The sequence below is a fragment of the Dasypus novemcinctus genome, assembly GCF_030445035.2.
Source record: "Dasypus novemcinctus isolate mDasNov1 chromosome 8 unlocalized genomic scaffold, mDasNov1.1.hap2 SUPER_8_unloc_1, whole genome shotgun sequence".
NCBI classification, from domain to species: Eukaryota; Metazoa; Chordata; class Mammalia; order Cingulata; family Dasypodidae; genus Dasypus; species Dasypus novemcinctus.
The window spans coordinates 2381378-2453466 of NW_026688123.1; positions in this window are offsets into that span (position 1 = coordinate 2381378).

Genomic DNA, 72089 nt, shown 5'->3' on the forward strand with positions numbered 1-72089 from the left:
GGCCACTTCCCGATTCCTCTTCTCCCGAAAACCAAAGGCATGGGGGTCAGAGCTGAGGCACACAGCAGCTGACTGGCTTGCCCCAAGTTCTTCGGTTCTCCTTGAGAGAATACCAACCCTACTCCTGATGTGGGCTATGCGGGGAAGGCTCTTTGTCTCTTCAGAGATAACCCAAGCTGTTTGACTTGTGGGTGTGGAATGGTAAGAGGCTGCAGTCCTGCCCTTAGGGACAATGGCAACTGCTCCAGTCCCAAGAAACATTTTAACAATGCAAGGGCTATAAACTTTAAGTATTTAGGGGAAATGCAAAAACCAAATATGCTAAAGGCTTATCTAGAATGTCTGGAGTCCATTGTAAAAGCTTACCTAAGATGTGGAAGTTATATATGCTAATTAAAGCCTATTGAACTAAAACAAAGCGACCATTTGGCCTTTCCTTTGGCCTTTCCTCGTGGTACAAAAGACATTTGAAAATCTTGTTCGGGGCTCGGGATTCAAACAGAAAGCTCCGAGTCCAGCTGGCAGTCAATAAACCATTTTTCCTTCTCAAAATCATTCCTGAGTCCTGGCCTCTCTATACTCAAATAATTGAACTTCTCTCAAATTCTACAACATTTTTGGTGACTCTGGTGGGATAACAAACGAAGGCTAGAGATGGTAGCATTTTGCTGCCCCTTCCAAATCCCCGAGGAAGCCGGGAGGACTCGGGTGAACCCCAAATCTGGGCGCCCCTGGATTAAATTTAATCCAGAAAGATGTGGGCTCCACCAGAATCTTCCCGACAAAAATCGAGGGCAATGGAAGGTCTGAAGAGAAAGATTCTGGGAACGAAAAAGAACTCCAAACATAGAAGAAGGTAAGACTCCCCGGGTGAGCAGAGTCTGGAAGGCCGTAGCTTTAATTGCTAGGAAGGGGAGGCTGATCCCCTCCCGAGAGAACCCTAGTAGCCCAGAAGGCTGGGGGGAAACCGTTCTCTCTAGGCTTGGGAAAAGGAGGAAAACCGGGGAAAAGCCCTGGTGTTTTGGGTTTGTCTAACTGCATGTTAGAATCTGGTACTGGTCTTATATCCACTAAAGGAGTGGAGTCTCGATTTTAATAGGAAGGGCTATTTATAGGTTCAAGTCCTAATGTCCTGGAAATTGGTCTAGATTAAGGAAAACAAAACTTGGTTACAGGAAAATGGATTGGCTTTTCTGGTGGAGCTTGGTCTGGGTGTAAAGTTTAAACAGTGGGAAAAGTTTAGCTGAAATCTTTTTTTATGGTGCTAAATTGTGAATGAATTCACTTTATACCAAATGTTAAGTGTTCTGAGGTTTGTGATGGCTGTGGGGGCAGCCGTGGTGAAAAAATATATATAAACTTGTGGGTCAGATTAGTGACCTTTGTGCTTCTGTCTGTGTCAGCTCAATGCTAGTGTTGGAGTTGTGTCCTTATGTAAAGTAGAATTACAGCTGAGCTGGAGCCCTCCCTTGCCATTGGCAAGGGGGTGAAATGATTATAGGGCAAAAGCTGAAGAGTCTGGATTTTTGCGGAGTCTAGATGTTTGTGCATGCTCTGCTGTCTTGTCTCTGGTCTGGCTCTTTGCCGAGGCTTGGAGGCCATCTGTGTCCATGCCACGCACCCAAGTTTGTTGGAGATGTCCCAGTCACGGTGACTGGGTCCCCGGGAGAGTTGCCAAATTTGAGTAGGTTCTGTCTGCCCATTTTGGCTGAAAGCTGGAAAGGGGGGAGCGACTTGCCCCTTTCCAGTGAGTCCACCCTTCTATTCATAAGCCGCATTCCTGTTTGTTGTGCACCCGACTGCCTGGAAGGGGGGGAAGTGAAGGGGGTGAAAAGCAGAATCAGAAGAAATGCAGTAAAGTTCCCTTCTTAAGGTGTCAAAGCCAAAATACCTTTGCTTTCTGCCCAGGTTCTTAGAAGGTATTGTAGTAACTTTAAGTAAGAGAATGTGTTCTGTGAAGGTAAAATTTGTCTTAAGAGTATAAATATAAAAGTTTTACAAAGCATTGTTTAAATTAAGGTATTTAATTGGCTAATTGCAGAAGGTCATTATTTAACAAAAACTGAATTGATAATAATAATAATAAAAGGCAATTTTATAACAAACTTATTCGGCAGCCAGTCTCCCCTGCCAACTTGCTTCCAAAGAAACTCTTTCTGGTATTACATGCTACTAAGTATTTAAAGTGAAGAAAAGTTCATTATTTTAACAAACTTGTTTACTATTAATGGCAATTATATGTTGTAAAAAGTTTGCCTGGTAACTTAGTATGTGGGATATATGAAGTGTGTTTTTATTGTTAAGGAAACAGAAGATGATTTTGTCCTAAGATAAAATGATTGATTATTAGAAAAAGTAGAGTGTGGGACAAAACCTGAATGAATACTGAAAGTGTAGAAGGTTTGTGGAAGGAAAATTTTTATGATTAAAATTGAGTAAGATCACTATACAAAAAAAAAATCTTTACAAAATAGCTTCTTGTGCTTTAACCTCATCATTTCGTCAGTGTCTGAAGAAGAGTCTTACCTCTTTTAAAAGAACATTTATGTTCTAGAAGTCAAATCCTGAAAAATAGCTTTTTATTTCAAACTAACTGCAAGAGATTTATTCTTTTACTTAAAGGAAAAATTAAAGTAATGGTTAAGTTAATTTAATATGTTATAAGTCAAATGAAAGGTATTTAAAGGTGTTATAAAATTAATAGGTTTTTTTAAAAATTAATAAAAACTGTAACTAAGTTAAAATCATTTATAAATGCATTTATGTTATAAAACAGTGGAAAAGTAACTGAAATTATAGCTGGGTGAATTTAGCTTGAAATTATTAAGTGTAAACTCTAAACTTTACCTTTCCTTTAGTTTATGGTTACTTCAAGTCTAACCTCACCCCTTGCCTTTGCCTATGGTTATTTCATAATAGCTTCTGCCCCTATAAGCCAGAGAAAAGCTGGGACATCACTGTATCCTCTCCTGGTATTAGTAACCCTTTCTCTCATGAATTCAAGTGTAAACTAAATAAATTGCTGCCTGATAGAATAAGGTTAAATGACCACTGGAGTTTTATGATCTCCAAAATCAAAAAGGGGGGTGGAGGGGGAGAAGTCTCCTGCCTTGACGGTCAGTGTTCCTAAGAGTGGCAATTCATGAGAGAAAGCAGTCTGTCTCCCTGAGGCTTCAAATAGCCTCAGTAAATATATATAAAATTAATCTTGTTGCTTATCCAAAATTCTGCTAAATTCAAAGTAAAATATAAAGTTCTGAAACAAAAAATAGTGCTAAAGCATTGAGAACATTTTAGTTATTACAATCCATTAAGTAAGAAAGAAAATTCTTGTGGTAAACTGCATAGTCATAGTTCAAATTAAGGAAAGTTTCAGGAGTCTGAAATGTTTGCAGTCACACTTGTTTTGTAAAGATTAAAAGTTTAAAGTAATTAAAGTTATGTTTATGTCTCAAACTATATCTGCCTATTTGCTCAAATTGTTGAGGTTAAATATGCAGTTATATAAGTAATATGTATTTCTGGACCCCTAATTAATTAAGATAAACAGTATATAAAATAATGCAAATTATAAGTAATATCAATGAGTTGTGTTTGTGTCTAACTCTTTGTGTCTGTCCATTTTAAAAAAAATGCTCAGAGTATGTCTTCATACATCAGGATAATATCAAATTAACAAATAAAAATTCTTAAAAGAAGTCTATTCAAATTGTTAAAAATTAAATATGCAGTTATATTTGTAAATATTCTTAAAGCCCAAGTTAAACTAAGCAGGATGAAAAAGTCATAGAAATTTGATTATAGAAACAATTGAGAAAGGGCCTCCTCTTTGCAAGAGCTTTAAAGGCAAAACTAAGTGTGGCAGATTAAACCTATCTACTAGGCTAGGGAATTAAAAATCAGTTTGCCCTGTAATTTCCCAGTTTAAACCTTTTGTCAGCCATAAAATACAAAAAAACAAAGATTAGGTTAATTTTCACGTAAAAAAAAATTGTTGATTGGTGTAACCTGGTGGCCTGCTGCCTCAGTCTCCCACTCCCGGGTTGGACAGCAGTGGAAGAGACCAGTTTAAGCCAGTCCTATGGGCAGTGGAAGGATGCCCAAGAAGGACTAAGTCAATGCCATTTCAGCAGTAAATTCTATTCCTTATTTGACAAAGGGGAGCAGGTAAAAACTAAAATAGTTAGAATGTGATAGAGGAAGCAGTTAAATCAAACTTTTGCTTGAGAAAGTTAAATCTCAGATAAGCTGTAACTTCTAAAGTATGCAATCTATGGAAAAACAGAGGAAGAGCTTGCATGCTAGGCTTAGAGGTATAAATTGTGTCATTTTTCTTTGTTCGGAGCACCAGCCATATCTGGCTCTGCACCCCTTCTTGCAAGATTGAAAATAATTTTCTTCTCCACAATCTGGTGAGCCTTATTTTCTTCCAGAAAATTTCTTTCCAACAAAATAAAAGTAATTAGTGGCTCTATTAACAAATTTCAGTAAGTAAAAAAAAGTCCATAAAAACTATGGAGAGATCTTTCCTGAGTTATAATTTTTTAAAAAATTAAATAATTGTGTAATGTGTTTTAAAACCTAGTAGTCAGTATGCTTTTAAATTATTAATTTTCATAACTTAAACAAAGAAAAGAAGTTTTTAGCTTCCTGTAAGGGAAAAAGAGAACATTCCTTGCATAAACTATTATAGTTTCAATTTTATTTAACTTGAGTGTAATCTCCCATAGTTAATTTATAAACTAAATTAACATTATATGTACAAAATCTTTACAGTAATGAAAATTGTAAGTTCACATTGGTAAAATTAGGCTAAAAGAAAAAAATTGTAGATATGCTCTCTTAAATAAAGAGTAAATTTCTTTCATTGGTAATTGTAATTTAGTAAGTTTATTTAAACATGAGGTAGCTAGTCAATGTGGTTATAGTCAATTATAAAGAGTTTGTAAAACATCTTCCAAACTGAAAATGTTTAAATAGTTCTAGTTGTAGAAGTCATTGTTAACTAAAAAAAAACACTTAGATTAGTATTAGTAGCAAAAATAACTTCATGATAATAAACCTGTCTGAAGGCCACTGCAAAGTACACATTTAAGTAAATGGTAATAAAAAGTTGTCTTGATTCTATTAGAAATATTGTTTTCATTCTAACTATGAAAAATAATATTTTTCCTCTATTACTAAAGTAAAGTACCTACTGTTATCTTCATAGTAAAATTGTGTAAGTAAACAGTCATTTAATATATGTGTTACATTAAGTTGTTTAAAATATATATAAAAACAAGGAATAAACTTTAACATTGTCAAACTCTTGTGCATTCAAACCAGGCCTTGAATACATTACAGGTAGCCTCTCCATGTGAGTTATTGGCTAGGCTAGTCACTGACCCCTCAATTAAAAATATGTGCTATATCAGTCTCTGGTTCTGCTCCTGAAGTCGATGGAAACTATATTGCAGTTTCAAGCTCCTGCAGCAGCCAATAATGACTCGGTACAGCCAAGTGTACAATGGATATCGCCTCCAGACTGGCACTGTTCCATGGTTCCAGAGAGCACTATGCACCAGGCTAGTAGAATACTGGAAAATCTCTCTAAGATGAAGGATGCTGCAACTTGCTCACTGCGTTGAAGAACATGCTAAGTGGAGCCATGATACCAGGATACAGTAAGTAAAACTTAAACACAATTGGCATTATGGCCTGCTCTCATGGAGAAATAACATGTAAAGTATTACAAACCTGAAACTCAAAACTAATAATTGCAACTCTGAATCCTTATGCATTAAGTAATACATTAGTTAATATTAAGTGCTGTACTTTTATCCTATACTAAATATATGCCTAATAATTGTAATGTTATCTTTTCTATTTTGAATCAAGTGCAAAAGTATATTAGACATGTTAAATTCCTGGTAAAATCATTTTCTAAACAGTTAATATCATGTCTATAGAATAAGGTGGCAGTCTCAGCCAGTCTCAGTCAACTTCTATATTCTACTGTACTCTGCTGTGTAGCAAAAGTGAGGCTTGCTTGCTGATGTTGAGTCACCTATTGAACAAGTCAAAATTGCTAGAAATTGTACAATTAAAACCAAGGTGTAAAAAAAAAAACACCTTTATTCTGTAGTTCTAATCTCTCCACAGGTGAAAACCAAGAGAATTTCCAACTTAGTGTTCTAATCCTGAGTAAAGCCAGTTGCCCAAGAAGTGCCAGTTGACCAGGAGCATCTGACAGAGTGAATGAGTGCCAATCATTGAACAGCTTAGAATGTGTCTTCAGACAAAGCTAAGTGTCTGTTGCAATTTTCTCTAAAGATAAATAACTTAAAGAAAAAAAAAGAATATATATGCTGTTACCACCAGCTTTTAAAGAGTACCATCTTTATAGGCACCTAACCTTGTCTACCTCTATAATCCAATGTCCTCTTTCAAAATGGGTATTCCAAATTTTTAATTGTTTGTTTCTTTCAGAGTGAACATCTTATTAACCATATGAAAACTTCATCCAACTTCGTACAGAATGCCAGATCCATCTTCCTGCAGTTAAAATAAATTAATAAGAGTTTTACACCTTATTAAGCAATGACTACAGCCCATGGCCAGCAAGAAGCAGTTACAGAAAAGAGATCATCTCCCTTCAGCACCCCTTTTAAATTAAAGGTGTAAACTCTTTAAGAGTAAAATAAAAGTAATAGATGGATCTGGAACCTGACTGGAAATCCACGTGAGTGCCAGTGGCAGCAGAATAACTGCAGGAAGCCCCTGCCCAAGATTCTGCTGTCCAGAATGAAAAGTTCTAAACTTCTAAAAACAGTCCTAGATGCTGTACTAAAGAGCGATAAATAATCAATCAAAACAACAAACAGACATCCACCTCATAGCTCCAACAATAATTATGCCAAAGCTTAGCAAGTTAAACTTTGGCAAAAGGGGGAATGATGTGGGCTATGGGTGGAAGGCTCTTTGTCTCCTCAGAGATAACCCAAGCTATTTGACTTGTGGGTGTGGAATGGTAAGAGGCTGCAGTCCTGCCCTTAGGGACAATGGCAACTGCTCCAGTCCCAAGAAACAGTTTAACAATGCAAGGGCTATAAACTTTAAGTATTTAAGGGAAATGCACAAACCAAATATGCTAAAAGCTTATCTAGAATGTCTGGAGTCCATGCTAAAAGCTTACCTAAGATGTAGAAGATATATATGCTAATTAAAGCCTATTGAACTAAAACAAAGCGACCATTTAGCCTTTCCTTTGGCCTTTCCTCGTGGTATAAAAGACATTTGAAAATCTTGTTCAGGACTCGGGATTCAAACAGAAAGCTCCCAAGTCCGGCCAGCCATCAATAAACCATTTTTCCTTCTCAAAATCATTCCTGAGTCCTGGCCTCTCTATACTCAAATAATTGAACTTCTCTCAAATTCTACAACACTCCCACCTCTCCTTTCTCAACTAAGACCCAAAAGCCCAGCTCAGCACTTCTCGTACCCCTTAAGCTCCCAGCTGCTCAGATCCTCAGTCGTTCTTGCTACCGAGTATGTGCTTTCCACTGGGAAGACCCTAGCGTCCAAGACGGGCCTGATCGCTTCCAAGCCCGGGGCAGGTGGGCAGGGAGGGGGGAAGCGGTGCTCAGAGCTCCTCTCCTGTGCTTGCTTTCCAGAGTTCATTTACATAGTCACTTCAGCGTGCCTGCCCAGGACCCCTTTCCGCTTACCCTTACACTGTCTAACTCTCAGCCTGCTTCCTGCGACCCACTTAGCTCAACCCTCCCTGGAGTAAGAAAGGGCTGGGCAAGAACTGCCTAGAGCACACCACCCACAGGGGAGGGTTCAACCCTTCCAGAGTCGCCCGCCGCGCAAGACACATGCACACCATCACCACCTGTGGCCAAAAGCTTGATCGTTTACACTTGGCTCAGGGCTCATTAGAGGGCTACAAGGGGGCAGTTAGAAAGAGGCCTGCTGGCTGGAGGGGCTCAGGCAAGAGCCTGGATGCTGGGGGAAGAGTGCCCTCCTCCCCCACAGCCCCTGGGCTCCAGAGGCTCCTGGTGGTGCTGGACGGTGAGCCTTCCGAGGAGATACTCGCCCCGCCCCACCTGCCCTGTGGGCCAGCATGCCTGCCGAGGTCGGTCAGGCCAGGTGGTGGCCTCTCTTGTGCATCAGTTCCACCTCCTCATCTAGGAAATGGTTCTCCAGGAAGGCACAGAGCTGAGGAAGAGCAGAGAAGTGAAAAATTCTACTGAGAGATGGTAGGAGGCAAGAGGTCCCGATGGGGCAGGTGTGGGAAGTGAGGCACGGCAAGGAATTTCCCTGGACAATCCAAAGGGAGTCAAGGCTTAGGGTGGAGGCTTCATCCCAAGGAAGATCTGCGTGTGGGTAGCCATGGAGGAGGGGGATACCTACACGGGGGTCTGTGTGGGCAGATCCCAGGGCATGCAGATCCCAAAGGGCCTGGCTCAGGGACTTCTCCAGGGCCAGGGCAGCTTCCATGGCGTCCAGGGTATTGCCCCACTCATCTTTGGAAGACTTGCGTCCATTAGACAGAAACAGGTTCAGTGCTTTCCACACACATTTCCCAGAAGTCCCGGGCGGGCGGGAAAGAGTGGAGAAGGGATGGAGCCCCAAGCGGATCTGTGAGCATCTTTGCATGACCCCCAGTCTCCTGCAACTCCACCGCCCCGGAGAGCACAGAGCTGTCTGGACGCCGGGTCTTGCAAGAGGGCCTCCACTTCAGGCACCATAAACAACCCACCTAACGCTGAACTCGATCCCCCAGGGGCGGGGGAAGTGGGTAAGACCCAGGCCTGGAGAAAGAGGTGGTTGTGACTTGGGGAATTGGGCTGCCGGTGGGTGGGGGAGGGTGGGTCTTGGCTTGCTTGGCGGGATGCAGGGGTCTCCAGGCTGATCCTGGGAAGTCAAAAGTTTCTGGGAGGTGGGACATTGATTGGGGACTTTGGGAGTCCTGGGAGGTGAGGATTCTGGGGTGCGGGCGGTGGTGCAGAGAGTAGGTGGGCTTCTGGGGTTGTCTCTGAGAACATGGGCTTGCCTGGATCCAGGGGGCATTCCTCAGAAGTGCGGAGGGAACCTCCGGATAACCTGGGGTTGGCTCTGCGAGATAAAGTGAGGATGGTTGGGAAGTTGCAAGGTGCGGGAGGCACGGGTGGGCTGTGGGTGGGCTGCGAGAGAGGGCCTTCCTGCAGGGACCTGGGTTACTGGAGACCCTGGGGCCTGTGAAAGAGAAGTCAAGGAGAGAAGTGAGCCCCAAAGTGAACCTCCTGGGGAGCAGTGCAGACAGCTGCAAGTGAGCACCACCTGCAGCCTCTATGCACACCTTGCCGCGCTCCAGCTGGCGCCAGCAGCAGCGAAAGGGCGAGATTTTCCCAGCCTGGCTTGGGCAGCCGCTGGGGGACTAAGGGGACCCACCTTGCCAGGAAAGCCACAAAGAAATCTGATGAACCCAGATGAGAAGATGAAGATAATCCAGCTGTCACAGAGCAACTCTGAAATATGGAGTGGATCCTGCCCCTGTTGTAGGAACAACCCAGAACTTGGTCACTTCTCTAAGAAATCTCTAAATTTCTTTCCGTGAACTCTGCAAAATCAACTGAATGCTATATCTTTGGCACACTGAACTTGGTCTCCTAATTTTAACTGTATAAAAACATTTGTGTACACTTGTTGGCTCAAGAACTAAAATAATGTGATTATTTTATAGTATTCCTTTGAAAAGAAAACAAAACTTAAATGGACTTCATTTAAATGTTTTGGACTTTAAACTAGAGGTCACTTTGTGGCCATATGAATAAACTTTTTTAGCTGTGGAACTTTTTGTAGGTTTATTTGTTTTCACGTGGACATCTTATTTCATTTTTTGAGAAAAACTATACAGTTTCTGTGTATTTGGGAAACAAGAAGGGCAAAACATGGTAGTATAATGTGAACCTAAACATTTCAAAATCTTGAATTCTTACAGAACAGATCTTAGGACTCCTTCTCTGTGAAGCATAATGAAATTCAGCAAGAGGAAACATGAATAAGTTGGGGTTGCACAATTTAAACAAAGTTTGGTAGTGGTTATGGGGAAAAGTACAGCAGTAATCTCTCCTGTAATTTTTATTCAAGTCAATGTTATTATAGCCCTATTGAATTAGTATCATGAACATCTTACTTCTGCATAAGATCTATTTAAATACAGTTGATTTCTAGCAGGGATATTTTACTGCAAAATATAGTGTTTTAGAAAACTGACAGCTGTCTTTCCAACAATATTGGAAATGTATCTTTATGTACAGTAAAACATGAATTCCATACAATTTGGCACCAAAATATTTTTCAGATAGGTAAGTATGTGTTTAGAAGTTAGAAACTTTAAACACTGTTCTTAGGTTCCATTTGGATTTTTCTTGGATACACAATAGTAAAAGTTATAAACTCAGAAACATGAGTAGGGCATTATGATTTTGCATGTGCTTGAACCAGTTAGTTTTATCTTTGTGGTGGAATTTTTTTTAGCTGAAACTTACCTCATGTATAAGTTGGTTAATTAAAGTAGTAGGTAATTGAAATTTCAATAGAATCAAGTGAAATATAAAATTTTAAACTTATTCATTTGAGTTTCAAACAGCATAATACACTAAAAAAGGTAAGTCATTTTTAAGTACCATCTGCAATAAAAAAGGAAAAAGGTGAAGATATATATTTAGACTGGCATAGAACTTTGATTTTAATTAGCCCTGTTCTAATTTTTTGCTTATACATGTTTTCCAGACATTTTCACTTACTTTGCAGTTGAGACCAGAAACAGTTGAAGATCTGATCATGCAGAGGAAGTGGGAAACTTACTCCCAGATCACAAATGCTTGCCTCTGAGTAAATGTGTTTCCTTGAGATGAACCATAGAGGGGCCATGTTTTACTTAACCTTTCCACTACATGATAGCAGCAGATTTACTTTGTTTTTAAACCATTTCCCTTTTGTTTATAACTTAGAAATTGTGAGAAGCTGTATTTAATTTTTAAAATGTGGGAAGATAAATCAGATTTAACAAGAATGTATTAGTTCTCTAGGAAGAAAAGTGTAGTCCAAAATAGCAAAAGTGGGACCAGGTAAAACATGTAGTCTTTATTTTTAAAAACACATACTTGGTCTTTTGTCTGTGTCTCTTTCATGCCACTACAGTAAATGTGTCCTTGATGTAAATGCAAAACTTCATTAAATTGTAGACATACTACTGAAACCTTTACAATATAATTCAATAATAAAAAAGTAACTAACCGCTCTACAAACCTCATGCTAGTTTCCTGAGGGATACAAGTTTCAATATGTCAGATTGAGCCAAGTTGCCTGCCCAAGGACTGCCTCATGAGTTCTAGAGAATGTGATGGGAGGTTTTGCTCATGTGAACTTGCTGTAATGCTGGTGCCCCATTTGCAGTCTTTCTTCCTCATAGAATCACCCAGATTCTTCATGTAATGAAAATGGGTGGAAAGAGCATGCTGACAGTGAGTGATTCTCTCTGTAAGCACGTAGTATTCATTTTATCTTCTTTCCCACTCTCTCTCTCCCTTCCACCTTCCCTCACTACCGCAGCTGCCCTTCATGGCAAAGACAGTTAATCCAGGGAGCCTCCCAGATGACTTTTCCATCCAGATGCTAGTCTTCTTCTGACACCCACAGTGGGCACATTAAGGGTTTCATACTTTGGCAAGAGTAGAGAGTTCATATTCCTCTTCTGGAGCTTCAGAAAGCCTGCAAGATTAGTAGCCAAGTTCTTACAAGTGCCAGAGCTGCTTGCTGGATTCCTAACAGCTCAACTTTCAGGAAGTGCACAAACTTTGGAGGAAGTAGAGTTTCCCCAAATCACAGCTACACCACCCTTGGGCAAGTGCAGTTTCTGTTTTCAGCTTCTTAAATCTGAATTTCCAAAGGTTTCTTGCCTCTATAAATGTATACACATTCCAGGTAAACACTATCACAGATAGCTCTCAAGAGGGTAAAAAGACTGTGAATGTTGACATGACCTGCTAAATCTTAAGCTCTGTTAACTTGTCAAGTTAATTGCCAGGTGGCTTTCACTGTGTTTAAAAATATACTGCACTCCAAACAAAACAAAACAAAACAAAACTATAAAGCTATTGTGATTACAACAGTGTGGTCATGGCGAAACAACAGACAGATAATTGGATTAGAATAGAGAGCAGAGAGGTATATCCTCCACATATATATAGTGAACAGTCACCTAATCTATGACAAAAGAACAAAGGCAATTCAAAGAGGTAAGGACAGAGTTTCCAAGAAATGGTGCTGGAAAAACTGGACAACCAAATGCAAAAAGAATATGGACATATACTACATAAATTTCTCTGAAACAAACTCAAGATGCATCATTAATCAAAGAATGCAAAAATATGCAATTTTTAAAAGAGTAATTATAGGTGGCATTGGGTTTAGCAATGACTTTTTATGCAGAATCCTAAAAGCACTATATATTGAAAGAAAAAATGTTAGGTTGGACTTCATTAAAAAATTTAAAACCTGTATTTTGCAAAAGACACTATTAAGAAAATGAAAAGATAAACTACAGAGTGGGAGGAAACATATGCAATCCACATGTCTGAAAAAAAGTATTTATATCCAAAATATACAAGGAACACTTAAAACTCAACAATAAAGAAACAACCCAATTAAAATGGACAAAAGATCTGCACAAACAACTCACCAAAAAAGATATACAGATGGCATAGAAGCATATGAAAGGATTTGCATCATCTTTAGGATGTGGGTATTTAGGGAAATACAAAATTTTAAAAGTTAGATGCCACTCACAACTATTTGAATGGTTAGAAACCCAAAAGCTGACAAGTGCAAATGCTGGTGAGGATGTGGAGCAGCAGTAATTCTCATTCATTGCTTGTGATAAAGCAAAACAGAGCAGTCATTTTCAAAGAGAGTCTGCCAGTTTTGTAAAAAGCTAACATAGGCTTGCCACACAATCCAGCACTAATATGGCTAACTATTGATACAAATTACTTGAAAATGTACATTCACACAAAACCTGCACAAATTGTTTATAGCAGCATATTCATAATTGCCAAAAATTGGACATAATCAATGTGCCATTCAATAGGTACATGGATAAATAATGTGTGATACATCCATAGAATGAGTATTTTCCAGTGTTCAAAACAAATTAGCAACATTATTCAACAAGAAATGAATACTGTGGGGAAGTGGGTGTGGCTCAAGTGATTGGGCTTCTACCTACCATATGGGAGGGCCTGGGTTCCATCCCTGGGGCCTCCAGGTCAAAGAAAAAAAGCATGCCTGTGTGGCGAGCCAGTGTCCATGCGGTGAGCCAAGTAACTATGCACTGAGCTGAGTGCCCGTGTGGAGAATCAAGTCCCCAGGCAGCAAGCCAATTCCTATGCAAGGAAGACATGAAGCAAGATGATGATACAACAAAAGAGAAAGAAGGGGAAAGACAAGGCAAGACACAACAAAAACCAGGAACTGAGGTCATGCAAGTGACAGGGAACCTCTCTCCACAGCAGAGGTCCCCAGGATGGGAATCCGAGAGGAGAAAAAAGAGAAGAGAAGACAAAAAGAAATAGATACAGAAGATCACACAGCAAAGAGACAAAACAAAAAGGCAGGGTTGGGGGAGGGGGAAGGAAAATTTTAAAAAAGAATACTGTGGCCATGCCATTTGCTGCAGATAAATCATTTGACACAATCCAATACCTTTTCATAATGAAATACAAAGAAACAAGGCAGCAAAACGAGGACTACATAACTGGTGTCATTCTCGATGGTGAAAGACTGAGTTTTGCCAATAACATCAAGGCCCAATCCATGATGCTGCTTTTGCCACTGCTATTCCTCACTGTCCAGGATGTCCTAGCCAGAGCATTAGGCAAGAAAAAGGAGGTAAAGGCATCCAAATTGGAAAGGAAGAACAAAACTATCTGTTTAGAAAGGACAGATTTATATATAAAAATCCTTCTAGGAATCACAAAATACTGTTAAGGCTAATAATGCCAGAAAGTTGCACAAAAGTCTGTTGTATTTCTATAACATAGAAGCAAACAATCTGAAAAGAAAGTTATAACACAATTTCTTTTACAACAGTATCAGAAAGAATAAAATACTTACAAAGAAATTTAACCAAGGAGGTGCAAGATTTGTTACCTGAAAACTACAAACCATTGATGAGACACATTCAATGAGGGGGACCTGGGAAGCCATTTTAGGAATTAACATGAATGAAAACTTATGAATGAAGCTTTTGACTCACTATGGACAGGGCAAGAGTTGTCCCATGGCCAGCGGAGCTTCCCAGGACAGTCCTGCAGAATGAAGCACTTGTCCACATGGAACAGGGCAACCAGGTCTCAGGGCCCACAGGGAGGTCTTCTCCACTGGGTCTGAGGTTCAGTCGGGTCAAAATGATGGCTCAGTTGTCCTAAATGGTATTGCAGGGACAGATGCTGGACATTGTATATCCTGCCATAACCCACTGAATGGACTGGCGGAGAGTGTAAACTACAATGTAAACCATGATCCATGTGGTGCAGCAGTGCTCCAAACTGTATTCACCAATTGCAATGAGTGACAATGATGAAAGAGGTTTTCGAGGTGGGAGGAGTGGGGTGAGGGGGGATGGGGGTATAGGGGAACCTCATATTTTTTGAACATAACTTTTTTATGATCTAAGTATCTTCAAAAAAACAATTTAAAAAATTGATGGGGTTGGGGAGTGGGGAGTGGGGTATATGGGAAACTCTTATGTTTTTTAATGTAATGTTTTGTGTGGTCTCTTAACTTTAAAATAAGATAATTTTTAAAAAATGATCCTCAGGCACCTCTCCTGGCAGCCAGGGTGCAGGAGAGAAACTGCTTGAGCTCACTGTTCAGCTGTGCACATGCGCCCCCTTCAGGCTACCAACAGAATCACAGAAATTAAATTTTTATATTATTCACTGCTTTAAATTTGGAAGAAGGAAATGGAGCTAACCATCCAGTGCCTTGATGAGACTGCACGGAGATAAGAAGAAACAAAGTACAAGGTAAGTATACAAAAATCAATTGATTTCTCCTTCCCTGCAGTGAACAATGAAATAAAAAACATATGCATTTGTAGTTGTAAAAACACATAATAAATTCCTTTGCTCAAACCTAAGAAAACAAGTACGTCATTTTTCTCTCATAACCTATGAAAAGCTTGCAAGTAGTAAAAAGTTAAATAAATGGAGAAATATTCCTGTTTCATGGTGGGAAGAGTCAATATTTTTAAGATCTTATACAAAATCATAGAAAGATATTTTGTATATATTTATGAACGTTTTCTACTCCTAGAAGAGCATGAAAAATGCTTAAGAAGGACAAAACTGAGCAGCCTATACTGCCTGGTTCCAATTCTTACTATAAATCTATAATAATTGATAGAGTTTGACTTTGGTACACAGAAAAATGGGGAAAAAATAGAGTTCATATGTAGACCCATTAAAATATGTTCAAGTGAACATAATCCTTTCAAAATATGGAAATGGAACAACTGGATGGCCATATTGAAAATAAATAAAGACATAAACTTTACAGCTTATAAACAAATTCACCTAAAATAGTTTATATGTGAATGTCTAAGAAGCGGAAGGGTAAAAAAAAAAGTGAGGTTCCAACAGATGAATTACCTTGTGCTTGCTGATGTGTTTTTAATGTTTGTTTTTTTGTTTTTTTTCCAAATTCTACTCAATTTATTCATTTTTTAAAAGATATTACATTAAAAAAATATGAGGTCCCCATTCACCCCCACCACCCCCACCCCACCACTCCCCCCACAGTAACACTCTCCCCCAACATTATGTCACACCCATTGCGTCTGGTGAGTACATCTCTGGGCATCGCTGCACCCCATGTCCCGTGTTGCACACGACAGCCCACACTTTCCCACGTTCCATCCAGTGGGCCATGGGAGGACATACAACATCCGGCAATTGTCCCTGGAGCACCACTCAGGACAACTCCAAGTCCCGAGAATGCCTCCACATCTCTTCTCTTCCTCCCATTCCCCGCACCCAGCAGCCACCAAGGCCACTTTTTCCACATCAATGCCACATTTTCTCGATTATTAACCACAATATTCATGAATAGGATATCATTAAGTCCACTCTGATCCTTACTGTATTCCTCCTTCCTGTGGATCTTGGCTTGGTTGTGTCCATTCCACATCTATGTCAAGAGGGGGTTTAGATTCCACATGGATATTGGATGCAATCCTCCTGCTTTCAGTTGTAGGCACTCTAGGCTCCATAGTGTGGTGGTTGACATTCTTCTACTCCAGGTTAGCTGAGTGGAGTAAGTCCAATAAATCAGAGTGTAGGAGCTGAAGTCTGTTGAGGCTCAGGGCCTGGCTATCATATTGTCAGTCCAGAGATTCAAATCCCCTAGATATTGCTGATGAGTTTTTAAATGCAACATCTAAAGAAAGAGACATGAAAAGAAAAAATGGTAATGAGACTTCATTTGAAAAATTAAAAGTTCTACTATGTAGAAGACATGGTTAATTGAATGAAAGATCTCAGTCCTGCACTGGGAGAAAGTTTTGTAAGACATATATTTTGTACCAAAATATACAAAAGACCTATAGAGCTCAATAAAAAGAAAACAAACCACACAACTAAGAAATTGGAAAATGACTGAACAGACCCCTCACTAAATTAGGTATACAATTGACAAATAAGCACGCATAAAGAAACTTATCATTTGTCATTATTGAAAAGTAACTTAAAACAAAGAGATACCACCCACCCACTGGAACAGCTAACATCCAAAGAACAGACAATCCAACTGCTAGAAATGATGTGGGACAACAGGAACTCTCCTTCCTTGCTGGAGGGAATGCAAATGGAAGACATTTTAGCATGATTATTAAGGTAAACATATCTCAGCATATGACTCATTAATCACACTCCTAGGCATGTACCCAGCTTTGTTTGACAACTAATGTCCACACACACAAAAATCCAGCACTGATATATGTATAGCAACTTTTAGTTATAATAATCACAAGCTAGGAGAAACCAAGATGTCCTTCACTAGGTGAATGGATAACCAAACTGTGGTACAACTATGCCAATATAGTTACTCAGCAATAAAAAGGAAAGTGTTATCCTGCCACAGAAAGACATGGATGCATCACAAATTCATATTGTTAAGAGAAAGAGGCTGCTCAGTTAGGGCTACATAATGCATGATAAGGTCACATCTGCTTGTTGACGGGGTACGATGTTAAGGACCTCTTTGCACACAACAAAACTATGTGCTCCAAAACCTGTCAAATTAAAAATTCAGATATCTGTTGAACTGTCATTTTGTCTTCAAGATCTGAATTGCAGTGGGGAAAAGAGATGATATTAAGTAGTTACTCTCAATTACTAATCACAATAGGTCATGAATAGAATATCACTAAGTCCACTCTAATCCATACTCTATTCCTCCATCCTGTGGGCCTTGGAATGGTTGTGTCCACTCCACATCTGTAACAAGAGGGGGCTTAGATTCCACATGGATGTTGGATGCAATCCTCCTGCTTTCAGTTGTAGGCACTCTTGGCTCCGTGGTGTGGTGGTTGACCTTCTTCACTTCCATGTTAGATGAGTGGGGTAAGTCCCATAAACCAGAGTGTAGGAGTTGCAAGTCTGTTGAGGCTCAGGGCCTGGTTATCACAGGGTCTGTCCACAGATTCAGGTCCCCTGGGTATACATTAAACCCCAGCACCAACTACAGTTCCGGTAAAAGTTACAGGAGAGGTTTGTAAACAAAAATCACATCTGAGTCCAGCTCCATCACACAGAAACACAAACTCCAAAGTAGGGCCAACTGACATGGCACTGAACTCCATCTGCCATGACCATAGTACCTGTGGGTCTCTGTAGCCCTCAGACAAACCAATACCGGGGTTGTATCTACTTTATCTTTCTAGAAAATGTGGTATTGGTGTGGAGAAAGTGGCCATGGTGGCTGCTGGGGGTAGGGAATGGAAGGAAGAGATGAGATGTGTTTTTGACACTTGGAGTTGTCCTGGGTGATGCTGCAGGGACAGTTACCAGCCATTGTATGTTCCCCCAATGCCCACTGAGTGGAATATGGTAGAGTGTGGACTATGATGTGGACTATTGACCATGAGGTGCAGCGGTGCTCTGAGATGTATTCACCAAATGCAATGAATGTCTCATGATGATGGAGGAGATTGTTGTTATGGGGGGAGGAGTGGGGTGAGGGGGGTCGGGGGTATATGGGGACCTCATATTTTTTAATGTAATATTAAAAAAATAAATAAAGACAAAAAAAGTAGTTACTCTCAAATCTCAGCATCACAAAATGAGTTAGGCAGTGGCCCAGCTGCTAGAGAGGTAAATAGACAGTTGAAAAAACAGAAATATTCTTGCCATATTGTCTCTTACATTATGGTAAGATAAAGAAATACAAAAACACCGTGGCAACTAGTTTGAGTTTCTTCAAGTTTCCAGACTTAGAACAATTTCAGAACTCTGGCTGGGGCTTTCTTAGTTGAGAAATGTGGGTCCATAGTTCAACATCCTGTACTTTATCTATAGTACCAGAAGTTAAATGAACTTGGTGGGGGTCTTTTTATTAATGAGGGTCTGTCACCTTGATGGAGCACCATAACTTGCCAAAATGTTTCCATCATTCCACATAGGAATGCTGTAGATTTTAAGCCTTTGCTTCTCATTCTGTATACACACTGCAGGAATGAATACTCTACATTCTGATGCTATGAGATTATTTATTCTATATATTTCAAAAAAGTGATACTATAATACTTGCCCTTTGTGTCTGGTTTATCTCACTCAATAGGATGTCTTCCAAGTTCATCCATATTGTCATGCATATCATGAATTCATTCCTTTGTACAGCTGAATAATATTCCATTGTATGTCTACACTGTTAAACATTTTATTTCTCCATTCATCTATTGAGGGAAACTTGTGTTGCTTCCATCATTTGGCAATTGTGAATAGTGCTGCTATGAACTTTGGTGTCCAAATATCTTTTTGAGATGCTGCTTTCAATTCTTTGGGCTACATACCTAGTAGTCCAGTCACTGGATCATATGATAATTCTATACTTTGCTTTCAGAGGAGCCATCAATCTGTCATCCATGGTGGCTACACCATTTTGCATTGCTACCAGCAGAGAATGAGGGTTCCTTTTCTTCCATGTCCCTCCAACACTTGTACTTTCCATGTGGTTTAATAAAATAAGAGGTGGCCAATTCAGCTGTAAGAAGGATGCTCCCTGGAGGCTCCCTTCTGACAGCAGCCTGGGGAAGCAAGTACTGAGAGGGCAGGGCCACATTGGGAAGGAGACCCCATCATCAGTCACCTCAGGAGAGACCCCCATCCAGGAAGACTTGGATTAGAGGGGGACCAATATCTCCACAGAAAATCTATGAAATTTTCAGACACTGCCAGTCCCAACAGATTTCTCCCAAGATCCTCTGGCTGTCATGCCAGTCAATTTGGTGAGATACTGCAGAAGTCCAGTGCCCCTGCTTGCCTTGAGGAAAGGGGAACCCATGGGGGGGAGGTTTCCTGTGATGCCTGTGGCAGGATCCTTCTTCCCAAGGGTAGAAAGAAACAATTAGGAGAATAAGCCCACCAGGCTGTGGGTACAGGAGCCGTCTATTGGCATGATGCCCACCATTGTGCACTGACATGCTCCTGTGGAGGGGAGGGGTAAGGTCAGGGCACCGCTTGATCTTCTGGGCTTGCCATAGGCCCAGGTGGGGCTCAGAGAGGCCAGAGCACAGGGGCTGGTCTCCTTTGCCTGACATCAGCCACATCCCTTTCATTAATGCACAGGACAATTAGCACTTTCTATTTATACAAAGAGCAAAGCTAGAGAGCCCTGTTGTATAGAGCCTTGCTGGTCTCCCCCATGACATTCCAAAGACAGTCTTCCCTGGTGACATCAGGACAGCTTTCCTGAAGACCCCAATACAGCCTCCTCTGGCTTTCCTTTCAGAGTTTAGCTTCTTAGAAACAGTCACATGCAGTCCCTCTCCAGACCTATTCATTTCTATTTCAGCCCTCTGTGTTTTTGAACTTGCTGAACCCAGCCAACCACTCCAGTGGAACAACTCTCCTATGGGTATTCCAATTACATTCAAATTCTCACATGCAAATGCCACTTTCTTTATCATTCTTGACCTTTCCTTCCTGAGTTTTCAGCAGTTTTACAGATTTGATTATATTCTTCCCCTTCTGCTATCTCGGCTTCACCATATTTCCCTCTTGGGGCTCCCTGCTAATTGTCTTTCATACACCTCAGTGTCCTCTTCCTTTCCTAAGTGTTTACATATTGATGCCCCACAAAGTTCAATCTTCTTCTCACTTTCCTTCTCATTCACCATAGTCTATTTTAGTGACCACATCCAAACCTATTGTTTCAAGCAGGATGCCAAGGACTCTTAACTTTACATATCTAGTCCAGATCTCTCTCCTGAGTCCCACATGTGAATTTCTCACTTGTCTTTCATAAATCCCTCAAACTAAGGCTGTTACCCCACAGGTCTACACCATTTGCTTTTTCAGTATGAATGTCACCACCTCCTGCCCAATTCTTTAAGCCAGAAACCAGATGATTTCCTTTATATTTCCCACTCTATCATTCTGAAATACAATACAAGTAGATGTATCAATACTACTTCCTAAATATATCTTCTCAATTCCACCCCACATCCCCATTTCTCACTGTAGACTTAGTCCATTATTTCATCACTGATAGCCTGGATTATTGTCACAAGCTTCCAAATATTTTCTCCACTTCTGGTCCAGCCTCCTTCAAATTTATCTTCTACACTGCAGCTAGGACATGTATAAAATTCAAAATATTTCTTATCTAAAACCATTCAATTATTTATATAGTTTGCATAATAAAATTCAAATCCTTCCAGCATTTTATAACAGAAATCTCCAAACTGGCCATGATCCACCTCTATGACGCATCTGTGAACCACCCAACAGAATTATCTTACACTAAAGGTCAGCATATTCTAAAGTGTTCCAAGGGGCACTTCTTCCAGATATTAATAAAATTCTGGTCTAATAAGTTTTTGAACATGGGGAAATGGACTTAAACACAGTGATGGGCAGAGAGTGTAAACTATAATGTAAACTGTAATATACTTTAGTGGCAATACTCCAAAATGTGTTCATCAATTGTAATAAATATACCACACTAATGGAGGATGTTGTTAATGTGGGGAAAAGTGGAAATGGTTGGGAGTGGGACATATCAGAATCCCCTCTATATATTTTTTAACATTTATGTAGTCTAAGTATCTTTTTTTTTTATTTAAAAGTATATTTAAAAAAATAAACACAGTAATGGGCATTGGGGATATCCAAATATGGAATGGAGATGATAAAGTTTGAGTACTGAACTTCTGTTTTTCACTGAATAGCTACTAACTTCTGAAGGCATTCAGTTTGGGAAATGTTACTGAAAGCATTTGGGAAAACCTAAAGTTCTGACAATATGCTCTACTCTCCTATTTCTTCACCTCTGCCTGGTGAGCCATCCATTCATTCAGTCATTCATTTGTTCACACACTCAAAATAATCATTGGAAATCAACTAGTATATGCTTTACATTCAGGGGGAGAACATGCTCTTGGTGAGCCAAACTTTGTAAACATATGATTAAAACAGTCAGGATAAGTGCTCTGAATTTTGGAGCATAGTGTAAGGACCTGAGTTTGGCAGATCAATCGACAGCAAGCTTTCCCCCTCCTCCTTGACAGGGATATCCCTTAGATAGGTGTCAATTTTTTTTTCACTTTAGGTATTAAATTGAATCTTAGGTGTTAAATGAGCATATATTTACAGGTGTCATATCTTTCCCTTAGGTAGATCCTTTTATTGTTATGAAATCTCCCTCTCTGTAGAGGTATAAATAAAGTATATGTACATGTCATGAAAGTTAAGTTGGTATCAAATGAAATATGATTTTATATATTCAGGATGGTACATTTTAACCCCATAGAAAATATAGGAAAAGGAAATGACAATATATCCATATAGGAAAAGGAAGGCAATCAATGTGGTACAATTCAAAACATCCAATATATATAATAGTAGGAAAAAAGGGTTGTGCTTAAAATGAATTCTTACCTTAGGACAAACTTTCTGGATAGAGTTAAGAAATTCATAATAATAATAATTTGAAAGAGTGGCAGAGTAAACTAGGCTGATGGTTCGAAGTGACCATGAGATTATTCTAGATAGATATTTTTCATTATGTTCATGTACCTAATCAAGAAAATTAATATATTTTAAATAAAATGCAGATTTCTGATTCTCCACACCAAATCAGATAAAAATATCTGGGTATAAGGTATAGAAAATAGTATTTTAAATATGTTTCCTACAAGATTTTCATGTACAATAAAGATCGAACCTTTCTGTTGGGAGACTGTAATGATTCAATAATTGAAAGGTTCAGAATCCCTGACATAAGTCATATATATTGGCTTCTTCATTTTCCACTGACCACTAAAATATTACATACCTGGACCACAGTTTAACCTCCTAACACAATGTCTTTATCAAGTGATACTTTATAATTATAGTTTTGTTTTTTATTTACCAAGAAAGGGTTCTTATTTGCTAAAAAAAAATTATCTTTTTTATTATTGTTCTTTTTTAATTCATTGTCTCTAATAACAGTTATATGTTATTTAATTACCCCTGTAAAAGCTACCACTTTCAGCATTCTTGTATCAGGAAATCTTTTCTTAAGAATGGTGTGTTTTCTTTTCTGTGAAAAACAAATATGTAATTGCTTTTTAGCCTGAGAAACTATTTAACAAAAATGATAAAAGCATGGCTGCCCTGATGGAAGGGGCTGAGGTCTGCAACACATTACTCTGCTCAGGGCCCAGATCTGAACAACCAACAGGGAAAATCCTAAAGACCCAGAACTATTTGAACCAAGAATCAAGGGCACCAGTAAAACACAGCCTCCTGCCACTAAATCCCTATGAAAGGAAAGTGAGCATCTGAGTAAACTCACCATCCAAATCAAATGCCTAGACATCAGGAAAAAGTTACAAGTCCTTCCGAGGAAACAGAAGAATTGACTCAATAAAAGGAATCTATCAAAGTCTCCAGAAGATACACAGGATTTCAGACAACTAACCAAGGAGATGCACACAAATTTCTAAAATAAAATTAATGAACTGAAAGATGATATGGATAAAAAGATAAAAGATATCAAGAAGACACCAAGCGAGCACAAAGAAGAATTTGGAAGCCTGAATAGAAAAGTAACAGAACTCATGGGAATGAAAGACACCATAGTGGGATAAAAAACAAATTAGAGGGTAGCAGTTGTAGCTCACGTGGTTGAAGATCTACTTCCCATGTACAAGGTCCCAGGTTTGATCCCTGGCACCTTCCAAAAACAAGAAATGAAAAAGTGAACTCTCACTGCAGAACAGATGTAGCTCAGTGGTTGGGCATCTGCTTACAATGCACAAGGTCCTGGGTTCAATTGCCAGTACCTCCTAAAGAGGAAACAAACAAAACAACAACAGCAAAACATTAGAGGCATACAACAGCAACTTTGAAATGACAGAAGAAACAATAAGTGATGCAGAAGACAGAACAGCAGAAATGGAAGAGAGAAAAGAACAGAAAGAGAAAAGAATGTGAAAAATTGAGCAAGCACTCAGGGAGTTGAGTGATAACAGAAAACACAACCACATGCATGTCATGTCAGTTCCAGAAGGGGAAGAGAAGGAAAAAGGGGTAGAAAGAGTATCTGAGGTAATAAGAGCTGAAAATTTCCCAACCCTCATGAAAGTAATGACCTTGCATGTCCAGGAAGCACAGTGTACCCCAATAGAATAAATGTGAATAGACCTACTCCAATAGGTCTATTCAGATTCATAGTAGGCCTAATAGGACTACTCCAATTGCCAAACATCAAAGATAAAGAGAAAATTCTGACAGCAGCAATGGAGAAGCAAACTATCACATACAATGGATGCCCAGAAAGATTTATTGTGGATTTCTCATCAGAACTTGGAGAAGAGAAGACATGGCGTGATATAATTAGGATACTAAAAGAGAAAAACTGCCAGCTGTGAAGTCTTTATCCAGCAAAATTGGCCTTCAAATATGAAGGTGCGTTTAAAATGCAAAGAAAACAGAAATTAAGAGAATTCATAAAAATGATTCCATTTTGTAGGAAATATTAAAGGAAGCTTTACCACCTGACAGAAAAAGACAGGAGACAGAGGTTTGGAAGAGATTATAGAAGAATAGCAGAAAGGATAATCAAAAGAGCAAAAATACAGACAGAAATAAGACATGACATATGAAAACCAAAGAATAAAATGATAGAAGTAAATAATGCATTTGCCATAATATCATTGGATGTGAATGGATTAAACTCCCCAATCAAAAGATATAGGCTGGGAAGCAGACATGGCTCAACTGCTAGAACATCTGTCTACCACATGGAGGGTCCAAGGTTCAATCCCCAGGGCCTCCTGACCTGTGTGGTAAGCTGGCCTATGTGCAGTGTTGCTGCACTCAAGGAGTGCCCTGCCATGCAGGGGTGCCCCTGCATAGTGGTGCCTCATGTGTAAGGAGTGCGCCCCACAAGGAAAGCCACCCCATGTGAAAAAAAATGCAGCTCACCCAGGAGTGGCACTGCACATGGAGAGCTGACACAGCAAGATGATGCAACAACAACAACAAAAAAGACACAGTTTCCCAGTGCTGTCAGATAATGCAAGAAGACACAGAAGAATACACAGCAATGGCCACAGAGAGCAGACAATGGAGGGGAGGAAGGGGATAGAAATAACTAAAATAATCTTTTAAAAAAAAGATACAGGCTGACAGAATGTATGGAAAAACCTGAGCCATCCATGTGCTGTCTACAGGAGACTCACCTTAGATCCAGGGATAAAAACTGCCTGAAAGTGAAATCTTTGAAAAAGATACTCCATGCAAACAGTAATCAAAAAAGATCACGTCCTCTACACAAGTAAAAGAAAAAACTTGCAAACTTTGATGAATGATTCTGCAGTTCTTTGGGATTTGAGGGTTCTATGACAATGGAAATGAGGCCACTGCCTCTTGTGGCTTAGAAAAGCCTGAGAGAAGAGAGAGAAGAGGCAGGAGGAGGGGGAGGAGAAACTGGAGGGGGGAGGGAAGAGATGGGACATAAAGAATAGCAGGGAAGGTTCATGTGGTCAGAGAGGACCCTGCAAAGGCACTAATAGAACAGGGGAAGCTTAAGTGAGCTAGGAGAAAAACCCTCTGAGCAGGTTCTGTACTAGAGCAGGAAAGAAAAATGCTTTAATTGGTTCTAGTAATGAAGACTAGCAAGAGACTTGCTCAATTCCAAATTCCTTTTTCCTCCTAATTCACTCTTGAGTATGTCTGTGTTGATAATACTTGTTTAACTTAATACCCTAGCTTTTAGCCATTTTTAGAACTAGAGAAACCTATTCCTTGAAGAGGAACCAGTCAGGATTTTTGTGGTTCCTTTGCAATGTAGGCACACCTGGTCCTTTTGGATGGCATGGAACTCTACCATCAGCAGGTGACAACTCAGAACTGTGCAGGTGAGAGATATAGTAGAAAGAAAGTGTTCCTTTCAAGCACCAAAGAGCATTGTAATTATGAGAGTTTCTTTTGCCTCCACTTCACATTATCTGTATATTTTTTGTTAGGTGAAAGTGACATAACATAAAATTAACAATTTTAACAGTACATTCTGTGGCATTTAGTACATTCACTATGTTGTGCATCAAATTTATCTAATTTCAGAACATTTTTATCCACTCTGAAGGAAATCACATAGACCCAAAAGGAGTTACTCCACCTTCCCCACTCCCCTCAACCCCTGCCAGCCATTAATCATCGTTCTGTCTCTCTTTATTTGCATAGTATTGTGGGGCGTGGGGAGTGGGAAGCTCATATTTTTTTAATGTAACATTTTTTGTGATCAAGGTAGCTTAAAAAAAGGCAATTAAATAAAATTTTTTTTTAAAGTTTCCATTTATATGATAGTTTTTTGACATTACAGGAATAATCTGTTTGGAGTGATTACACAAGTCCTAAAAGATGAATTACTGATAGTTTGTCCCAAGTATTGCTCTAAAATATTCCAAGTGTTGATTCACTTATAACCATAGCATTTCATAGGTCTTAATTTCCCTTGAAGATTTTCCACTTTAAAATCCTGTGTATATTGGGAAACTACATTAATTCTGTTCATTTTAACTACTTTTATAATCTTGGGTCCTAGAATCATAACCTGTTAATTGAAAAGGGGCCAGTAACCATCTGTTTACAATGAGACTCCCTGCTCCCCCGCCCCACCCAGCGCACCTCCTGCTGCTCTTTATTGCGCTGCACCCTGAGCTTCAGTCTTCTGTGATGTAGAAGAATATTTATCTCACAACGGGGGGGCGGGGGCCCTGGCAGCTCCTCCCAGGAGGCGTCCCCATTCCTGGCCAGGGGGATCCACGTGGATGCCGAGCGATGGCCGGATCTCGGGGGTGGGGAGACCCTCCTTCTGGAGGACGCTGGTAGGGGCCCTGAAGTCTAGTGGGACGGGAGCGCGCAGGAGCCCTAAGTGCGGGGCCCCCCTTGGGCGGCGGCGGGGGTGGGGCTCCTGGCAAGGGCGTGGCGGGCGCTCAGCCCCGCTGCTGGCCGCGCAGCCGCTTTCCCCACCGCTCAGCCCCGCCCCCTGAGGCCCCGCCCAGCACGCGGCGCGGCCGCTGCACCTTTCGGACCTCGGCTGTACGGTCCCGGCGGAGTCCTGGTGCTCGGGCCGGGCAGAGGCGCCGCGCGGGGCTTCCCGTGTGCGGGGGCTCCCCGTGTGCGGGGGCTCCCCGTGTGCGGGGGCTCCCCGTGTGCGGGGCTCCCCCGTGCGCGGGGCGGGGCGTGTCTGGCCCGCGGACGGGCGGGCAGCTAGCGCCGGCCCCGCACCCTCAGGCGGAGCGCGCGGCCCCACCTCAGACGCCCGCCTGAGTCCGGCTGGGAGCCCGGTCCGTGTGCGGCCCCCACCTGGCGGCGGCAGGGCCGGCCGGCGGGGAGCGCCCGCGGGCCTGTGGGCGGGGCGGGGCGCGGGGCTGCGGGGGCCGCCCGCAGCGCGGAAAAGCAGGCGAGCGGTCGTCCCCGCGCTGCGCTGAGGGTGCGCCCGGCAGGGCGGCCGCCGAAGCTCCCGCTCGCAGGACGGTTGCGCGCGGCGCCCCCGCCGGTCCTGCCCTCTCTGTGCGGTTGGGGGCTGGGAGGTTGGGGGCTGCCTTCGCGGGACCCCGTGGGCAGCAGGGTGCTTGGGGCCTGCTTCAGTCTTTGGCTTTTTCCAGACGCGGATAACTTGTTTATCTGTGAAAGTTAGGTGAATGAAACTATCTAGTTAGAGCTGCAGAGCTATTTACCTTGTACCACCTTCTCTTATCCAAGCCCCGGGTGATAGGCATTTGTATTTTTTCCCAGTTTTGGCGGCCATGAACTTGCTGTGGGAATCATGGTACAGCAATTTGTCTTGGATAGATATCTCGAAGTGGAACTAGCAACAATGATGTAAGTTTATATTTTTAAGAAACTGACAAAATGTTTCCCAAAGTGGTAGCACCTTTTGGCATTCTCACTAGGAATGTATGAGGGCTCCAGGTTTTCCACATCTTCTTTAACAGTTGGTATTATCTTTCTTGATTTTAGCCATTTTACTATGTCTATATGATAAGTCATAGCAGATTTTAATTTATATTTCCCTAGTGATGAAAAGAATTGAATGTTTCCTCTCTGGTGAAAGTGTTATTTACATAGTTTCCCATTTTTAAGTGCTGTTTGTCATTTGTTTAACAAATCATTTTTATCGATACGTATCAACAAAGCATACAGTTCACTGCACAATCAGTGGTATTTGGCAGCATCACATAGTTGTGCATTCATCACCTCATCATTATTAGAGCATTTTCTTAATTTGAATAATAATTTAAAAAAGTAAATCCATCACTTCTCCATCTGTGCTTCCCCTACTGTTCACAGCTCCCTTTTTTGGCTATTCTTGCACAGATACTTTTTTCCCCCTCTATAAATTGATTTATATTTACATTTTATATAAATGGAATCATATAATATGTTATATAATAAATTTAATTCGTAATGATCCTGTATTTATTGTATTTGTCCTTTTGTGTCTGGTTTGCTTCACTCAACATAATGTCCTCTAGGTTCATTGATGTTGTCAAATGTTTTAGGACTTCTTTTTTTTTAAGATTTATTTTTTATTTATTACTCTCCCCTTCCCCAGCCCACCCCCAGTTGTCTACTCTCTGTGTCCATTTGCTTTGTGTTCTTCTTGTGTCCACTGGTATTCTTGTCAGCGACACCTGAAATCTGTGCCTCATTTTGTTGAGTCATCTTGTTCTTTCAGCTCTCTGTGTGTGTGGCACCACTCCTGGGCAAGCTGCACTTTCTTTCATGCTGGGCGGCTCTCCATACGGGGTGCACTTCTTGAACGTGGGGCTCCCCTATGTGGGGGACACCCCTGTGTGCCACAGAAGTCCTTGGGAAAATAAGCATGGGCCAGCTCGTCACATGGATAAGGAGGCCCTGGGTTTTAACCTTGGACCTCCCATGTGGTAGGCAGATACCCTATCTGTCTGGCCAAATCTGCTTGCCCATTTCTTCTTAAGTACTGCATAATATTCCATTGTGGGAATATACCACTGTTTGTTTATCCATTTGTCAGTTGATGGACACCTGGGTTCTTTCCAGCTTTTGACATTGTGACTAGCATTGCTATGAACATGGGTGTGAAGATGTGTATTTGTATCACTGCTTTCAATTCTGGGTGTAGACCCAATAGTGATAGTGCTGGGTCACTGGCAAATCTATATTCAACTTTTTAAAAAAATATTTATTTATTTATTCTCTCCCCTTGCCCCCACCCTGCCCCAGTTGTCTGCTCTCTCTGTCTATTTGCTCCATCTTCTTCGTCTGCTTTTGTTGTTGTCAGCAGCATGGGAATCTGTGTTTCTTTTTGTTGCATCATCTTGTTGTGTCAGCTCTCCATGTGTGCAGTACCATTCTTGGGCAGGCTGCACTTTCTTTGGCACCGGGCAGCTTTCCTCATGGGGTGCACTCCTTGAGCGTGGGGCTCCCCTATGCGGGCAACACCCCTGCATGTCAGGGCACTCCTTGTGAGCATCAGCACTGTGCATGGGCCAGCTCCACATGGGTTGAGGAGGCCCGGAGTTTGAACCACGGACCTCCCCTGTGGTAGATGAGTGCCCTAACCACTGGGCCAAGTCCACTTCCCTATATTCAACTTCTTTAGGAACTACCCCATAGTCCTCCACAGTGGCTGTACCATTCTGCATTCCCACCAATTGTAAGAGTTCCTATCTCTCCACATCCTCTCCAACATTTGTAGTTCTCTGACTTTTTAATAGTGGCCATTCTGATAGGTGTGAAAAAATATCTCTTAGTTATGATTTGCATTTCCCTAATCATTACTCATATTGAACATTTTTTCACGTGTTTTCTTGACATTTGTATTTCTTCTTTGGACAAATGTCTATTCATGTCTTTTGACCATTTTTTAATTGAGTCTTTTTTTATTTTTGAGTTGTAACATCTCTTTACATAATGGATATTAATCCCTTATTGGACATGTGATTTCCAAGTATTTCCTTCTGCTGAGGCAGCTGCCTTTGCACCCATTTGACAAAGTCCTGTGAGGTGTACACGTGTTTAATTTTGAGGAGGTCCCATTTATCTATTTTTCTTTTGTTTCATGTGCTTTGGATGTAAGGTCCAAGAAACTACCATGTAGCACAAGGTCTTTAAGATGTTTCCCTACATTTTCTTCAAGCAGTTTTATGGTCCTTTTATATCTAGTTCTTTGATCCATTTTGAGTTGATTCTTGTATGGGATGTAAGATAGGGGACTTTTTCCCCATTAACATGGACTTGGTAGGTGTCTGAAAAACTGGTTGGTGAGGGTTTATTTCTGGACTCTAAATTCTATTATACTGATTGATTAGTGTCTCTTTATGCCAATGCCATGCTGTTTTGACCACTGTAGCTTTGTAATATGTTTCAAGGTCTGGCAGTGAAATTCCTCCCACATTGCTCTTTTTTAGAATGCTTTTGGTTACTTGGGTGCATTTTCCCTTCCAAATGAATTTGGTAATTGCCTTTTCTATTTCTGTCAAGTAGGCTGTTGGAATTTTGATTGGTATTACATTGAGTCTATAAATCAGTTTAGGTTGGATTGACATCTTCACGATGTTTAGTCTTAGAGTATGTGAACACAGAGTGTCATTCCATTTGTTTAGGTCATTTTAAATTTCTTTTACCACTGTTTTGTACTTTTCCTCATCTAGGTCCTGTACTTCTTTGACTAAGTTGATCCCTACATATTGCGTCTTTTTGTTGCTATTGTAAATGGAATCTTCCTCCTGATTTCTCCACAGATTGTGCAGTACTACTGTACAAGAACACTGATTTCTGCATGTGGATCTTGTATTCTGCTGCTTTGCTGAACTCATTTCTTATCTCAAGTAGCTTTGTTGTAGACATTTCAGAATTTTCTAAATATAGGATCATGTCATCTGCTGATAGTGCAAGTTTTATGTCCCCTTTTCCTACTCGGATGCCTTTAATTTTTTTTCTTCTCTAATTGCTCTAGCTAGAACTTGTAGTACAATGTTGAATAGCAGTGGTGACAGTGGGCATCCTTGTCTTGTTCCTGATCTTAGATGGAAAGCTTTCAACCTTTCCCCACTGAGTACAATGTTGGCTGTGGGTTTTTCATATATGCCTTTTATCATATTGTGGCATTTTCCTTCTATTCATACCTTTTGAGGTGTTTTTTACCAAGAAAGAATGCTGGATTCTGTCAAATGCCTTTTCTGTGTCTATTGTGATCATCATGTGTTTTTTCCCTTCAGTTTTTTTTAACGTGGTATATTATGTTGATGGGTTTTTTTATGTTGAGCTAGCCTTGAATACCAGGAACAAATCCCCCTTGGTCATGATGTGTAAGTCTTTCATAATGCTGCTGGATTCAATTTGTCAATATTTTGTTGAGAATTTTTGCATCTCTGTGTTCATTGAAGAGATTGGTCTGTACTGTTCTTTCTGTGTAGTGTCTTTGTCTGGCTTTGGTGTTAGGGTGATGTTGGTGTCATAAAAAGAGTGTGGTAATTTTCCCTCCTCTTCATCATGTTGGAAGAGTTTAAACAGGATTGTTGTTAATTCTTTTCAAAATGCTTGGTAGAATTCATCTCTGAAGTCATCTGGTCCTGAGCTTTTCCTTGTTGGGAGGTGTTTGATGATGGATTCAGTCTCTTTAAATGTGGTTGGTTTGTTAATTCTTCTATTTCTTGTAGTGTCAGTGTAGGTTGGTTGTTCCTTTCTAGGAATTTGCCCATTTCTCGGTTGTCATTGTTGGCATACAGTTTCTCATAGTATCATCTTTTGATTCTTTTTATTTCTGTGGGGGCAGTCATTACTTCCCTCCTTTCATTTCTGATTTTGTTTGCCTATTTTTCTCCTTTGTTAATCTTGCTAGCAATTTGTCAATTTTACTGATCTTCTCAAAGGACCAGCTTTTGGTTTTGATTTTATCTATTTTTGTTGTTGTTGTTGTTCTCAATTTCATTTATTTCTGCTCTCATCTTTATTATTTCTTTCCTTCTGCTTGTTTTGAGGATTGGTTTGCTGTTCTTTTTCCAATTTCTCTAGGTGTTCAGTTAAGTCTTTGAGTTTAGCTCTTTCTTTTTAAACACCAATATAGGTGTTTAGAGCTATAAATTTCCCTCTCAAGACTGGCTTTGCTGTATCCCTTAAGTTTTGGTAATTTGTGTTCTCATTTTCATTTGTCTATACATTTACTGATTTCACTTGCAATTTCTTCTTTGGTTGACTGATCATTCAAGAGTGTGTTGTTTAGACTCCACACAGTTGCAAAGTTACCTTTTTCCTGTCTATTCTTGATTTCCAATTTCATTCCATTATGATCTAAGAAGGTGCTTTGTATAATTTCACTCTTTTCATATATATTGAGACCTGCAGTGTGCCCTACATGTGGTGTATCCTGCTGAAGGGTCCATGGGCACGTGAGAAGAATGTATAACCTGCTGCATTTGGATGCAGCAATCTGTGTGTCTGTTAGGTCTAGTTCATTTATTGTTCTTTAAGTTCTCTGTTTCCTTGTTGATCTTCTGTCCAGTTGTTCTGTCTCATGATATGAATGGTGTATTAGAGTCTCCAGTGATTATTGTACAGGTGCTTGTTTCTCCCTTCAGTTTTGACATAGTTTGTCTTATGTATTTTGGGGCACCCTGGTTAGGTGCATTAATATATATTCCTGGTGGGTTGTCCTTTTAATTAATATATAATGGCCTTCTCTGACTCATAACTTTTTTTCACTTCAAGTCTGTTTTGTCCAATAATAGTATAGCTGTCCCTGCTCTTTTTTGGTTACTATTTGCACGGAGTATCTTTTTCCAACTTTTTACTTATAGCTGGTTTGTATCCGTGAGTCAAAGGTGGGTCTCTTGTAAGCAGCATATGGATGGCTCATGTGCTTATTATCCATCCTGTCAATCTATATCTTTTGTTTGGTGTGTTTAATCCATTAACAATCAATGATAGGACTGTAAATGTGGTGTTTACTTCCTAAATTTTATTCTTTGGTTTTCATGTGTCATGTCCTATTTTGGTCTTTTTCCTCTTGGTTATCCTTTCTGCTCTTCTTTTTTCTCTACTCTCCTCCAGGTCTTTCTCTTCTTTTTCTTTCAGGCTCTATGGATTCCTTATTATTTCCTGCAATTTGGATTCTTTTTTACAAACTCTCTTAGTTTCTGTTTGTGGATATTTTATACTCGCCTTCATATCTGGAGGACAGTTTTGCTGGGTGCAGAATTCTTGGCTGGCAGTTTTTCTCTTTCAGTCTCCTAATTGCATCATACCACTGTCTTCTCACCTCCATGGTTTCTGTTGAGAAATCCACACTATTACTGGCATCCCTTGTATGTGATGATTTGCTTCCCTTGCTGCTCTCAGAATTTTCTCTTTATCTTTGACATTTGACATTCTGAATAATATATGCCTTGGAGTATGTCTATTTGGATTTATTCCAATATAGGATAAGGTGGGCTTCTTAGACATGCAGGGTCATTCCTTTTGTGAGCATTGGGAAATTTTAACTATTCCCTTAAATACTCTTTCTAACCCTTTTCCCTTCTCTTCTCCTTCTGGAACTCCCATGACATGTATGTTGTTTTGTTTTCTGTTGTCATTCACCTCCCTGAACCTCTGCTCAATTTTTTTCCATTTTTTTCCTCCCTCTGTTCTTTTCTCTCTTCAATTTCAGCTGTTCTGTCTTCAGTATCACTTATACTTTCTTCTGTCCTTTGAAGTCTGCCTGAAATTGTTGTAGACCTTTAATGTGTTTTTGATGTCACCTATTGTGTCTTTCATTCCCATGAGCTCTAATGCTTTTCTTTTCCACATTTCAAATTCTGTTTTTGCTTGCTCAATGTCTTCTTGATGGCATTCATCCCTTTAGCCATATTGTCTTTCAACTCATGAATTTAATTTTGGAAATTGGTATGCATCTCATTAATTAGTTCTCTCAAATCCTGCATCTCTTCTGGGACTTTGATATATTCCTTTTCCTGGGCTATGTCTTCCATTTTCTTCTTCTGGCTCATAAGTTTTTACTGATTCTAGGCACCTGATTAGTATGTAGTTTACTCAGATGCTCAATTTCTTTGTCTTTTGTTGGGATTTAGTGGCAGGAGGCTGTGTGTTACTGTTGCTCTTTGATTCTTGATTCAACCTGGATCATTAGGGTTGTCTCTGTTCGTTGCTCAAAGGTGTGCTCTGCACCCAGTAATGGGTTGCAGACCTACTTCCTATGGCCTTGGGAGGAAAGCTATAAAGGTCAGAAAAGCTCTCATTTATTTTTTATGTTCTCATATGTACTACCTAGTTCTGACAGCAGGTGGCACTCTTTGGCAGTCCTCTCAGTTCAATGCCTGTGTAGAGTGGTTTTGCAGTAACACAGCCTGGATCAATCTGAAAGGGTCCTGCCTGGAGCCTAAGAGCCTTGTAATTTGAACTTTCTTATAAAAAAAGTCTCTAGCTTTCTCTGGCAGCCTCCTCCCATTTTCTGGGTAAGAAATAATCCACTCCCTTCTGCATCTTCAACAATCAGTCCCCATTCATAGAGAAGATTGAGAGGGTCAGATTTCTTTACTCCCTTGCAGCCTCCTAAGGCAAACAATGGCAAGGCCTCCCTGGCCTGGAAGGGCCCATGGGACACAACAGACCAAATTTGTGGGTCAAAACCTGAGTCAGCCTTAGATCTTGTCCCTCTCTTCCCTGTTTCCTGGGAAGGTACATCCTCAACAGCCAGTGCCAGCTATAAGAGAGGGAGATTGAGAATGTTGGATTTCTCCCGTCCTGTTTAGTGTCCCAAGGTAGACAACAGTATGGTCCCACTCAGCCTGGAAGGCCTGGTGGGGCACAGCAGACCAGAACTGTGGATCAGAAGCTGTCAGCCTTAGGCATTGCCCCTCTCTCTCCCATTTCCAGGGATGGTAGATCCCTGGATACCCCTTTGTAGTCAGCTCAGAGGCCTTTGTGTCCTTTTTAAATTTATTTTTAAAAGATCGGTAGATTACATAAAATGTTACATTAAAAAATATGAGAGATTCCCATATGCGCTACTCCCTACACCTCCCACTGTTCCAACATCACCAACTTCTTGCACTAGTGTGCTACATTCATTACAATTGGTGATCAGATTTTGAAGCATTGCAGCTAAGCATGGATTGTAGTTTACATTGTAGTTTACACTCTCACATTCAATTCTGTAGGCTATGGCAGAATATATAATGGCCTGTGTATTAATCAGGCAAAGGGGTACTGATGTAAAATACCAGAAATTGGTTGCTTTTCAACAAAGGGTATTTATTTGGGGTAGGAGCTTACAGATAGCAGACCATAAAGCATAAGTTACTTCCCTCACCAAAGTCTATTTTCACATGTCAGAGCAAGATGGCTGCTGACATCTGCAAGGATTCAGGCTTCCTGTGTTTCTTCCCTCCCACGGTATTGCTTCTCTCTGGGTTCAGGGTTCCTTGCTTCCCAGGGCTCCAGCTTCAGCATCAAACTCCAACATCAAAACTACAACATTAAGAACCCTTAACTCTGTCCTTTGCCTTGCCTTTTATCTGTGTGTCCCTGCTCACCAAAGGGTGGGGACTCAATGCCCTTCTGGCACAAGTGTCTAACATAATTACCTAACCAAGTAAACCTATGAATCCAACATAATTTAATATGCCCAAAAAAAAGATCAGTTTCCATACATAATCCAATATTTCTTTTTGGAATTCATCCATAATATCAAACTGCTACAGCCTGTATCTGTCATTGCAATGTCATTCAGGTCTATTCCAAGTCCTGAAAATGCCCCCATATTATACCTCTTTTCCCTCTCCCTGACTTCAGCACCACCAGTGGCCATTGTCTCCACATCGATGAATAGTTTTTCCATTGATAGAACCACAGTAAGTCTATAGTAGAACACCAGTAAGTCCACACTAATCTATATTTTATTCCCCAATCCTGAGGATTCTGGAATGGTGATGCCTAATCTACCTGAGATGTGACTTTGATCTCATTTGGCTAATAGATGAGATTTTCTTGCCTGCAGTTGACTTTTTCAGTTCCTTGGTATAGTGGTTGTCCATCCTCACCTCCTTGTTTGTTGTCCTGGGTGAGGCCAATGAACTGGAGAGTAGGTGGTACACCTCCACTGAGTCTCAGGGCCCAGCTGACACATGAACCATCCAGAGATTCAAGTCTTTTGGATATACACCTACCAATTCCAGCATCAACTATAGGTTCAAATAAAAGAGATAGAAGAGGCATGTGTAGAGAAGTCACATTTGAGTCCAACTCTATCACACTCAAGAGCACAAACTCCAAAGGAGGACCCAGTGGCCAGGCAACAATCTTTGGAGCTATCTGCCCTGAACATATGAGCTGGGTATCTCTGGATCTCTCAGGTGTCCCACTGTTTGTGGTAGCATCTGCTTTGGTAGTCTATGACATCCTGCAGAGACATTTTAAGTGTAAATCTCTGATGGCCTCCTGGCTTACTTTGAAGTCTCTTAGCCATATAAACTCATGTATCTTTACCTTTCCCCCCCCTTTAGTTCAGTGTTCTTTTCTAGTTGCATCATCAGCTGGTGCTTGATAATAATCCCTCAGTGTCAGGGAGGCTCATTCCTGGGAGCCATGTCCCACATTGGGGGAGAAGGTAATGCATTTATATGCTGAGTTTGACTTAGGGTGAGGCCACATTTGAGTATCATGGAGGCTCACAGGAAATAACTCTTATGTATCCTACATGACTAGGCTGATTTGCAAATTTAAGAGCAAAAAGTGCATAAGCATAGTCATCAATCTCAAGGATATATCAATAGGCCATCCTTTTTCACTAGTCCTTGCTCCTTGGGAGGATTGTTGCTGTAGGATTAGAGAATGTGGCAGAACTCCCAAGGTAGGACTTCAATATTCTTTCAGTTATTGTGTGAATCTCTACCCACTGTGGCAATGCTCCATGAACATTTGAACGTATTTATATACCTTGTATATATCCCCAGGTGAACTTCCTCCCATGTATCCTCCGTCACAGACACCCCACTCCAGTGGTCCTCCCCTACCATAGTTGTAACCCTTTTGTGATCTAAAACTTCTTCAAAAATGAAGCCAAGAATATTTTCAAATTTGCTTAATAGAAAAATAAAATAATAATGAAAGGTTTAAACATCAGAAATAAAATAAATAATAATTTAAGAAAACTAAAACTAAAATAAGGTTAAAAAAGTGGTATTTAAAAAATGAAAAATAGTTAAAAAATTAAGTTTTGCCTTTCATCACTGTAATATATGTTGTCCTATATGTACAGTTACATTTTCTTCCATTACTTCCCCAGAGAAGTTTTAGGTCACAGTAAAGTCACATACAGAATATAGGGGACTCCCATATACCCAACATCTTCCCATTTTTCCCCCTTCCTTGTTAAGAACCTTTTTCACATGTGGATGGTACATTTGTTGCAACTGATGTACAAATATTAAAACATAGCTGCAAACTATTTTCAGTGGTTTCTATTATGGTTTACATTTTAGACCATATACCTTTATGTATTTTTGATGAAATTTAACATGGCCTGTATCCATCATTGCAAGATCATACAGAAGACTTCCTTTGACCCTAAATACCTACTCTTCCATTGATCCCTTTCCCCCCTCTCCCTCCCCTCAGGACCCACTGTGCCCACAAGGCTTTACTCCTTGAAGGACAAGATTTGTAATTCTTGCAACAATGCTGATGGCTTGACATAGTCGTCTGTCCTCCCCTATTAGGAACTACCCATACTCTCCAGAGACACCCCCCCCCCGTGTTTGAGAACATATCAAGACTCCCCTGTATGGGAGTTTAACTCCTTTCCACTCATTATGTGGGTCTCTCTCCACTGATCCAACACATTATGATAAAATCATCACTTGCACCTTCTCTAGAAGACTGCCCCAGGTGTGCCGTGTCCCAAATGTACCTCCATCAAACACCCTAAACCAGTAGCCTGTCCTTGTCATATTGCCAAAACAATTTTCTCAGCATTGTAGTTTCAACCACATACCTGCCAATCTCCAGTGTTCACCTCCCTTCCCCAACCTTTCCCCCATTTCCATGGACCATCCAACCCATCCTCCCTAACCTAGCTCCCTGTCAAGCTTGCACCACCCAACCCAATAGTATCCCTACACCCCTGTCATATCCCTTTACTGCACAACTACTCACACCTTATCATAGATTTCACCCCTATGGGCATTGGGTCACAATCTTCTTCTCCCTATTTCCTGTAAACCTATCTTCCAGACTCTAGCTCCCTGAGTTGGCTCACTTAACTTAATTCTTATCAGGGAGGTCATGTAATATTTGTCCTTCAATGCCTGGCTTGCTTCATTCAACATAAGGCCCTTCAGATTCATTCATGTTATCCCATGTGTTGTACTGTATTCCTTCTTACAGTTGAATAATATTCCATTGTATGTATAGACTACATTTTGATTATCCATTCATCTCTTTGTGGGCATTTGGGTTGATTCCAGTTTTGGCAATAGTGAATAATGCTGCTATGAACATTCTTGTGCATAATCAGTTCTTGTCTTTGTTTTCAGTTCTTCTGGATATATACCTAGCTGTGGAAATGATGGGTCTTATGACAGAACTACAGTTAGTTTTTTGAGGAAATCCCAAACTGTCATCCACAATGGCTGGGCCATTCTCCATTCCCACCAACAGTAGATGAGGGTGTCCATTACTCCGCATCCTCTCCAACACCTTACTTCTGATTTTTTTAATGTCCACCAGTCTGATGGAAGTAAGATGGTATCTCATTGTATTTTTGATTTGCATTTCCCTGATAGCTAGTAATGTTGAGCATCTTTTCATATGCTTTTTAGCCTTTTGTGTTGCTTCTTTGGAGAAGTGTCTGTTCAAATTGCTTGTCCATTTTTTTAATGGGTTGTTTGTCTTTTTATTTTTGAGATATAGGATTTCTTTACATATGCTGGATATTAGGCTCCTATCTGATATTTGGTTACCAAATACTTTCTGCCATTATTGAGGCTGTCTTTTCACTTTCATCACAAACTCCTTTCCAGTGCAAATGGTTTTAATTTTGAGGAGGTCCCATTTATCTATTTTTTTCTTTTGCTTCTCATGCTTTGTGTTTGAAGTTCATGAAGACATTTCCTATTACAAGGTCTTATAGACGCTTCCCTACTTACCTTCCAAGGTCTTTATGGTCTTGGCTCTTATACTTAGATCTTTGATCCATCTTTAGTTAGTTTTTATATAAGGTGTGAGATGGATATTCTTTTGGATATTCATATCCAGTGTCCAAGCACCATTTGTTGAAGAGGCCATTCTCTTCCAGTTGAGTGGGCTTGGTAGCTTTCCTGAGGATCAAATGACTGTATATGCCATGATCTATATCAGAACTCTCAGTTCAGTTCCATTAATTATTAAGTCTGTTCTTGTGCCAGTACCATGCAGTTTTGACCACTGTAGCTTTGTAGTATGCTTTAAAGTCAAGTAGTGTGATTCTTCCTATTTCATTTTACTTTGTCAATATGTCCTTGAATATTCAGGGACTCTTGCCCTTCCAAATAAATTTCATAGTAAGTCTTTCCAATTCATCAAAAAATGCTGTGTTGATTTTTATTGGGATTGCATTAAATCTGTAGATTAGTTTGGGTAGGACAGCCATCTCAATGATATTTAGTCTTCTTATCCATGAGCAGGGAATATTCTTCCCTTTATTTAAGTCTTCTTTGATTTTCTTTAACAGTTATTTGTAGTTGTCTGCATATAAGTCATTTACTTCTTTAGTTAAATTATTCCCAGATATTTGATTTTTTTAGTTTCTATTGTAAATGGTATTTTTTTCTTGATTTCCTCAGCAGATTGCTCATTATTGGTGTAGAGGAATGCTACTTATTTTTTTTCATTCTTCTTATAACCTTCGACTTTCCTGAACTCATTTATAAATTCTAGAAGCTTTGTTTCTGAGGGCTTTCTATGTATAGGATCATGTCATCTGCAAATAGTGAAACTTTTACTTCTTCCTTTCCAATTTTGATGCCTTTTAAGTCTTTTTCTGGCTTCAGTGCTCATGCAAGTACTTGTAACACAATGTTAAATAAGAGCAGTGACAGGGGACATCCTTCTCTTGTATCCAATCTTAGATGGAAACCTTTTAGGAGTTCATGATTGTCTATGATTTAGCTGTGGGTTTTTCATAAATACCTTATATTATGTTGAGGAAGTTTCCATCTATTCCTATCTTTTGGAGTGTTTTAATCAGGAAAGAGTGTGTTTCTTCAAATGCTTTTCCTGCATCTGTAGAGATGATCAAGTGTTTTTTCCCTTTGATCTCTTTAGGTGGTGTATTTTATTGATTGATTTTCTTATGTTTAATGCTCCTTGCATACCCAGGAAGAAAGCCATTTAGTCATGGTGTGTAATTTGCTTGATGTATTGTTCAATATGATTAGCAAGTATTTTGTTGAGGATTTTAGCATCTGGTTCATTAGAGATTGGTCTGTAATTTTCCTTTCTTGTAACATCTTTGGGTTTGGTATTAGGGTAATGTTGGCATCCTAGACTGAGATAGGCGATGTTCCTTTTACTTCTATTCTTTGAAAGAGTTTAAGCAGGATTGGTGTTAGTTCTTTCTGGAATGTTTGGTAGAATTCACATGTGAAACTGTCTGCTCCTGGGCTCTACTTAGTTGGGAGTTTTTTGATGACTGATTCTATCTCTTTACCTGTGATTGGTCTATTGAGTTCATTTTTCTTCTTTCACCAGTGTAGACTACTTGTGTGTTTCTAGGAATTTGCTCATTTCCTCTAAATTATTCTTTTTGGCATATAATTTTTCAAGGTATCCTCTTATGATACACTTTATTTCTGTGGGGTCAGTGGTGATTTCCCTTTCCTCATTTCTTATTTTATGTATTTACATCTTCCTTTTTTTTTTTCTTTGTTAGTGTAGCTGTTTGTCAATTTTACTGATCTCTAAGAACCAGCTTTTGGTTTTATTTTTTCTAGTCCTTTCTAATTTTCAATTTCATTTAGATCTGCACTAATCTTTGTTATTTCCTCCATTGTACTTCCTTTGGGGTTAGCTTGTTCTTTTTCTAGTTCCTCCAGCTGTGCAGTTAGGTCTTTGATTTTAGCACTTTCTTCTTTTTAATATCGGCATTTATGGCTGTGAATTTTCCTCTCAGTACAACTTTGCTGCATCCCATAGGTTATGCTATGTTGTGTTATTTTTTAATTCATTTCAAGGTAGTTACTGATTTCTTTGCAAATTTCACTTTGACCCACTGATTGTCTAAGAGTATATTGTTTAACTTCTATGTCTTTGTGCCTAATCTGCTTCTCTGACCCTCGCTGATTTCCAGCTTCAGTCCTTTGTGGTCAGATAAGTTACTTTGTGTAATTTCAATCTTTTCAAATTCATTGAGAGCTGTTCTGTGGCCTAGCTTATGGTCTATCCTGGAGAATGATCCATGTGCTCTCAGAAAGACTGTATATTGCACAGTATTTGAGTGTAATGTTATGTGTATGTCAATTAGGTCCAGATCCTCTAATGTATTATTTAGGGTCTTTGCTTCTTTATTGATTCTCATTGAGATATGCTGCCTAATGGTGATAATGGTGTATTAAAGTTCCCCAGAGTAATTACAGAGGCATGTATATCCCCACCTAGTTATTTCCCTTGTTTGTCTCATGTATTTTGAGATTCCCTGGTTTGGTGCATAAATATTTATGATTTTTCTTTCTTCTCGATAGATTTCTTCTTTTTGCAATGTATAGTGTCATTTTTTTTTGGTCTCATAATATTTTTGCATTTAAAGTGTATTTTTTGTGGTTTTAGTATAGCTACTCTCACCCTCTTCTGATTATTGTTTGCATGTGAAATTGTTCTCCATCCATTCACTTTCTGTCTCCTTGCATCTCTGGGTCCTTGATGAGTTTATTGTAGGCAGCATATGGATGGTTCATATTTCCTTATCCATTCTGCCAATCTGTGTCTTGACTGAAGAGTTTAAGCCTTTAACATTCAATGTTATTACTGTCAGGGAATTACTTATATTAGCCATATATTTTTTAGATGTATATATGCTATATGTTGTTTTTATTTCTCTTATCTTTTTATTCTTACACTCTCCTCCACCTCTCTCCTTTTTTTCCCTTTCATCCTAAAGAACTCCCTTTAGTATTTCTTTTTTTTTAAGATTTATGTTTTATTTTCTTTCTCTTCCCTTTCCCCCCAACCGCCCCCATTGTCTGTTCGCTGTGTCTATTTGCTGTGTTGTCTTCTTTGTCCACTTCTGTTGTTGTCAGTGGCACAGGGATCTGTGTTTCTTTTTGTTGCATCATCTTGTTGTGTCAGCTCTCCGTGTGTGTGGAACCATTCCGGGGCAGGCTGCACTTTCTTTCATGCTGCAGGTGGCTCTCCTTATGGGCACACTCCTTGCGCGTGGGGCTCCCCTATGCGGGGGGCACCCGTGTGGCACGACACTCCTTGTGTGCATCAGCACTGCACGTAGGCCATCTCCACACAGGTCAAGGAGGCCCAGGGTTTGAACCATGGACCTCCCATGTGGTAGACGGATGCCCTATCCACTGGGCCAAGTCCACTTCCCTTCATTTAGTATTTCTTGAATGGCAGGTTTCTTATTGACAAATGCTGTTAATTTCTCATTATCTGTTAATATATTGAAGTCTCCTTCATTTTTTGAATGCCAGATTTGCTGGATAGAGAATTTTTGGCAGGAAGTTTTTTCTTTTAGCACCTTAACTCTGTCATACCACTGCCTTCTTGCCTGTATAGTTTCAGATGGGAAATCAGCACTTAATCTTTTTTAGCTTCCCTTGTATGTGATGGATCTCTTTTCTCTTGTTACTTTCAATATTCTCTCTTTGTCATGAGCATTGGACAATTTGAGAAGTATATGTCTTGGGTAGAGCTGTTGGGATTTATACTTTTTGGGTTGTGCTGTACTTTCTGGACATATACATCCCTTTCCCTCAGTAGGGTTGGGAAGTTTTCAGCCATCATTTCCTCCAGCATTCCTTCTATCCCCTTTTCCTTCTCTGTTCCCTCTGTGATGCCTACAGTGCATATGTTTCTGTGATTCAAATCCTTAAGTCTCTGCTGGATTTTTTCTGTCTTTTCATCCTTCTGTTTTGCTATCTGATTTCTGATGTACTGCCTTCCTCATTATTGTTTCTTTCTTCTCTCTGTTCACATCTGCTGTTTTGTGCTTTCAGTATATTTTTGATTTCCTGCATTGTGCCATTAATCACCATCATATCCATTATAATTTTATGTATGTATGTTTTCAATTTCTTCAGTATGTTCTCCCAGTGTCTTTTTTTAAGATTTATTTTTTATTTATTTTTCTCCCCTTCCTCCCCTCCCCCCAGTTGTCTCCTCTCTGTGTCCATTTGCTGTGTGTTTTTCTTTGTCCACTTGTATTCTTGTCAGTGGCACTGGCAATCTGTGTCCTTTTGTTGCATTGTCTTGCTGCATCACCTCTCTGTGTGTGCAGCACCACCCTGGGTATGCTGCACTTTTTCACGCTGGGCAACTCTCCTTAAGGGGTGCATTCCTTGTGCATGGGGCTCCCCTATGTAGGGGACACCCCTGCATGGCACAGCACTCATTGCACACATCAGCACTGCACATGGGCCAGCTCATCTCATGAGTCAGGAGGCCCTGAGTTTGAATTTGTACCTCCCATGTGGTAGGTAGATGCTGTATATGTTGAGCCAAATCCTCTTCCCCCTGTTTCTTTTTAATATCCTCAATCTCTTCCTTCACTTCATTAAGTTGACTTATGATTAAGTGACTTATGATTAGTTCCATGTTCTGTATTTCCTCCTTTTTTTCAATTTGTCCATTAGACTGGGCCATGTCTTCCTGTTTCTTAGTATGGGTCATAATTTTTTGTTGGTGTCTAGGCATCTGTTTATCTCGATGCATTTATTCAGTTGGTTAGCTTCTCTTTCTGCTCTAGTGTTTTATTTTGTTATTATTTTTGCATGTTGTAAGTTCTCACTTTGACACTTCATTCCTCTTATTGTATTTCCTTGTCTGTGTTGTCTTGAAAAAAATATGACCAGAGGAAGGGAAAGATATAAGAAGAGGAAAAGAATAATAATAGCAATAATAATAATAAAAGGTAGAATAGGGGTCATACAAGACCTAGGAAAATAAATACTCCACATGAATAAAAAAATCTTAAGGAGGACAGTGGAATAAGTTTTAAAAAGTGGAATCAAAAAAATGAAATGAGAAAAAATAGAGAAAAATAATGAATTAAAAGCCTGGAATGATGAGTAGAGAGATGAAAAGAAAATCAAAATGTAAAAAAAAAATAATAATAAGGAAAGCAAACAAAAAAAACAGTGTGAAAAAGAATTTTTTTTTAAAAAATTGAAGACCAAGCAAAATAGGCAAGATGCATGAAAAAGAACAGAAAACAGAAGATAGATAAGAAAGAAAAGAAAGTATGTAGGTAGAAAAAAGTAAAAGTACAAAATTGGGGGAACAAAGAGAGGGGAAACACCACAAAAGAAATGAAACAGCAGTAGCAACAACAGCAAAACAACTGAGGAAAGACAGCCTTCTCTTTAGGCCCCTAAGTAGCTTCTAGGCTGCTGGTGTTCATCATTCATCCTGCAGCCTACCTTCTGCAGGCAGGTGATGTACCCAGTTTTAGTGATTAAAATTTAAAAAGTTAAAGAAGGAGGACTTTTTTAAAGCAAAGAAATAACAGGTCCAAGAGCACTTAAATGAAAAAGAGGGCCAGTACATTCCTTGTCATAAACTACTCGCTGATGCCTGATAACCAGTTGGGTCACACCTTTGACCAGGGGCCTCATACATGCAAGGCAGGACTCCCTCCACTAGCTAAATTGTCTCCTTAGGTTAATGGGTCTTTAGAGAGCTAAGTGCCACCTTCCCCAGGTGTTTTTAGACTTCTGTACCTGCTAGGGTCTGGCTGATGAGGCAGTTGTGCCCATCCCCTCTCTAGTCTAATGGCTTTCTCTCCTTAGGAGGGCATCTGAGTGTGACAGCCTGCCTGAAGGGATCCCGCCTCCCCTCTCCCAGGCAGGTCTGGGTCTCTTCCAAGATTCAAAGGGTCCTGAGCTGGCCAAACTCACCACAAAGGAACCACTGTGCAGCATCTGCCAGACCCCTCTTCCTCCCAGGGAACACCCCTTCCCAGTCCTTGGCAGCAGCAAACCAGGGGCCATGTGGCTACTTGCTGGGATTGTGGTGTATATGTGGGATTTCCAGCCACAGGTGTGAGCAACTCCTGGTTTTCTTCTTTATCTTTCCAGTACCTTCCAGATAACTCAGAGCACCTTCCTGTCCTATAAATATCCAGAGTCCCTCCTTTAGATAGGTACCTGCCTTCTGGGTGCTTTTTTTTTGTAGGTGTGTCATTCTCTACCTACCTTCTTCATCCCTTTTCCTGGCAGTCCTTAAGGTTGTTTTTTGGGGGGAAGGGGGCTTGGCCCAATGAATAGGGCATCCACCTACCACATGGGAGGTCCATTGTTCAAACCCGGGCCTCCTTGCCCCATGTGGATCTGGACCATGCCCAGTGCTGATGCATGCATGGAGTACCATGCCACACAGGCATGTTCCCTAAGTAGGGGAGCCCCACGTGCAGGGAGTGTGCCCCATAAAGAGAGCCACCCAGCACAAAAGAAAGTGCAGCCTGCCCAAGAATGGTGATGCACACACAGAGAGCTGACACAACAAGATGACACAATAAAAAAGAAACAGATTCCTGGTGCTGCTGATAAGGATAGAAGAGGTCACAGAGGAACACACAGTGAATTGACACAGAGAGCAGACAAATGGGGGGAGGGGAGGGGAGAGAAATAAAAAAAATAAATCTTTAAAAAAAGGTTGTTTTTTGATGTTTGGTCCTCTAGAATATCCTCCCAGTCGTCTCTATTCCCTTGGCGGGAAAATGCTAGACCCATAGGAAAGGAAAGAGATAAGAAGAATAATAGTAATAATAATGCAAAAAAGGTAAAGAGGAACTGCATAAGACCTAGGGAACTAAGGAATATAAGTAAAAAATGATTAAAAAAATACAAAGGAATAAGAATAAAAAGAGTTGGAATAGAAAAAATTAAACAAGAATGAAAATAGAAAAAAATAGGATGAATTAAAATGCCAAGCACATCAGAAGAAAGTAGAAGGAAAGAAAAAGGAAAGAGAGAAAAAGAAAAAATGAAGACCAAACAAAAACTGGTAGAATGAAAGAAAAGCAACAGAACTCAGAAGGCAGAAAAACAAAAGGAAGAGAAATAAAATAGGTTGAAAAATAAGCTTAAAAAAAGGAACAAAGAAAGAGAAAAGAACAAAGCAAGCAAAAGAATAACAAAGAAGCCACCCTGGAAGAGCAGCCTTCCTTCCCTCTTAGGCCCCCAGAGACCTCATAGGCTGCTGGTGTTCATCAGTCACCTACGGCCTGCCTTCCACAGATGATATATCCAGTTTTACCAAGTAAAATAAAGGAAAAAGAAAAAAATCCAAAAAACCATTAAAAAAACAATAGAATCTCAGCCTTATGTCCCTATCATGAGGTGCTCGCAGTGCACCTACTCTCTCTGGATCCCGTCACTCAAGAGGTACCAGGGCTCCAACCAGGCACCTACATGCAAGGCAGTCACTTTCTTCTTGTGCTGCTGCAGGTCTATGAGCTAAACAGGCTTTTGGAAGCTTGTCTGGCTCTTCCTGGCCCCATTTCCCTTAAGAGTTAGACTTTATAACAGCTTTCAGGGGCTGGGCTAGTTGGGTGCCCATCCCTGCCCCTCCTTGATCAAGTTTCTTTCTCCCAGGGTGGCTGGGTGTGACAGCCTGCCTGAGCAGATTCCCCCTCTGCTCTCCGCAGGGCCATCCCAGTGCTGGCTGGTGTCCTCCCCGAGATTCAAAGGGGGCTGAGGTTTCCAAACCCACAGAAGGGAAACCACTCCCCACCCTGCACCAGACCCACTTCTTCCCAGGGAATGCTCCCTCCCCCTCAGCTGGCCTTTGAGGGCCAGTGGGTCCATGGAGGCTATTTGCCTTGAGGGTGGGGCTTGCCCACCACCTTTTCCAGCCACAGGGGTGAGCACCTCATGGTTTTCTCTTGAGTTCTTTATCTCTTTGTCCAGCTTCCTCCTGAATGATGCCTGCTGCCTCCTGCTCCTTGGATTCCCAAAACAGCTCACTCAAGTTAGGCCCCTGCCCCCTCTCTGCCATTTGTTTTTCAAAAGAGATGAGCAGTACCCACTTACAGTGACACCATTTTCCAGATTAGTGCATCTACAAATTTTTAATCTGCTCAGTGAGTGAAAGGAAAACATGAGAATGATGTCTCCCCAAGTAGAGAATATCAATAAAGGGCTAGAAAGTATAAATTTAGTGGAAATAGAAATTCTGGAGTTGAAAAATAGAATGATATGAGAACATCTCTAGAGGTGGTCAGCAGGTGTTTCCCTGACTAAAGATCTAAACAACTCCCTCAGCAGCAGCCTGGAGTGTGCACCTTCCTATTTCAGTCCTTCCTCTCCCAGATCATGTGCACTCCAAAAGATGTAGCAGTGAGACCTAGTTTTCTTATTAATTTTACTGGTCACTAGTGATGTTGAATGAATTTTCATACCCTTGCTCATGTTTAACTCACTGCAGATCCTGTGATTTAGGGTATAAAGAGGAGGGGACTTGGTCAATTATTGTGTTTTCAGAGACCTCTACTTCCGTCTGAGAACCAAAAACTGCACCCAGCCTGAGTGAAAATCCACCAGTGGAGAAACAGCTCTGCACTCAGATATTCTGCATCCTGGCCACTGAGTCCCTATGAGATTTACAGGAAAATATTGCCCTCCATTAACAGGGAGAATTACGACTCAAATTTCTGTGAACCCCAATATCCCTCAGAGAATCCCACATATTCCTACCCAAGTCAACCAGATCTCAATGAAAGCCCTCCTCATGTTATATAAATTAGTCTATCCCAGTCTCACAAGGAAGAAAGGTGATTGTTTTCTCTATTAAAGACACTTATTGAAGCCATTTAAATTGGAGGATCGATTTTTCCATTTCTGTAAGCAAAAATGGCTGCTGGGATTTTTATAACTATTATATTGAATCTGTAGTTCCCTGTGGGTAGTATTGATATTAGAACAATACAGTCTTATCATTGTTGAACAATGGATGTCTTGCCATATGTTTAGATCTTCTTTAGTTTCATTCAGTTATGTTTGCTAGTGTTCATGTGTTTTATCCTTTCATTAAATTCATTTTAGCTATTTTATTTGTTAGCTGCTAATTGAATGGACCTTTTTTTGCTGTACCGTATAAATGAAACTGACTTTTGTGCATTTATCTCCTACAATGAAAGTTTGTTTAATGCCTTTATTGTTGCATTAGTATTGTGGCTTCTTTGGAATTATGTATTTAAAGGAGTATGTCATCTATAGGGATAGCTTTCCTTCTTCCATTCCAATATGGATGACTTTATTTCTTTTTCTTACCCAGTTGCTCTGGCTAGAAATTCTAGTACAATGTTGAAGATCAGTGATGAAGGTAAGTTAACTCATCTTTTTCATGAATTGTTGGAAAGATTTTCATTACTTCACTATTGAGTGTAATTTTAGCTGTGGATTTTTTAAATGCAGCTGTGAAGAGAGTAGAATGACTTCCACAAATGACCATCCACATAGTGAGCAGCAGAAGGTCCTCAGATTATAGGCATCCTGTGAGTGCATTTCTGAAATCCTGGAATGTGAGTTATTTGTAGGATACCTACATTTTTGTGGTTTTGAAGAACTTAATTCTCGCTAATGTCCATATGTTCAAGGTTTAACAATAAGATCATGATAGACTATGCCTGAAATATTTTGATGTGTTCTTAAATTTTAAAAATTCAATAAACCCTATTAAATGAATTTTTCTTTCTACAGGTTATTTATAAAATAGTATTTTAATTGGAGTAAGAACAAGTATTAGCCAGAATCCTTGAGGACCATGTGTGTGACTGATGATAGGTATCCAGCCATATGGTGGTAATATTGTAGTCCAGCTAGAAATGATGCTGAACCTATTTGATTATGAATCTAAAGCAATAAAAAATTTTCTAAATTTGCTGAATATGAGCCATGATTGCTAACACCAAATATGTATAAAAATAGATTGATTTAAAACTAAATATAAAATAACTGTAGTCATAAAGTATAAGAAACTAAAATCTAATGATTGTAGGAATACAATACATTAAATATACAAAAACAAGATAATTCAGAAATGAAATATAGTATAACTTATTGAAATAACATATGCATATTGCTTTTGAATATATATAGACTTTTATAGATCATTGATTTTGGAAATCTATAGATGTATAGAGAATGCCAAAATTTTGGCAACATGGTAATGTTTCTCAAGAGAAGAGTACGTGTAAAAGGAAAATTCAATAGTCAGATGGCAAAAGAAAATAGACAACAAAAGGTGTGGTAGAGGTAATGAACTGAGTGAAAACTCTTTTTGGAACAGTGGTGGAAGTATAGAATCTGAAAATATCAGGAAGAAAGCTTCCATACTTTAAAATATTTCATAAAACATGTAGAAAGAAAAACAGAGTTATATTGTTAGAAAGCTATTTTCAGCCTCACTTCTGTCTATAAAGTTTTTTTAATCATATGAAAACCAAGAGAAAAAACATTATTTTCAAGTATCAAAGTAATATAGGGAGAAAAGGAATAGGTGCAGAGTAATCCACAACAAATGAATGAAAGCTCTTTGTCATGATCTATATTATGTACTGAAATATACTTTCTGAAAAGTAGATAACAGGCATTAGGAAAATGAAATAGTACATGATAAGATATCATAAATTTAAAAAACTCAAAAAGTGAATGAGAAGAAATAAGAAAAATGGAAATACAGCTCAAAGTTGAAGTATAATCTCCAAGAAATAGGGTGACAAGATAATTCTTAAGTAGGAAGAAAAAGCAAAAAGCTGAAAGGGCTGAAAAATTAAATGGAGAATGTTAAAGATTAAAGAAAAACAGTCAAAAGTTGAGGAATGGTTCGGATGATCCACTAGTTGAACTCTGGGTGCCTGAAGCAGGAAGTGGGTGGGGCCATCCCCTGTCCAGAGGCTTGGGGTGGGCCCTGAGGTCTGGGTGGGGCCTGCACATGGGCAGTGTGCTGGAAGCTGCCTCACCCCTCCCTCCCATGATGCTCAGCTCCAAGCTGCAGGCTTTGGCAGGTGATGTCTAGGCTCCTTCAACCTGTCCTTTGGTGATGGCTATGACTCCTCAGATGCTATGTTGCCTTGAGCTCTGTACCCTGGGGTGTTTGTGGGAGGTGTTACTCCTGTGCACTGGGGAGGGTGCAGACCTGTGCTGAGTCTCATCCTTTAATACTGAAACTCCTGCTGCTCGCGCAGGAGGTGGTGCGTTCGTCTGGGTGGACCTGGGGGACTCCAGATCACTGATTTGTCAATTAAAGTAAGTCCCTGAACTGGGTCTCCACAGAGCCATTAAACAGATGGGTGAGCTCCAGGATGACTCTGTGCTCTCCCTTGTTTAGGGCAGTCCTGGTTTATGTCCATTTTCCTGCCTTTTCTTTTTTTTTATCTTTTAATTTTTTTAATTCATTTTGTAAAAATATTACATTCAAAAAATATGAGGTTCCATTCAACCCCACCACCCCCACCCCATCACTCCCCCCCCCCCCAGCAAGGCTGTCTCCTATCTGTGGAGGCTTGCTCGGTCGGTAGAGGTGGGGTCTGGCTGCAGACGAGGGGCCGGTCCAGCTCTGGACGCGGGGTCGGTCCCGCTTGGGACGAGGGGTCGGTCCCACTTGGGACGAGGGGTTGGTCCGGCAGCAGACGAGGGATCGGTCTCACAAGGGGTTGCGTGGTTCGGCTGACGGGGTCGCCCAGCGAAGCCAGTGATGAAGGGGTCGCCCGGAGAAGCAGGCGACGAACTGGGGACAAGGGAGGCCAGGCCCTTGTCGGGGGCTCTCAGGACTGGAGGGCGCATTGCAGAAAAACTACCGCGGAGACAAGGTAAACACGCAAGTCCACTTTATTGAGGGAGAGGCAACAGTTTTATAGGGGCTGGGGAAGGCTGATTGGTCGAAGCCACGCCCTGTTCTGATTGGTTGCCAGAGAAAGGTCAGTGGGCGGTACTGGATGGGGGAGGGGTGGTGGTTAGGGATTGGCTGTTGCTGTTGCTGGGGAAAGGGGCAGGGTTTAGGGATTGGTGGCTGCTGTTGCTGGGGTGGAGGGCAGACTTGAGTTTCCCGCCTATGCCTGGCTGTTGCTGCTGTCGGGGGAGGGGAAAAGGGCAAACTGGATTTTTCCACCCACGCCTGGCTGTTGCTGCTGTCGGGGGAGGGGAAAAGGGCAGACTGGAATTTTCCGCCCTGCGCCTGCGCAGGGAGAAAGAAGAAGAAGGGTGCCGCCCCACAGGCATCGTGTGGCACCATCCAGGAGGAGGGGCAGCCACGGAAGCATGGCTGCCGAGAAGGGGAGACCCAAGGGCACTCTGCGCCCATGCCGAGCTCCCTTCAGGGGTGGCGGTGAGTCTGACCAGCCACCCTATTATGGGGGCAGCGGCTTGGCCTGCCACGGCTGCTTCCCCGCCAGGCCAGCAAACCACACTTCAGCCCGAGGGGTGACCGCACCTATCATCATGACATATCCATTGCATTTGGTAAGTATATCCCTGGGCATCGCTGCACCTCATGGTCAGTGGTCCACATCATAGTCCATACTCTCCCACGTTCCATCCAGTGGGCCCTGGGAGGATCTACAATGTTTGGTAATTGTCCATTGTGTCCATTGTGTCCATTATGTCCATTGCACATCTACGTCAAGAGAAGGCTTAGATTCCACATGGATACTGGATGCAATCCTCCTGCTTTCAGTTGTAGGCACTCTAGGCTCCATGGTGTGGTGGTTGACATTCTTCAACTCCATGTTAGCTGAGTGGTGTAAGTCCAATAAATCAGTGTGTAGGAGTTGAAGTCTGTTGAGGCCCAGGGCCTGGCTATCATATTGTCAGTCCAGAGATTCAAATCCTCTAGATATATCTTAAACCCCAGCACCAACTACAATTCCAGTAAAGTAGTATGAAAGCCTTGTGAAAAGAAATCCCATCTGTGTCCAGCTCCATCATGCAGAAACACCAGCTCCAAAGAAGGACCAATTGACATGGCAGTGAACCCCATCTACCATGACCATAGAACCCATGGGTCTCTTTAGCCCTCAAGAGAACCAATACCTGCGGTTGTATCTACTTTATCTGCCTCTGAGACTCTACTCAGGTGTGCCTAAGGGCAATCCTTCTGACATCCTCCAGACTCTTTTTTAGAGACTCATAGCCATATAAACTCATTGTCCTTTCCATTTCCCCCTTACTTTAGGTCAAACAACATTTTTAACTCCTGTTATTATATGTAGACAGGGATATTCTGCTGGTCCACGTTGAACCTTTAATTTAAGGTCATTTTCTAGTTGCATCATCAGTTGGTACTTGGTAGTGATCCCTCGGTGCCAGGGAGGCTCATCCCCAGGTGTCAGGTCCCATGCTGGGGGGAAGGCATTGCATTTACATGCTGAGTTTGACTTCGAGACTGGACACATTTGAATAACATGAAGGCTGTCAGGAGGAAACTCCTAGGCACAGTGCTGCTCTAGGCCTTGTTCTTATTTCAGGCATATAGGCTCACAAGCATAGTCATTAGTATCAGGGGCTCACTCTTGGACCGTCATTCCTTCCTGGTCCTTACTGTTGCACCTGGGGGATTGCCGCTGCTCCCCTAGGGACCACGACAGAGGACCCCTGGCCAGGAACCCAGTACCCCCCCAGCTGTTGTTTTTAATTGTTTCCACTATGAGTATATCCAAACATTACCATGCACCCTGGACATATGCCCTGTATAACTCCCTGTCAACCATATATCACCTGTCAGTAACATCCTATACCAGTATTCCTCCACTGCCATTGTTGAACCACTCTGTAATCCAAAACTTCGTGAAAAGTGAAGCCCAATATAATGTCAGGATCCCTTACTAGTAAAATGGAATATAGTGATGGGTTTAAAGGTTAGATATAGAATACGTATTGATTTGGAAAAACTCTACATCCTATCTTTTTCTTTTCTTTTTTCCTAATGATTGAGCTTCTCTTCACAAGAGCCCTAGATCACAGTAATTCATATATATAGTATACAGTACTCCCCCACATCCACCATAAAACCTTTTCCCTTCCACAGCAATATTCTTATAACTTATTCATATCATATTTACTTAAACTGATGTACAGACTCTGAGACAATAGCTTTCAAACAAGGTGACATCTGTGCTTACATTGTGGTCCATACTTTAGGATATACAGTTTTCTAAATTTTAGTTATCTTATGTTTTACATTATGGTTTACATTATTAGTCTGTCATCCCCTATATGTTTATGGTGTAATATTACATGTTTTATATCCATCCTTGTGTACTCTCGTGAAACTCCTCTCTTGCCCCCACATTTACCTTGGTTCCATCCATTCAACATCCATTTTCCCCTCCCCTTGGAGTCCACAGTGACAGCCAATCTCCATTTCCCAAGGAGCCACGTCCAGAGATACTTGCAACAGTGTTCAGGGCCTGACTTGCTCAACTGCCCTAATGCCCTGGGAGCCACCCTTTCTCTCAAGAGATACAGTTCCTTCTATTTGATGGCATTAGTCCTCCCCAGGATGTGGGTCCACCCCCACACTCACTACTTGGGTCTCTACCCAATGGTACAACCCACTCTGGCAAAATGAGCATTCAGACATTCCCCAGGAGTCCGTCTAGCGTCGGACCATCCCCTCCGAGCATCCTAAACAGGTAACCCTCCTAATTATATTTTGATATGATTTTCTCAGCATTTTACTCTTAACCAACACCTGACACTCTACTATGTTCATACGTTGCCCCTCCCTCCCCCCAGTTTATGGGCAGTATTACCCATCTGCCCATCCCCAGCCCCCCCTCAAGCCCACAAAGCCCCACCCAAAGGCAACCCCTTGCCCCCATTTTATCTCTCCTTTGTGTTCATACCTACCACCAGCTCATCATAGATTCAACCCCTGCGGACATCGACTCTCATCCTTCCTCCACCCCCAGATTTCCTGTAAGCCTATCTTCCAGTCTCTTGCTCTCTGAGGCAGCTTGCTTAATTCATATCATTGAGGTCATGTAGTATTTGTCCTTCAATGCCTGGGTTGCTTCACTCAACATAAGGTTCTCAAGATTCATCCATGTTATCACGTGTGTTTGTAGTGTATTTGTTTTTACAGCTGAGTAGTATTCCATTCTATGTATATACCACATTTTATTGATCCACTCATCTGTTGATGGGCATTTGGGTTGATTCCAACTTTTGGCGATAGTTATCAATGCTGCTATGAACATTGGTGTACATATATCAGTTTGTGTCCTTGTTTTCAGTTCTGCTGGGTATATACCCAGCAGAGGTATTGCTGGGTCATATGGCAAATCTATAGTTATTTTTTTGAGAAACCGCCAAACTGTCCTCCAGAATGGTTGGATCCTTCTGCATTCCCACCAGCAGTGGATGAGTGTTCCCCTTTCTTCACATCCTCTTCAGCATTTGTATTCTTCTGTTTTTTTCATAGCTGCCAATCTTATGGGAGTAAGATGGTATCTCATTGTAGTTTTGATTTGCATTTCCCTGATAGCTAGAGATTTGGAGCATTTTTTCATGTGCTTTTTAGCCATTTGTATTTCTTCTTTGGAGAAGTGTCTGTTTAAATCTTTTTCCCATTTTTTAAATGGGTTGTTTATCTTTTTATTTTTAAGATATAGGAGTTCTTTATATATGCAAGTTTTAAGTCTCTTATCAAATATATGTTTGCCAAATATTTTCTCCCATTGTGTAGGCTCCCTTTTTACTTTCTTGACAAACTCCTTTGAGGTGCACAAGGCTTTAATTTTGAGGAAGTCCCATTTATCTATTAGTTCTTTTGCTGCTCGTGCTTTTGATGTGATATTCGTGAATCCATTTCCTATTACAAGGTCCTGTAGATGTTTCCCTACACTGTTTTCCAAGGTCTTTATGCTCTTGGCTCTTATATTTAGGTCTTTGATCCATCTTGAGTTGATCTTTGTATAAGGTGTGAGATGGTAATCCTCTTTCATTCTTCTACATATGGCTATCCAGTTCTCCAGGCTCCATTTGTTGAATAGGCCATTCTCTCCCAGTTGAGAGGGTTTGGTGGCTTTATCGAATATTATATGGCTATATACATGAGGTTCTATATCAGAACTTTCAATTCAATTCCATTGGTCTTTGTGTCTCTCCTTATGCCAATACCATGCTGTTTTAACTACTGTAGCATTGTAGTATGTTTTGAAGTCAGGTAGTGTGATTCCTCCAATTTTGTTTTTCTTTTTCAATATGTCTTTGGCTATTTGGGGCCTCTTTCCTTTCCAAATAAATTTCATAGTTAGTTTATCTAGTTTCTTAAAGAAGGCTGTGTTGATTTCTATTGGGATTGCATTGAATGTGTAGATCAGTTTTGGTAGGATAGACATCTTAATAATATTCAGTCTTCCTATCCATGAACAAGGAATATTCTTCCATTTATTTAGGTCTTCTGTGATTTCCTTGAACAGTCTTGTATAGTTCTCAGTGTATAAGTTTTTTACATCTTTAGTTAAATTTATTCCTAAGTATTTGATTTTTTTATTTACTATTGTAAATGGTATTTGTTTCTTGATTTCCTCCTGATCTTGCTCATTATTGGTGTACAAAAATGCTACTATTTTTGTGCATTGATCTTATAACCTTCAACTTTACTAAACTCATTTATGAGTTCTAGAAGCTTTGTTGTAGATCTCTCAGGGTTTTCTATGTATAGGATCATGTCATCTGCAAATAATGAAATTTTGACTTCTTCCTTTCCAATTTGAATGCCTTTTATCTCTGGTTCTTGCCTCAGTGCTCGAGCAAGTACTTCTAAGACAATGTTAAATAGAAAGGGAGACAATGGGCATCCTTGTCTTGTTCCTGAGTTTAGAGGGAAGGATTTTAGGATTTCTCCTTTGTAAACAATGTTGGGTGTAGGTTTTTCATATATACTTTTTATCATGTTCACAAAAATTTCCTTGTATTATGATCTTTTTTTTAATTGATTTTGTAATAATATTACATTAAAAATATATATGTGAGGTCCCATTCAACCCCACCCCCCCAGCCCACCTCTCCCCCCCCCCTCAGCAACACTCGTTCCCATCATCATGACACATCCATTGGACCCGGTAAGTACATCTCTGGGCACCTCTGCACCCCATAGTCAATGGTCCACATCATGGCCCATACTCTCCTCCATTCCATCCAGTGGGCCCTGTGAGGATTTACAATGTCCGGTGATTGCCTCTGAAGCACCATCCAGGGCAGCTCCATGTCCCTAAGACGCCTCCACCTCTTATCTCTTCCTGCCTTTCCCCATACCCATCTGCCACCATGTCCACTTTTCCCAATCCAATGCCACCTCTTCTATGTGGACATTGGATTGGTTGTGTCCATTGCACCTCTATGTCAAGAGGAGGCTCAGATTCCACATGGATGTTGGATGCAATCCTCCCACTTTCAGTTGTAATCACTCTAGGCTCCATGGTGTGGTGGTTGTCCTTCTTCAACTCCATCTTAGCTGAGTGTGGTAAGTCCAATAAATCAGATTGTAGGTGCTGGAGTCTGTTGAGGCTCAGGACCTGGCTATCACATTGTCAGTCCAGAGATTCAAATCCCCTAAATATATCTTAAACCCCAACATTAACTGCACCTCCAGCACGTTAGCATGAAAGTCTTATGAAGGGAGATCCCATCTGAGTCCAGATTCATCACACATAAACACCATTTCCAAAGAGGGGCCATCTGCCCTGGTAGTTAACCTCATCGGCCATGACCATAACTCCCATGGGTCTCTTTAGCCCTCAAAGGAACCAATATCTGGGGGTTGTATCTGCTTTATCTGTCTCTCTGACTCTGCTCAGTTGTGCATGAGGGCAATCCTTCTGCCAGCCTCCAGACTCTTTTTTAGAAACTCGTAGCCATATAAACTCATTTCTCTTTTCCATTTCCCCCTTACTTTAGGTCAAACAGCATTTTAAAGTCATGTTATTTTATGTAGACAGGGATATTCTGCTGATCCACATTGAACCTTCCGTATAAGGTCATTTTCCAGTTGCATCATCAGTTGGTAGTTGATAGTGGTCCCTCGGTGCCAGGGAGGCTCATCCCCGGGTGTCATGTCCCACGCTGGGAGGAAGGCATTGCATTTACATGCTGAGTTTGGCTTCGAGACTGGCCACATTTGAGTAACATGAAGGCTGACAGGAGGAAATTCCCAGGCACAATGTTGCTCTAGGCCTTGTTCTTATTTTAGGCTTATCAGCTCACAAGCATAGTCATTAGCATCAGGGGCTCACTGTTGAACCCTCACTCCCTCCCGGTCCCCGCCGCTGTACCTGGGAGACTGTCGCTGCTCCCCTAGGGAGCACGACAGAGCACCACTGGCCAGGAACCCAGTACCCCCCCTGCTGTGGTTTTTAATTGTTGCCACTATGAGTATATCCGAACATTACCATGCACCCTGGACATATGTTCTGTACAGCTCCCTGTCAGCCATATATCACCTGTCATTGGTATCCCATACCAGTATCCCTCCATTGCCATTGTTGAAACACTCTGTGATCCAGAACTCCCCGAAATTTGAAGCCCAATATAATGCCATGGTCCCTTACTAGGGAATGGCATATAGCGGTGTATTTAAAGGTTAGATAAGGAACTTGGATAAAGTTAGATAAAGAACTTAGATAAAGAATGTTGACTTGAAAAAATTCTACATTCTATCTTTTTTTTTTTTTTTCCCCTAATTATTCAGCTTCTCTTCACAGGAGTCCTAGACCACAGCAATGCATATATATAATATACAGCACTCCCATACATCCACCACAAAACCTTTTTCCTTCCACAGCGATACTCTTACACCCTATTCACATCATATTTACTTAACGTGATGTACAGAGTCTGAGACATTAGCTTTCTAACAAGGTGACATCTGTGCTTACATTATGGTGCATACTTTAGGATACACAGTTCTTTACATTCTTAGTTATCCTATGTTTTACATTATGGTTTACATTATCAGTCTGTCATCTCCTATATGTTATGGTGTAATATTACATGTTTTATATCCATCCTTGTGTACTCTCAAGAAACTCCTCTCTTACCCCCCATTTACCTTGGTTCCACACATTTAACGTCCATTTTCCCTTCCACCTTGGCGCCCACAGTGACAGCCAACCTCCGTTTCCTGAGGAGCCACTTCCAGAGATAGATGGAATAGTGTTCAGGGCCTAACTTGCTCAACTGCCCCAATGCCCTGGGAGCCACCCTTTCTCTCGAGGGATACAGTTCCCTCTATTTGGTGGCATTAGTGCTCCCCAGGATGTGGGTCCACCCCCACTCTCACTACTTGGGTTTCTACCCCATGGTGACACCCACTCTGGCAGAATGAGCATTTAGACATTCCCCAGGAGCCCGTCCTGCGTCAGACCCTCCCCTCCGAGCATTCTAAACAGGTAACCCTCTTTATTATATTTTGATATGATTTTCTCGGCATTTTACTCTCCACCAACACCTGACCCTCTCCTGGGTTCGTATGCTACCCCTCCCTCCCCCCACTTTTGGGCAATGTTACCCATCCGTCCCTCCCCAGCCACCCTCAAACCCGCAAAGCCCCAACCAAAGGCAACCCCTTGCCCCCCTTTTATCTCTTCTTTGTGTTCATACTTAGCACCATCTCGTCTTAAATTCCACCCCTGCAGACATCGGCTCATATCCTTCCTCCACCCTCCGATTTCCTGTAAGCCTATCGTTCAGTCTCTTGCTATCTAAGGCAGCTTGTTTATTTCATATCATTGAGGTCATGTAGTATTTGTCCTTCAATGTCTGGGTTGCTTCACTCAACATAAGGTTCTCAAGATTCATCCATGTTATCACATGTGTTTGTAGTGTGTTTGTTCTTACAGCCGAGTAGTATTCCATTGTGTGTATATACCACATTTTATTGATCCACTCATCTGTTGATGGGCATTTGGGTTGATTCCAACTTTTGGCAATAGTGAACAATGCTGCTATGAACATTGGTGTACATATATCTGTTTGTGTCCTTGTTTTCAGTTCTGCTGGGTATATACCCAGCAGTGGTATTGCTGGGTCATATGGCAAATCTATGGCTAGTTTTTTGAGAAACCGCCATACTGTCCTCCAGAACGGTTGGATCCTTCTGCATTCCCACCAGCAGTGGATGAGTGTTTCCCTTCCTTCACATCCTCTCCAGCACTTGTATTCTTCTGTTTTTTTCATAGCTGCCAATCTTATGGGTGTAAGATGGTATCTCATTGTAGTTTTGATTTGCATTTCCCTGATAGCTAGAGATTTGGAACATTTTTTCATGTGCTTTTTTGTCATTTGTATTTCTTCTTCGGAGAAGTGTCTGTTTAAGTCTTTTTCCCATTTTTTAAATGGGTTGTTTATCTTTTTATTTTCAAGATATAGAAGTTCTTTATATATGCACGTTATAAGTTTCTTATCAGATATATGATTGCCAAATATTTTCTACCACTGTGTGGGCTCCCTTTTTACTTTCTTGACAAACTCCTTTGAGGTGCAGAAGCCTTTAATTTTGAGGTAGTCCCATTTATCTATTAGTTCTTTTGCTGCTCGTGCTTTTGGTGAGATATTCATAAATCCATTTCCTATTACAAGGTCCTGTAGATGTTTCCCTACACTGCTTTCTAAGGTTTTTATGGTCTTGGCTCTTATATTTAGGTCTTTGATCCATCTTGAGTTGATCTTTGTATAAGGTGTGAGATGGTAATCGTCTTTCATTCTTCTACATATGGCTATCCAGTTCTCCAGACACCATTTGTTGAATAGGCCACTCTCTCCCAGTTGAGAGGGTTTGGTGGCTTTATCGAATATTATGTGGCTGTATATGTGAGGTTCTATATCAGAGCTTTCAATTCAATTCCATTGGTCTATGTGTCTCTCCTTATGCCAATACCACGCTGTTTTCACCACCGTAGCTTTGTAGTATGTTTTGAAGTCAGGTAGTGTGATTCCTCCAATTTCGTTTTTCTTTTTCAGTATGTCTTTGGCTATTCGGGGTCTCTTTCCTTTCCAAATAAATTTCATAGGTAGTTTTTCTAGTTCCTTAAAGAAGGCTGCATTGATTTTTATTGGGATTGCATTGAATGTGTAGATCAGTTTTGGTAGGATAGACATCTTAATAATATTCAGTCTTCCTATCCATGAACAAGGAATAGTCTTCCATTTATTCAGGTCTTCTTTGATTTCCTTGAACAATCTTGTATAGTTCTCGGTGTATAAGTTCTTTACCTCTTTAGTTAAATTTATTCCTAAGTACTTGATTTTTTTATTTACTATTGTGAATGGTATTTGTTTCTTGATTTCCTCCTGATCTTGCTCATTATTAGTGTACAGAAATGCTACTGATTTTTGCGCATTGATCTTATAACCTGCGACTTTACTAAACTCATTTATGAGTTCTAGAATCTTCGTTGTAGATCTCTCATGGTTTTCTATGTATAGGATCATGTCATCTGCAAATAATGAAATTTTGACTTCTTCCTTTCCAATTTGAATGCCTTTTATTTCTGGTTCTTGCCTCAGTGCTCGAGCAAGTACTTCTAAGACAATGTTAAATAGGAGCGGAGACAGTGGGCATCCTTGTCTTGTTCCTGAGTTTAGAGGGAAGGAGTCTAGGATTTCTCCATTGTAAACAATATTGGCTTTAGGTTTTTCATATATACTCTTTATCATGTTCAAAAAATTTCCTTGTATTCCAATCTTTTGGAGTGTTTTTATCAAGAAAGGGTGCTGTATTTTGTCAAATGCTTTTTCTGCATCTATGGATATAATCATGTGATTTTTTTCCTTCAATCTGTTTATATAGTGTATTACATTGATTGATTTTCTTATGTTGAACCATCCTTGCATACCTGGAATGAATCCCACTTGGTCGTGGTGTATAATTCATTTAATGTTTGTTGAATATGATTAGCAAGTATTTTGTTAAGTATTTTTGCATCTAGGTTCATTAGAGAAATTGGTCTGTAATTTTCCTTTCTTGTGGTGTCTTTGTTTGGCTTTGGTACTAGGGTAATGTTGGCATCATAGAATGAGTTAGGCAATGTTCCTTCTGTTTCGATTTTTTGGAATATTTTCAGCAGGATTGGTGTCAATTCTTTCCGGAATGTTTGTAGAATTCACCTGTGAAGCTGTCTGGCCCTGGGCTCTTCTTAGTTGGGAGGTTTTTAATGACTGATTCTATGTCTTTAGTTGTGATTGGTTTGTTGAGATCATCAATTTCTTCTTTCGTCAATATTGGCTGCTTATGTGTTTCTAGGAATTTGTCCATTTCCTCTGAATTGTCATTTTTGTTGGAATATAGTTTTTCAAAGTATCCTCTTGTGATAGTCTTTATTTCTGTGGGGTCAGTCATGATATCTCCTTTCTCATTTCTTATTTTGTGTATTTGCATCTTCTCTCTTTTTTTCTTTGTTAGTCTTGCCAAAGGTTTGTCAATTTTGTTGATCTCAAAAAACCAGCTCTTGGTCTTGTTTATCTTTTCAAGTGCTTTCTTATTTTCTATTTCATTTAGTTCTGCTCTTATCTTTGTTATTTCCTTCCTTTTTTTTCCTGTTGGATTACTTTGTTGTTTTTTTTTCTAATTCCTCCAAATGTGCAGTTCTTCAATTTTTGCTCTTTCTTCTTTTTTGATATATGAATTTATGGCTATAAATTTCCCTCTCAGTACTGCTTTTGCTGCAGCCCATAAATTTTGGTATGTTGTGTTATCATTATCATTTGTTTCAAGGTAGTCGTTGATTTCTTTTGAGATTTCCTCTTTGACCCACTGTTTTTCTAAGAGTGTGCTGTTTAATTTCCAAGTCGTGGTGTGAAATCTGGGCCTCTGTCCTTTGCAAATTTCCAGCTTCACTCCACTGTGGTCAGAGATATTATTTTGTATGATTTCGGTCTTTCTGAATTCATTCAGCCTTTCTTTGTGGCCTAGCATGTGGTCTATCTTGGAGAATGATCCATGTGTGCTTGAGAAAAATGTATATTCTGCTGTGTTTGGTTGTAATGATCTATATATGTCTATTAGATCCACCTCCTCTAATATACTGTTCAAATGTTTTGTTTAGTGATTCTCTTTTGAGATGTTCTATCCAGAGTTGATAGTGGTGTATTAAAATCCCCCACTATAATTGTAGATGGATCTATTCTTTCACTTAGTTTTTCCAGTGTTTGCCTCATGTATTTAGAGGCGTCCATGTTAGGAGCATAAATATTTATGATCAATCTTCTTGAAAGATTTTCCCTTTTACTAAAATGTAATATCCTTCTTTGTCTCTCACAATTGTTTCACATTTAAAGTCTATTTTGTCTGATATTAATATAGCTACTCCTACCTTTTTTTTGGTTATTGTTTGCTTGTATGATTGTTTTCCAGCCATTCACTTTCAACCTCCATGAGTCTCTGGGTCTAAGATGTGTCTCTTGTAGACAGCATATAGATGGGTCATATTTCCTTATCCAATGTCCCAGTCTGAATCTTTTGATAGGTGAGTTTAATCCATTGACATTCAGTGTTATTACTTTGAAGGAATTATTTGTGTTAGCCATATTTTGATTGGACTTGTGTTAGTCCTATTTTGTTTGCTTTTTTTCCCCTTCTCTTTTTGTCTTTTTTTGTTGCTCTTACACTCTCCTCCAACTCTGCCTGTCCTGTTTTTTCCTTTCTTCCTGCAGAACTCCCTTTAGAATTTCTTGAAGGGGAGGTTTCTTGTTGACATACTCTTTCAGTTTCTGTTTATCTGTGAATATTTTGAACTCTCCATCATTTTCATGTCACCCCCTCTCAGTGTATACTGATATGACTTTATGTTACATGGCCAGGCTATTAGGTCTATTTTGGGCATTTCTTTAAGAAAGGTTGACTTAACAACTGAATAACTTAAGTTAAAAAAAACTTGCAAATCATAGGGTGTTCAATGAGACACAGGCATATATACTTGTGTCCGGATAGCTTATCCAGCAAGGAGGTGTGTGAAATTGTAAGTGGGTGTCTGGGCAGTGGTAGAACTGAGGAAACAGTGGCTGGATGAGAGAGAGGCTTACCTTTCATTGTGTAGCTTTTTCAACATTTGATTTTTATTAAAATGAATGTTTTTCCTACAAAATACACAATAATAAGATTCTGGGAAGGGACCATTATAGGCATTTGTCCTGTTATATGAATTTTCCTTCTAGGAGACCTCTAGTCAGCTGGACAATCCCAGGTAATGGGACAAAATTTTGTTTTTATGTTCATGAGAAATATTGGTACGTGGTTTCCATTCTTTTAATATCTGTTTCTGGTTTTGCCATTGGGGTAATGTTGGCCTCATCTAGTGAGTTAGGAAGTGTTCCCTCTGCTTGTTTCTGAAATGGATTGTGGGGATTTGGTTTCATTTTTCCTTGAATGTTTGGTAGAATTTTTATTATGCTCTGAACATTGACATACAAATACCTGTCTGAATCCTTGCTTTCAACTCTCTTGGATATATATGCAGAAGTGGGATTGCCAGTTCATTTGGTAATTTTATTTTAAATTTTTGAGTTACTGCCAAGCTGTTTTCCACAGCCAGTGCATTATTTTATATTCCTACCAAACAGTGTACAAGGTTTCCTATTTATATGCGTCCTTACCAGCACTTGCTATTTTCCAATTTTAAAAGTAATAACCTTTTGAATGGGTGTGAAGAATAGCTCATCTTGCTTTGATGTGCCTTTCCCTAATGGCTAATGGACTTGAGTATCTTTTCATATGCTTATTTACCATTTGTATATCTTCTTTGTAGAAATGTCTATTTAAATACTTTGCACATTTTTAATGGTTTTTTTTTTTTTTGTCATGCCCAACTCCCTTGGAGGTAATTTACTGATCAAGCTCTGCCTTCCTTCTCTGCGGCGGCTTGCTCGGTTGGTAGAGGTGGGGTCTGGCTGCGGATGAGGGGTCAGTCCAGCTCAGGATGAGGGGTCGGTCCCACTTGGGATGAGGGGTCGGTCCGGCAGCAGACGAGGGGTCGGTCTCACAGGGGTTGCGCGGTTCAGCTGATGGGGTCGCCCGGCGAAGCTGGCGACAAAGGGGTCACCCGGAGAAGTAGGCGACAAACTGGGGACAAGGGAGGCCAGGCCCTTGTCGGGGGCTCTCAGGACTGGAGGGTGCATGGCAGAAAAATTACCACAGAGACAAGGTCAACACGCGAGTCCACTTTATTGAGGGAGAGGCAACAGTTTTATAGGGGCTTGGGAAGGCTGATTGGTCGAAGCCACGCCCTGTTCTGATTGGTTGCTGGCGAAAGGTCAGTGGGAGGTACTGGACGGGGGAGGGGTGGTGGTTAGGGATTGGCTGTCGCTGTTGCTGGGGGAAGGGGCAGGGTTTAGGGATTGGTGGCTGCTGTTGCTGGGGTGGAGGGCAGACTTGAGTTTCCCGCCCACGCCTGGCTGTTGCTGCTGTCAGGGGAGGGAAAAGGGCAGACTGGATTTTTCCGCCCACGCCTGGCTGTTGCTGCTGTCAGGGGAGGGGAAAAGGGCAGACTGGAATTTTCCGCCCTGCACCTGCGCAGGGAGAAGGAAGAAGAAGGGTGCCGCCCCACAGGCATCGCGTGGCACCATCCGGGAGGAGGGGCGGCCGCGGAAGCATGGCTGCCGAGAAGGGGAGACCCGAGGGCACTCTGCGCCCATGCCGAGCTCCCTTCAGGGGTGGCGGTGAGTCCGACCAGCCACCCTATTATGGGGGCAGTGGCTTGGCCTGCCGTGGCTGCTCCCCCACCAGGCCAGCAAACCACACTTCAGCCCGAGGGGTGACCGCACTTCTCCACTTGTCACTGGCTATTTCCTTGATGTGGAAATAGCCTCTTGCCACTTGCCTGCTTCTTCCTCCTCCTTTGATCCCCAGCTCCAGTCTTGTCTTCTCTGACTTTGGTCACTTTTTTTTTTTTTAGGTACCAGGACTGGGCATTGAACCTGGGGCCTTGTATGTGGGAAGCTGGCACTGAACCACTGAGCCACATAGGCTCCCTAACTGAGTTGGTTTATTCATTTGCTTGCTTGTTCGTTTTTAGGAGGCACCAGGAACCAAACCTTGGACATCCTATGTGGGCAGCAGGTTAAACTTCATCCACTCGCAGCATCTTTCTTACCTGCTCTGTTATCCTACCACTGACCCCTCTTCTTCAAGTTGTATTTGCTGATTCTTTCTCTTGCTCACCGGATTGTAAATCACTCCCATAATGTTTACATTCATCTCTCCCTGCCCTGTGCCTAACACAGGGCCACCTAAACAGTCACCATACACTCACTTTATTTAATAGAGTGTAAAGAGGGGAGACAGTGGCCCTTTCCACCATCTCTATGATGACTCTCCTGGCTGGGGAGGTGGTTTCAGACCATCATATTTGCAGCCCTTGGATGTAGTTGAGGCTCACCATGGGCTTTGAGGGCAGCCTAACTTGGATGGAATTGTGACTTTTGTGAAGTCATTTCCACAGTGGTTTACCTTAAGTCAGACTTCCCTGTACTTAGATTCTGACATGTACTTGTTGGGTCACTTCAGGAAACATACTTTGAGACCTTTGTACATATTCCTCATCTGTAAAATGGTAATGAAAAAACATACCTAATTTTTAGACTTTGTGTTATAATCGAAATCTAATTTTAACTTGCCTGACTTCCCAGATAGTCTCCTTCCAATCCTGTTCCCCAGAAAGGAGAGTGATGGTGTGGGAGGAGGGGCACCCGGCTTGCCTCAGTGGCAAACAGTGCGGCAAGAGGTGACACCGCCTCTGCCCACTGGGCCTAGACAAGGTGACCACGCCTGAATAGGCCTTTGCTGCTAACGGCTAGCCGGCACCACCCCCCCCTTCCTATCTCCCGCCTAGTCCAGCTCTCACTTCCCCTCCCCCCTCCCTTAAACCTAATCTCTTAGTACGCTGTTTGCCCAGCAACAGCTTCAGCCTATCAAGAGTTAGCACATACTCTACTGGCCAGTCACTAGCCCAATGCCAGAACATTGCCTTATATGGAAACAGCATTTGCCCTAGCCAATCAGAACCCGCCACACCACTCCCCAATCCTATAAGTCTGCATCCCCCTCCGCAATAGACCAGACTTGTGCCATCAGCCTGTCTCCGCGACTTCTTCCTGGGTCGTGCGCCCTCCACGCCTTCGGAGCCCCCAAGGGAAACCTCAGCGGCTGTATGAGGCTTTCTTCCCCATGCCAGGGACCCCTCTCATCCCACAACGGGACCCCACTCATCCCTTAACAGGGACCCCTCTCGTCCCACAACGGGACCCCACTCGTCCCTTAACAGGGGCCCTGCTCGTCCCACAATGGGACCCCACTCGTCTCTTAACAGGGACCCCGCTCGTCCCACAACGGGACCCCACTCGTCCCGCAACAGGGACCCTGCTCATCCCATAACAGGGACCCCGTTTCGTCCCTCAGATGGACTCATTGTGTCCCATGCTTTTTAAAATTTTTTTTAAATTTATTAAAGTATACCACTCATACATAAGCATACATAAACATTAAGTGTATTATAGTTGTGAATTTACAAAACAAATATATATAACATCTTACAGGACTCTCATACCTCACCCTATCACCAATACCTTGAATTGTTAAACATTTTTAACTAATGATTAATATATTTAGGGGATTTGAATCTCTGGACTGACAATATGATAGCCAGGCCCTGAGCCCTAACAGACTTCAGCTCCTACAATCTGAGTTATTGGACTCAACTCCCTCAGCTAAGATGGAGTTGAAGAAGGACAACCACCACACCATGGAGTCTAGAGGGCCTACAACTGAAAGCAAGAGGATTGCATCCAGTATCCATGTGGAATCTGAGCATCCTCTTGACAGAGGTGCAATGGACACAACCAATCCAAGGTCCACAGAGAAAAGGTGGCATTGGAGTGAGAAAAGTGGACATGGTGGCTGATGGGTATGGGGAATGGCAGGAAGAGATGAGATGTGGAGGGGTCTTTGGGACTTAGAGTTGCCCTGGATGGTGCTTCAGGGACAATCACCAGACATTGTAAATCCTCCCAGGGCCCACTGGATGGAATGTGGGAGAGTATGGGCCATGATGTAGACCATTGACCATGGGGTGCAGAGATGCCCAGAGATGTACTTACCAGGTGTAATGGATGAGTCATGGTGATGGGAGTGAGGGTTGCTGGGGGGGGGGGGGGGAGTGGTGGAGTGGGGGTGGTAGGGTTGAATGAGACCTCATATTTTTTTAATGTAATATTTTTACAAAATCAATTAAAAAAAGAGCATTGTCACAATATTACTACTAACCAAAGTATTTTCCAACCCACCCTATTATTATCTTTATATCATTTATATATGATCATTCATAAATAAGTATGGTAAAAATTGTGAAGTTAGAAAGCAAACACGTGTAACATCTTTCAGGGATCCCATACATCAACCCTCGGCCAACACCTTATATTTTCGTGAGATGTTTCTTACAAATTATAAAAGATTGTTGTCAAAATCTTATTGTCCTTATCTTACATTTGGTGTATTTTTCCCCCAACCTACCCTATTATTATTTTTTAAGTATATTTTTATGGCAGAAGTTGTAAACTTATAAAACAATCATGCACATGTATAGAATTCCCAAACAACACCCCTCTATCTGAACATTTGTTACAGACCAGATAATATCATCTGATTGTTACCATGACCATAGTGTACATTTGGCACACATTTTCCATACTGCACCATTATCAACACAGTACATCTTTGGCATAGATGCAACAATATTACATTATTACTGCTAACCAGAGTCCATAGGTCACTCCAGTTGTATTTTTCCCATGCTTCTCCACATTCCCACCATCTTACAGTAGTGATGTACATTTGCTTTAGCTAATAATGGACACTCTTGCATCTGTACCATCAAACAAAATTCTCATCTACTTCTTGGTTTACCATACTATTCAGTCCCTAGATTATTCTTTAGCATTCTGTCAATTGACATTTCATATCTAGACTACCATTTTCTTTTTTTTTTTTATTGATTTTGTAAAAATATTACATTAAAAAAATATATGAGATCCCATTCAACCCCACCACCCCCACCCCACCACTCCCCCCCCAGCAATATTCACTCCCATCATCATGACACATCCACCGCACTTGGTAAGTACATCTCTGGGCATCTCTGGACCTCATGGCCAATGGTCCACATCATGGCCCACACTCTCCCCCATTCCATCCAGTGGGCCCTGGATGGATTTACAATGTCTGGTGATTGCCCCGAAGCACCATCCAGGGCAACTCCAAGTCCCAAAGGCACCTCAACATCTCAACTCTTCCTGCCATTCCCCATATCCATCAGCCACCATGTCCACTTTTCCCACTCCAATGCCACCTTTTCTCTGTGGACCTTGGATTCGTTGTGTCCGTTGCACCTCTATGCCAAGAGGATGCTCAGTATCCACATGGATACTGGATGCAATCCTCCTGCTCTCAGTTGTAGGCTCTCTAGGCTCCATGGTGTGGTGGTTGTCCTTCTTCAACTCCATCTTAGCTGAGTGAGGTGAATCCAATAAATCCGAGTGTAGGAGCTGGAGTCTGTTGAGGCTCAGGGCCTGGTTATCATATTGTCAGTCCAGAGATTCAAATCCCCTAATTATATCTTAAACCCCAACACCAATTACTCTTCCGGTAAAGTAGCATGAAATAGACTACCATTTTCAGCCACATCGCCATTTATTTTTTTAATTAATTATTTATTTATTTTTAATTACATTATGAAAAATATGAGGTCCCATTCAACCCCACCGCCCCCACCCCCCACTCCCCCCACAGCAACACTCTCTCCCATCATCATGACACATCCATTGCACCTGGTAGGTTCATCTCTGAGCATCACTGCACCCCATAGTCAATGGTCCACATCATAGCCCAGACTCTCTCACGTTCCATCCAGTGGGCCCTGGGGGGATCTATAATGTCCCGTAATTGTCCGTGAAGCACTATCCAGGACAACTCCACGTCCCGAAAACGCCTCCACATCTCATCTCTTCCTCCCGTTCCCCACACCCAGCAGCCACCATGGCTACCATTCCCACACCCATTCCACATTTTCTCTGTGGACATTGGATTGGTTGTGTCCATTGCACGTCTATGTCAAGTGAGGGCTTAGATTCCATATGGGTACTGGATGCACTCCTTCCGCTTCCAGTTGTAGACACTCTAGGCTCCATGTTGTGGTGGTTGACCTTCTTCAACTCCATGTTAGCTGAGTGGAGTAAGTCCAATAAATCAAAGTGTAGGAGCTGAAGTCTGTTAAGGCTCTGGGCCTGGGTGTCATATTATCAGTCCAGAGATTTGAATCCCCTACATATATCTTAAACCCAGCACCGACTACAATTCCAATAAAGTAGCATGCAAGTCTTGTGAAAAGAGATCCCCTCTGAGTCCAATTCTATCACGCAGAAACACCAGCTCCAAAGAAGGGCTATCTGTCATGGCAGTGAACCCCTTCTGCCATGACCATAGAACCCGTGGGTCTCTTTATCCCTCAAAAGAACCAATACCTGGGGTTGTATATACCTTATCTGTCTCTTAGACTCTGTTCAGTTGTACATAGGGGTATACCTTCTGACAACCTCCGGACTCTTTTTTAGAGACTCACAGCCTTATAATCTCATTTCTCCTTTCCATTTCCCCCTTACATTAGGTCAAACAGCGTCCCGAAGTCATGTCATTATATGTAGACAGGTATATTCTGCTGTTCCACATTGAATCTTTAATTCAAGGTCATTTTCTAGTTGCTTCTTCAGCTGGTATGTGGTAGTGATCCCTTGGTGCCAGGGAGGCTCATCCCCGGGTGTCATGTCCCACACTGGGGGAAATGCATCGCATCTACACGCTGAGTTTGGCTGTGAGAATGGCCACATTTGAGTAACATGCAGGCTGTCAGGAGGAAACCCCCAGGCACAATGCTACTCTAGGCCTTGTTCTTATTGCAGGTGTATAGGCTCAAAAGTGTAACCATTAGTATCACGAGCCCACTGTTGGGCTCTCCTTCCTTCCTGGTTCTTGCCGTTGCACCTGGAGGATTGCCGCTGCTCTCCCAGGGCCCACAACAGTGACCCCCCGGCCAGGAGCCCAGTACCCCCCCCAGCTGTTGTTTTTGTTTCCACTATGAGTATATATAGACATTACCATATACCCTGGGCATATGCCCTGTATAACTCCCTGTCAACCATATATATCCTGTCAATAACATCCCATATCAGTATTCCTCCGCTGCCATTGTTGAACCACTCTGTGATCCAAAACTTCCCGTAAAGTGAATCCCAACATAATGTCAGTTTCAGAAGTCTTAGATCACCAAAATTCATATATACAATATACAGTATTTCCCCAGATCCACCATAAAACCTTTTCCCTTCCACAGCAATAATCTTTTAACTTATTCATATCATATTTCCTGAAACTGATGTACAGATTCCGAAACTATAGTTTTCAAACAGGGTAACATTTGTGCTTACTATGTGGTCCATACTTTAGGTTGTACAGTTTTCTAAATTTTTTAGTTATCCTATGTTTTGTCTTATGGTTTTCATTATTAGTCTGTCGTCCCCTATATGTTTTTGGTGTAATATTAGCTGTTTTATATTCATCCTCGTGTACTCTCACATAACTCCTCTTTTGCCCCCTTATTTACCTTTGTTCCATCCATTGCACGTCTATTTTCCCCTCCCCTTAGGGCCCACAACGCCTGCCAATCTAATGCCCTGGGAGCCGTCCTTTCTCACGAGAGATACAGTTCTCTCTATTCGACGGCATTAGTCTTCCCCAGGATATGGGTCCACCCCACCCAATGGTAGAACCCACCTTGGCAAAATGAGCCTTCAGCTATTCCCTCCGGAGTCCGTCCCGCATCAGACCATACCCCCTGAGCGTCCTAACCAGGTAACCCTCCTACTTATACTTTGATACGTTTTACTCAACATTTAGTTCTCAATGAACTTCTGGCACTCTCCCATGTTTGTATGTTGCCCCTCCCTCCCACCTATTTCTTGGACCATATTACCCCTCTTCCCATCCCCAGCCCCCCTCAAACCCAGAAAACCCCACCCGAAGGTAACCCCTTGCCCCCATTTTGTCCCTTCTTTGTGCTCATACTTACCCCCAGCTCATCACAGATTCCACCCCTACAGACATTAACTCACAGCCTTCCTCCACCCCCCGATTTCCAGTAAGCCACTTTTCCAGACTCTAGCTCTCTGAGGCAGTTAACTTATTTCATATCATTGAGGTCATATAGTATTTGTCCTTCAATGCCTGGGTTGCTTCACTCAACATAAGATTCTCAAGGTTCATCCATGTTATCACGTGCGATTGTAGTGTATTGGTTCTTACAGCTGAGTAGTATTCCATTGTGTGTATATACCACATTTTATTGATCCACTCATCTGTTGATGGACTTTTGGATTGATTCCAACTTTTGGCGATGGTGAACAATGCTGCTATGAACATTGGTGTACATATATCGGTTTGTGTCCTTGTTTTCAGATCTGATGGGTATATACCCAGCAGTGGTATTGCTGGGTCATATGGCAAATCTATGGATAATTTTTTGAGAAACTGCCAAACTGTCCTCCAGAATGGTTGGATCCTTCTGCATTCCCACCAGCAATGGATGAGTGTTCCCCTTTCTTCACATCCTCTCCAGCATTTGTATTCTACTGTTTTTTTCATGGCTGCCAATCTTATGGGAGTAAGATGGTATCTCATTGTAGTTTTGATTTGCATTTCCCTGATAGCTAGGGATTTGGAGCATTTTTTCATGTGCTTTTTAGCCATTTGTATTTCTTCTTTGGAGAAGTGTCTGTTTAAATCTTTTTCCCATTTTTTAAATGGGTTGTTTATCTTTTTGTTTTCGAGATCTATGAGTTCTTTATATATGCAAGTTATAAGTCTCTTATCAGATATATGGTTGCCAAATATTTTCTCCCATTGTGTGGGTTCCCTTTTTACTTTCTTGACAAACTCCTTTGAGGTGCAGAAGGCTTTAATTTTGAGGTAGTCCCATTTATCTATTTGTTCTTTTGCTGCTCGTGCTTTTGGTGTGATATTCATGAAGCCATTTCCTATTACAAGGTCCTGTAGATG